Source organism: Chelonia mydas, chromosome 24 (assembly GCF_015237465.2).
Source record: "Chelonia mydas isolate rCheMyd1 chromosome 24, rCheMyd1.pri.v2, whole genome shotgun sequence".
In the NCBI taxonomy this organism is placed as follows: Eukaryota; Metazoa; Chordata; order Testudines; family Cheloniidae; genus Chelonia; species Chelonia mydas.
The window spans coordinates 13,331,394-13,402,298 of NC_051264.2; the positions used below are offsets into that span (position 1 = coordinate 13,331,394).

The 70,905-nt window shown below is 53.5% G+C and overlaps 1 protein-coding gene across 1 annotated transcript; it reads left to right on the forward strand.

Annotated features, from left to right (window-relative positions):
* The first annotated feature begins 736 nt into the window (after positions 1-736).
* On the forward strand, positions 737-32,533 carry LOC102932611 (IgGFc-binding protein). The gene is made up of 19 exons (XM_043535578.1): positions 737-788; positions 4,184-5,410; positions 5,808-6,190; positions 7,021-7,594; positions 9,125-9,723; positions 10,464-11,013; positions 11,742-12,331; positions 12,814-13,387; positions 14,358-14,557; positions 18,449-18,590; positions 19,167-19,498; positions 20,732-21,302; positions 22,161-22,756; positions 24,246-24,810; positions 25,169-25,758; positions 27,242-27,812; positions 29,297-29,496; positions 31,340-31,720; positions 32,246-32,533. Exons 1-19 carry the CDS (start codon positions 737-739, stop codon positions 32,531-32,533), a joined length of 8,985 nt encoding a protein of 2,994 aa, XP_043391513.1.
* Positions 32,534-70,905: the final 38,372 nt, after the last annotated feature.

Consider the following 70,905-nt stretch of genomic DNA (forward strand, 5'->3'; position numbering starts at 1 on the left):
TTCCGTGGATGCTGTTTTGGGGTGGGGAGCATATTGCAGGGCCCATATAAAGAATCATCTCCCTCTAGACCCAGGGGAACAGATCAGACCAATGGGCCCATCTACCCTGGTATCCCGTCACCAACAGCGACCAGTTCCAGCTGCATTAGAGTAGGTGCAAGACACCACCTGATGGCCAATGAAGGAATGATGTGCCACAGGGGAAGTTGCTGATTGACCTCATGCCAGGAGGGATGGGTCTCGGGGGGATCTGTCCATATGGGACCACAAGCCTAGGGGTCTCCAGCTCCTCCTCCCACCTCCATTACCACTTTGCTAAGGCAATATAGAGGTGGATGGTCCTATTTTAACCCTTTGTGGTTGGGACAATATTGGGGTGTGGGAGAGATTGAGGGAGGGCGAAATTCATCTGCATTAACCTGTAACAGACAGGAGGCCCTCCGAGAGCTGGGAATAGAACCCAGAAGTACTGGCTCCCAGCCCCACTCTCTAACCCACTAAACCCCTCTCCCCTTCCAGAGCTGGGGGTAGAATCCAGGAGTCCTGGCTCCCTGTTGCCTTGGGAATCCCAATTGCCCATCAGTGCTGCCTTCCCCCATCCCCATACTCAGTGGGTCCCTGGTCTGCCCACCTCTGCTCCCCCCAGGCTCCCCAAATCCTGGGACAAAGGTAATCCCAAGCCCCCCACTCCATCTCCCCTGACTAACCCCCTGATTAATCCCCTTGTGTTTCAGCCATGGCGACAAGGAGGATGCTGCTGCTCTGGGCTGGGCTGGCGCTGCTGGCAGGTGAGTGGGGATCCAACCCAGGGCTCGGGGAGCTCAGGGGGGAGGGTCCTGGGGGCAAAGCAGGGCATGGGCTTACTAGAGCTGGGAGTGGGGCAGTAAAGAGCATTCAGGGGCTGCGACCAGCTCTGGGCAGGGAGGGATGGAAAATTCTCCAATCACCCTGGGTAAATCAGAAGTGGCTCCACTGGGATCGCTGATCCCTCTTTCACACACACTGGTGTAAATCAGGAGTGACTTCACTGGGGTAAATGAGGCTGATTCACCTCTTGCTCACCTCAGTGTAAATCTGGAGTAACCCCCCTGGAGTCGATGGATCAGATTTTTCTCTCTGTGTAAACTCAAGCTCACTGCTGGGCCAACCCCCTGAGCTAACCTCCGCGGTGCCCAGCATAGTCAGGGTCCAAGGTTGCTGCTCCAGATGGTCACAGTTCACGCAGCCTTGGGGCTCCTGTAATATTTGCAAATTGCTCCTGGTTCAGGGGGTGGGTCGGTGGGACCACGCCCCCTTGCCTTAGCCACGCCCCTGCGTTGAATAAGGGGTGTAGCATAACTTCAGCTACTGCCACACTCTACTGGGGCATCAGCCCTCTGCCCACCCCAGCTGGGGCCATGCCCCAGGTGTGCAAAGCTCAAGTGGCTTCAGTTTGCACACTCAGAGGGCACATCACACTCACTTTTCACAAGCAACAGGGGGAGGGGGAGCTGCACAGAGCTCATCAGTGTGTGTGTGCTCGTGCATGTGTGAGCATGTATGCTATCGTGGATATGTGTGTCAGCGTGTGTAGATCTCCATGTTTGTTTGCGTCAGCATGTGACTGTGTGTGTTTGTGTATGTCAGCGTGTCTCTGTGTGTGTCAGTGTGTGTGTACATCTGTGTGTTTGTGTGTGTATGTTAGTGTGTGTGGCTGTGTGAGTCAGTGTGTGAGTCAGCATGTGTCTCTGTGTGTCAGTGTGTCCCTGGATGTTTTATGTATGTCAGTATGTGTCTGCATGTCAGCGTCTCCATGTGTATGTCGGCATAAGTTTCTCTGTATGCAACAGTGTGTGTGTATGTGTACGTCAGTGTGTGTACATCAGCATGTGTGTATGTGTGTCAGCATATGTCTGTGTGTCTCTATGTTTGTGTATGTCAGGGTGCGGGGCCGGGTTAGGTCTTCCCTCTGCCCTGCCCCTCCTGCAGCCCAGTTCCCTCCCAGCTGGGGAAAGGGGCTGCAAATACAGATGAGGATGGGCGCAGAGCAAGAGTCTGCTGGCCACGCCCCACTTCAATTTGACCACACCCCCTTTCCCCTTTGGCCACCCCTTTCCTCTCTGAACTCACCCCTTTGCCTGCTGGTCACTCTTGCATTTCCTCTGACCACACCCCTTCTGCTGATCATGCCGCTTGTCCATCTGACCACACCCCCTTTGTCCCCCCTTTTCCTCTCTGACCTCACCCCTTCTCCTGCTGACCACGCCACTGTCCATCTGATCTGACCACACCCATTTTCCCTTTCCTTCTCTGGCCATGCCTTTCCCTCCTGGACACACCCGCTGTTCGACCATGCCTGTTCCCCTCTGGCCATGCCTTTTCCCCGACGCTCAGCCTCACTTGCCCACAGCAGTGCTAGTGCCAGGGAGGGGCATGGTGGTCCCCGCAAGAACCGGTTCCCCCAGGTTTAGGGGTGTTTCCTGCCAGGGTTGAGCTGGCCTTTGAGGCTTGCAAGAGTGGCAGGGGGCCTGGGAGCCAGGACTCCTTGGTTCTGTCCCTGACTCTGGGAGTGGGGTCTCGTAGTTAGAGCAAGGGGTTGGGAGCCAGGTCTCCTGGGTTCCATTCCCAGCTCAGGGAGATGTTTTGAGGTTAGAGACAGGAGTATCTGTGTAAGCGGGGGAATGGTCCCGCTATTGTGGGGAACTTTCCTCGCTTATACACGACCCTGGTGAAATAGGCTAGTGAAAGGATCTGGATCCTCGCTCCCACTCCCTTTACCCAGAGGCCTGCCTGACCTCGAGGGCTCCCCTTCCATCTCCTGTGTGGCAGAGTCCTCATAACCCCAAGAAGGCTGGGCCCAGGATTCCAGGGGGGCTCAACCCCCAACCTTGTCGTGGTCACTTAGGGCAGGGGCCAGGGTGTCCTCACTCCGGGTGCTCTCTCTGCACTGGACACTTCCCTGACCCACTGATTGTTACAATCAGTTCAAAGCAAATACAATTTATTAAACAGCAACCAATTAAAAAAATAAGGAAAAAACGGGAAAGGTGAAAGGAAAACCCGTCGCCCCGCTCTGTGGCCCGGGGACGTCACAGCCAGCGTCTCTGGGATGTCAGGGCAGTTCAGTCTGTTCCTCACACGTCCCAGGCCCCTGCCCAGGCCCTGGCTGTGCTGCAGGGATGCTGCGGGTCGGACACTTGCACTGGTGGTGGCCACATGCCCCCAGGCTCTAGGTGGCAGGACCCTTCTTCCCAGCGTCGCCCCCGCCCCGTCGGGGTTACGATCCCCCCCCAAGTCTGGGCTGCCAGGCGTCTTGGCTGGGGGTGTCTCCCTGCGCTGGGCCCACTGCCCAGGGTCCCCCTCGCTCTCCCCAGCTGCTCCCTGCACCCGGCTCCAGACAGCTCCAGCCCCAGCCCCAGCTCCACCACTCTGCCTCATCACTGATGCTTCTGCTCTGCCTCCAGCCCCCTGGGCTGCTTCTCTGGCCCCTCTGGCCGGCGCGGCCCTGCTCCCCCGCTCTGCTCGGGCCCCTGCTCTCTCCTGAGCTCAGCCCCTCTCTGTCTGACCCAGGCAATTCTAGCTCACCAGGCGGATGGGACTCTCCCCCGCCCCCGGCCTCCTGACTCCCTCATTAGCCTGCCCGCCCTGTCAATCAGGCTGACCTGGAGCGTTGGCCTCTCCCCATTGCCCCTGGGGACTGTTTGTCTCGGGGTCCTGATTTCCCATCGACCCTTCCCCTTCCTTTTGGTCCTGGGAGCTAGCCAACCAAAACCCCACTAAGTTTTAGTAAGGGGCCAACAGTCCCCTTACATTTGGAATCTGAAATCTGGTCTCCTGGCTCATTGCGGGTAGATCCACTGGCTTTAGAGATGAGCTGGCTCCAGACACTAACAGCAGCACCGGCACTCCGCTCTCACACACCCGACTGTAACGTCCTTGGGGTTACTCCTCATCACACTACACCGAGTGAGAGGTGAATTGGCCCCACTGAGTGGCAAGCAGAGCTGTGTGAGGGGCTGCCCACGGCTGGGATGGCAGGGGTCTACAGGTCAGGACTGAGGGGCACTGGCAGAGCAGTGTATGGGTTATTGAGAGCTTTAGCCATTGCTATTAGCTCTTTTCCATCACTAAGACACATAACAGCAGCGCCAAGACCCCCTAGAGCTGCCGGCTTGGTCACCCCTCTCTGTCCCTCTCCCCACAGGCCCCGGCACGGCCACCCCCATGGGCCGGGAGTTCATCACGGCCTTCATGCAGAATTACCAGATTGGCTACTCCCAGGCTGATTTCCAGCTCTTCATCTCCGGCTACTCACCCTCCACCACTGTCACCGTCGAGATGCGTAAGTCTCAGTTCCGCCACACCTTCCAGCTTGGCCAGGGCCAGACGGTATCCGTGAAGATCCCGGCCAATGCTGAGATGTCTGGCACCACCAAGTTCTGTGGCACTGTCCTGGTGCAGGCAGACAAGGATGTCTCAGTGATGTCGCTCAATGCCAAGAAGCTGACGGCCGACACCGGCATGGTGTACCCGGTCCAGAGCCTGGGTGTAGAGTACTATGTCCTCACGCCAGCTGGAGATGTCTCCGGGACCTACAAAGAGTTCTCCATCATGGCATGGCGGGAGCCCACCACTGTGGAAATTCACCTGAAGGGCAGTGTGAGGTTCCAAGAGCGGGTCTACCCAGCCGGCAGCAAGATCACTGTCTCCCTTGTGCCCTACGAGGCTGTCCAATTCCAGAGCAACCAGGACCTCTCTGGCACCCGGGTGGTGTCCCTGAAGCCAGTGGCAGTGCAGAGTGGGCACAGCTGTGCCCAGAAGAACACCAAGTGCAACCACGTGGCCGAGCAGCTGTTGCCCGTCTCCGGGTGGGGCACGGCTTTCTTTGTGCCACCGATGCCCTTCCAGGCCAGCTACGACCTGGTGTACATCGTCGCCTCCCAAGTCACACGGCTCACCTACCTGTCTGGCGGGGCCCAGAGGAGCCAGGGTCTGGTGTCTGGGCAGGTCCTGCAGTTGGAGGTGAGTCTGGCCAAACCACTGTACATCTCCGCCAGTGCTGGCATTCAAGTCTTCTTCTTCTGTACCGGCGGGACCCAGGGCACAATGCGTTACGACCCCTTCTTGGTTAGCATCCCGGACGTCTCCAGCTACTGCACCTCCTACTCCATTACTGGCCAGCAGGGGTTCAAAAACTATGCCATCATCGTGGCCAAGACCGCATCGGCCGCCGGCATCACCATGGATCGGCGACTCCCGAGCAGGGTGCTCTGGAAACCGATTCCCGGCACGGAGTATTCCTGGGGAGTGTTCAACCTGGGCATCAGGGCCAGTGCCCACTCAGTGGAGAACCCCAGTGCTGCCTTTGGGTTGCTGAGTGTTGGCATCGCTCAGCAGAACGGCTACGGCATGGCCATCCTTTGCCAGAGTGGTGAGTGGGGGGTATCTGAGGGAAAGGGGGGCTAGGGGTGTATCTGGGTGCTTGTCCTGTTGTAATCGTGAAATCTTAGGGTGTTGAGCAGTGTGAATAGCCCCTACGGGGGAACCCATGCATGGATGGTGGTGGGGGTGTCTCTAGGGCAGGGGTGTTGCACAGGGAGCCTGGCATGATCCTGCTGTGGTCACCCCAATAGGATTCACAGCAAAATCCATCCATCCATCCATCCATCCATCCATCCATCCATCTCCAATCAATCCCACCAACCATTCTTCCCTTCCATCCATCCCTCCATACTTCACCATGTTATAATGCTCTAAGCCACCAGGTCAAACCACTGGACCCTATGGGTCGACCTGGTGGCCAGTTTGTTTCCTGTTATAATGTCCTGTCTATCTCTCTGCTTGCCCTTTCCTTCCCATCCTGTCCTCAGCATCCCCAGTGCCTTCCTGCAGTTCCGTGCAGTGCCAGAAGAAGGAGACCTGCCAGATGACCAATGGCAGACCCGTGTGCGTGGCCACCTCTGTGACAACTTGCTGGGCCCTGGGTGATCCCCACTACCGCACCTTCGATGGGCGCAACTACGACTTCATGGGCACCTGCACCTACACCCTGGCCAAGACCTTCAGCTCAGATTCAGCTCTCCCAGCTTTCCACATCACGGCTAAGAACGAGAACCGGGGCAACCAGAGAGTTGCCTACGTGGGCTTTGTGACCGTGCAGGTCTACGGCTACACCGTCTCCGTGGTCAGAAATGAATACGGGCTTGTGAGGGTAAGAGTGTACCCATCCCCTTTCTTATCTATCCATCAAACTTTTCTTTGATTTTCCTTCTTCATTTCTTTATTTTTCTTCCTTCATTTCTCTTTCTCCCTTCTTTTCTTTCTTCATTTTTCTCTTTTCTTTTTCTTCCTTCATTAGTCCTTCTTTTCTTTGCTTTTCTCCCTTCATTTTTTCTTTTTTCTTCCTTCATATTTCATTCTCTTTTTCTTTTCTTTTCTTTTCTTTTCTTTTCTAAAATAAAAAAATCATTTCTGGTCAAAACAAAAATAAATTAGAAATTTTTGGCAAATTGAAAAGATGACTTTTCTGTTTTGGGTTAAACAAAAGTTTCATTTTGATTTCAACATATTAAATTTTAAAAAATTAAAGGAATTTTCGAACTGAGAAGTTTTCTCGAATTGAAAGATTGAAACTTTTTAATTTTTTCCAGAATTTTTTTTTGAGGATTTTTCTTTTTCACTGAATTGTTTTGGTGTCATCAAATCTGCTTTTTTTTGTCTGAAAAACTATTTGAGTTGAAAATTTCCTCCGGCTCTATTGCCAAGCAGGGCTGGGGGTCCACCTATCCGGGTCCCATCTCTAGCGGCAGCAGATGTTTCAGGGGAAGGTGAAGGGAACCCGTGGGAGGTGGTGGCAGAGTTACCTGGCCTGGGAAATCTCTCTTGTAAACACCAGGTGGCTCAAGGTGAAGTGGGTTCTCTTGACTTAGCCTGGGTGGGCTTTGGACTTGCCTGGTTTTTAAGGGAGAGGTTGTTGGGAATAGGACATGGGCTGAAAGTGTTGCATGAAACGATGACCACTGCTTGTGGCTGCCCTCCCAGGTGAATGCCCAGCACTCCCGCCTCCCCATCTCCCTGTTGGAGGGGAAACTGAAGCTTTATCAGAGTGGGGGCTCTGTTGTCATCGAGACTGACTTCTCCCTGAGGGTCTCCTATGACTGGGGCAGCTCTCTGGTAGTGAAGATCTCCAGCAGCTTCTGGGAGAGTGTGCAAGGCCTGTGCGGCAACTACAACGGGGATGCTAGGGATGACTTTGCCACCCCCACGGGGGTGCTGGCTGCCAGCCCCGTGGAGTTCGGGAAGAGCTGGAAGGTGGAGGATGGGGACAGGTTCTGCTGGGACGACTGCCACGGGGAGTGCAAGAACTGCTCCCCAGAGCTGGTTGGCAGGTACAAAGCTGAGCCCTTCTGTGGCTGGATCACCAAAGAGGCGGGGGGCCCCTTCAGCCGCTGCCACTCCATGATCGACCCCAAAATCTACCTGGACAACTGTGTCTACGACCTGTGTATGAATGATGGCCTCAAGGAGATGCTGTGCCGGGCGCTGACGAGCTACGCCGACGCTTGCCGGAGAGAGGGGGTGGCCATCTCCGAGTGGCGAAGTCTCGCAGGCTGCAGTGAGTGGGGTTAACCCCTGGTTTGATCATGGCAGCTGGTGCCAAAGAAATTCAGAGCACTGGCTGGCTCAGGGGATGGGGCATGGAGTCTTTCCCCTCTAGGGGGCACTGGCTCCCATCCAGCCCCAGGGTGGGGGACTGGCTGGCCCCGGGGGGGCTTGGAATGGGGCATGGGGTCTTTTCCCTCCAGGGGGTGTCATTGCGGGACGTGCTGTTTTAGGGAGGTGGGAACATGCTGGCCCATTTCTGGTGAGGAATTTTGGAAGATCCTTGTTACACATTGACTGTAACGAGGGGCTGGAGAGAACGGATCCATTTACTAGCGCACCTGATCTGGGGAGGAGACCTGGAACCCACGTCTGTTGCCTCTCAGAGCTGAAACAGTGGTTCTCAACCTATTTACCATTGTGGGCCTCATACCAATGTGTTATGTGGGCTGCATCCAATACGACCTGTATGGCCATGAGGATGTCACATGGGCCGCAGCTGTGTGCTGATTGGCTGCAGATTGAGAACCACTGCGCGTGATAGTATCAGGAAGTTGCCCTTAATAAATAAGGCAACCACTCCCCCCACCTCTTCCCCATTGTTCCAGTGGGGCTGAAACCAGGCTGTACTTATGGGGCTCTGCTTCCAGGCAGTGGGGGGTGGGGGGATAGGCTTGGAAGATGGTTAATTTGGGGGGCAGAGGAGGCAGCAGGGAGGAGACTAGGGAGCAGGCGAATATGGGAGGCAGGAGGGACAGGGAAAGGCTCTGGGGGACAGAGGAATGTTGGGGGAGCAGTATGGGGGGCAAGGAGAGTTTGGGGGGGCAGAGGGGAGAATTGTGAGAGAGCAGATGAGTGATAAGCTGGATGTTTGGGGTCCAGAAGGGGCTGAGGTATGGGGACAGGGAGGAAAAGATGGGGTAGAAAGGGGGGCAGCAGGGACACACACAGAGAGCAGTGCCCATCCCCTCCAGCAGGGGGCAGCATAAACACACACACACACGCACAGAAGGACCCATCCTCTCCAACAGAGGACAGTGTTCACTCACACACACACACACACACACACACTCTCTCTCTCACTCTCTCTCTCTCTCTCTTAACCTGAGACTATCTTGCAATGCACCCTCCCCCAGTTCCCTCAGGACAGGGCTGTTTTCTGTGGACTCTGGCCTCTGCCGTGTTGCAGATGACTCCTAACAACAGTTGTTGGTGTTGGTGGGGAGCTGCAGGTTACAGAAGCTGGAAACGACCAACACCCACCTGGCACAGGATATTTATTTAATTTAACCTACAAAAGTTTCATGAGTTTTGACCAATCTTCCCATTTTTCAGTGGGCTGGCTGTGGGATTATTTTAAGTGTCGTGCTTGGCAAGAGCGCAGGCCTCTGGTGCTTGAACTTAAGGAGAGCTCCCTCAGTGGGCAGCAGTAGTAGAGCTCTTATCCCGTCTCTGAGGCTGATGCAAAAGCTGGTGGTTCAAGCTGCAGCATGTGCTGAATGCAGCGATATTCCCAGTGACCCATGTCCCATCCCTTTGACAGCTCTGCCCTGCCCAGAGAACAGCCAGTACCAGCTCTGCAGCTCCGCGTGTCCTGCCACCTGCAATGACCGAGCGGCCCCTAAGAACTGCTCCTTGCCCTGTGTGGAGACCTGCCAGTGCAATGAGGGCTTCGTGCTGGATGCTGGGAAATGCATCTCCAAGGCCGGCTGTGGGTGCGAATTTGAGGGACGCCTCTATGCCCCTGGAGAGCAATTCTGGGGGAACGGCGCCTGCACGAGACGCTGCGTCTGCAACCCGCAAACCAGGCAGGTGAGCTGCCAGGTCGCAGGGTGCAGGGCTGGGGAGCAGTGCCGGGTGGAGAAAGGCATCCAGAACTGCTACCCCACCAGCTACGCCAGCTGCATGACCAGCGGGGGCTCCCACTACCGCAGCTTTGACGGGCAGAGGTTCGACTTCCAGGGCACCTGCCAGTATCAGCTCTCCGGGCTGAGCAAGAAGAGCCAGGAGCTGGTGGATTTCCGGGTCCTGGTGCAGAACGCCCGCCGGGGCGGTCAATCGGTGTCCTTCAGGAAAGTAGTGCAGGTCCACGTATATGGAGTGGAGACCACCGTCAGCTGGGCCTATCGGGGCAAGATCATGGTGAGTGAGCCTAGACTGGGGAGACGCCAACCAGTCAAGGGCAAGGACCGTCTCCCTAGCTGGTCTGATTCTACGTCAGCCTGAGTTTCCGCACTTCCTGTCCTAAACTCTCCATCCAGCAGTAGCCTCCCCGCAGGACCTATCAGAGAAGTCCAAAGCACAGACATTGATACAACCCCTTCCTGAGGCTGGGAAGTGCCCATTTCACAGCTGGGGAAACTGAGGCATTGACAGATTAAGGAACTGTCACACAATCACCCAGCAAGTCTGGACTAGAACCTATCATTACCCCGCAGGTGTAACCAGTGGACCCCACTCACCTCAGAGATGGGAAGAGAACCCAGGAGTCCTGGCTCCCAGCCCCCCCACCCCCCGCTCTAACCCACTAGACTCCATTCCCCTCCCAGAGTCAGGGAGAGAACCCAGGAGTCTTGGCTCCCACCTTCCCCTGCTCTAACCCACTCGACCCCACTCCTCTCCCAGAGCTGGGGAGAGAACCCAGAGCTCCCAATACTGTGCCTTAACCTTGAGACCATCTGTTCTCCTCAGTAACTTGTGGTCTGTGAATCAGCTTCCCAACCCCAGATGTAGCTGCATCTCAGAGCTGGGCAAGCCATCCCTATGTGGCATTATGTGTGCCTGTTCCCCAGCTGCCCCACCGTAGACACAGCTGCATTTCTGCACTGGGGCTCAGTGATCGCTGCACAGTCTTGTATCAAGGTGTCTGTCTCTATCCCTAGGTGAATGGTATTTTGACCAACCTGCCATACCAAGTGGGTACAGGGAAGATCTCCATGTACCAGAGAGGCTGGGATGCCGTGATCCAGGCAGATTTTGGCCTCACTGTCACCTTCGACTGGCACAGCCGGGTCACCGTCACCATGCCCAGCACCTATGCCAGCACCCTGGGTGGTCTGTGTGGCAACTTCAATGGGGACAGGAGTGACGAGCCAGCTGGGAAGGCCGGCACAGGTGCCGGGCGCAGCTGGAGGGTGGCTGAGCCCCTGGGCTGCGGCGAAGTCGATGTGGGGGCCTGCCCCGACCTGGAAGCCCTCGCCCATCGCCAGCGGGGCATCAACACCGAGTGCGGGATCATCCTGGAGAACACCGGCCCCTTCAGGGAGTGCCACAGCAGAATTGATCCCGAGGGCTTCTTCCTCGACTGCGTGTCCGACTACTGTGTGTCCAAGGGGCAGTTGGCCGTGCTAGGGCAGGTGGTTGCTGGCTATGCCTCAGCCTGCCAGGCCGCTGGGGTGATTGTACATCCCTGGAGATACCACGTCTTCTGGAGTGAGTGTGCGCCCGTCACACGGCACTGTCCGCTGGGCAGGGTTCCTGGGCTGGGCTACCACACAGGGCAGGCTGGGCGGCGTGAGGCGCCCTCCTGGTCTCCGATCCATGACGCTATGGATTGCTTTATCCCTAATGAGGGAGAATATTTACAAACCTGGATAATCCAGCCAGGTCCCAGCTGGGGTCTATCGGCTGTAGCTCCACTGAAGTTAATGTGGCTAGATCCCAACTCGGGTCAATCAGCCGTAGCCCCATTGGAGTCAATGCGGCCACATTCCCCAGCTGGTGAGAATCTGCACGATTGCATTCAAACCAATTGTGTTACACTGACAAACAGCAACTGAGGGTTTGCTCTGCTTTTATCCCCTGAGCTGGCTGAGAGAATGGGCTTTTCCCCTCTAGGGGGCACTGGCTCCAATCCTGCCCCAGGGTGGGGGGCTGGTTGGCTCAGGGGCGCGGGGAATGGGGCACTGGGCCTTTCTCCTCCAGGAGGTGCTGGCTCCCATCCAGCCCCAGGGCGGGGACTGGCTGGCTCGGGCGAGGGCGGGGTGGGGGTGAGGAATGGGGCCTTTCCCCTCCAGTGGGCGCCATCTCCGATCCTGCCCCAGGTTGTGGGGCTGGCTGGCTCGGGGAGCAGGGAATGGGGCAAGGGCCTTTCCCCTCCAGAGGGCGCCAGCTGTGGTCAGAAACTGCTGCTCTGACACCTCATTCTGTTCCCGTCGCAGAGCCAGCCTGTCCCCGGAACAGCCACTATGAGGTTTGCGCCCGGGGCTGCCAGCCGACCTGCAGCAGTCTCTATGCCCCAGTTCAGTGCTCGGCCCAGTGCTGGGAGGGCTGCGTCTGTGATGAGGGCTTTGTGCTGAGCGGTGACCGCTGCGTGCCCATGTCCCAGTGTGGCTGCATCCACCAGGGCTTTTACTACCAGGCCGGGGAGACCTTCCATCCGACATGCCAGGAGCAGTGCGTCTGCCAGGCCGGCGGGGACGTGGCCTGCAAGGGCTTGTCCTGTGGCCCCAAGGAGGAGTGTAAGGTGGCGGGCAGCGTCCGGAGATGCCACCCTGTGGGATCTGCCACCTGCACAGTTTCTGGAAGCTCCCACTACATCACCTTCGACGGTGCTGCCGCCAACTTCCAGGGCACCTGCACCTATGCCCTGGCCACGACCTGCACTGACGCCCAGAAGCTGATGCCCTTCACCGTCCACCTGGAGAACAAGCCATGGGGCACTAAGCAGGTCTCTGTGGCCAAGCTGGTGTCCATCCGCCTCTATGGGACCACCCTTTCCCTGCTGCAGGGCATGAGGGGGCTGATCAGGGTAAGTCCTGCTCATGGGACGGGCCAAAGAGGAGCGGACTCCGTAGTGGGGTGGACAGAACAGTAGGGCCAGTCCTGACCTCTCAGAGACAGCAGAGTGCCTGTTGGCTAAGAGGGGTGCCCCCAGCGGAGCTCTGTCCCCCCATCTGCCTCTGGGACCGGCTCTTCCAGGGCCGTAGCATTAGACGCCCCCTACACAGGGTCAGAGACCTGCGGGGGAGGGGAAGAGTGATTCTGGAGTCATTCGTCTGAAATCTGTAAGCTGGCTCTGGATTTATCCTGGAGGAGCTGCAATCAGAATCCAGCCCTGACCCTACTGCAGTCAGGGTTTACTCTGGATTTACACTGAATCTGGCCCTGGCTCTGTTGGGATTTACGTGCGTAGATCAGAGTGGAATTCAGCTTGCGTGCTTTCCTGTTGCATCTCTCCCCGGCCCCCGTGTCCGCTCCCCCTGCTCACACGGGATGCTCTGTCTCTCCCAGGTGGACGGGGTGTCCCACAACCTGCCTGTGGTTGTGGCCGATGGGCGGCTTTGGGCGTATCAGCACGGTGGGAACGTGCTGGTGCAAACCGACTTCGGCCTCACCGTGAGCTACAACCTCCTGTACAACGTGAGAGTCACCGTCCCGGGGAACTACCAGGGCCAGACGTGCGGCCTGTGCGGGAACTACAACGGGCGTCAGGACGACGAGTTCCTGCTCCCCGATGGCAGGGCGGCCCCTGATGTGGCAGCGTTCGCCTCCGCCTGGAAAATCCCAGTCCCAGGGGTGGCCTGTGCAGATGGATGCGCTGGGAACAGCTGCCTGGTTTGTGAAGAGACCAAAAAGGACGTCTTCAAACAGCGCCACTACTGTGGGCTGCTCACAGCCCCCGACGGCCCCTTCGCCGCCTGCCACGGCGCAGTCAGCCCCAGCGTGTATTTCAACAACTGCCTGTATGATGTGTGCTTGGGCAACGGGGACTCCCAGGTCCTGTGCCAGAGCATCCACAGCTACGTGACGGCCTGCCAAGAGGCCGGGGCCCCCATCCAGCCCTGGAGGAGCCCCTCCTTCTGCCGTAAGTGCCGCGATGCTGATGGGGTGCGGGGGGCTGTCCCGCTCACCCTCCTTGATCTGGGGGGGCATCAGGTCTGGGCATCTCATTCCAGACCCTTAGCTTATCTGTTTCTTCTCATCCAGTCTTTCCTCATCCTCCCAGTCTGGCTCCCTTTCCATCCATGCTGGTGCACAGAATAATCTGAGCCACATGTTCCTTAGTCCTAAAATCCTGCACAGAGGGACACAGACCGTGGGTCAGATTCGCAGGCTGGGCGGGAGGGGCTGTACCCTGGAAAGCAGCGACTCTGGAAAGGACCCAGGTGTCCTGATGGAGCCAGCTGCCCATGAGCTCTCCGGGAGATGCTGTGGCCAAGAGAGTGAGCGTGACCCTGGGATGGAGAAGCAGGAGATAGTGAGGAGAAGCCAGAAGGTGGGGTCCTCTTGAGATACGGCATTGGGGAGACCACGACTGGAGACTGTGCCCAGCTCTGGGGGGCTGCATGTCAGACAGGACATCGGAAAAGGGGGCGGGGTCAGAGCTACGGGAATGATCTGAGGGCTGAAAAACCTGCCCGAGAGCCAGGGACTGAAGGAGCTTGATCTAGTGTGTTTAACCCAGAGAAGGCTCAGAGGCTAGTCCTTGTCTATCAGCACCTCCCTGGAGAGGAGATTTCAGGGAGCAGAGGGCTTGTTAACCCCATAAACAGAGGCAGAGCGAGAGCTGATAGTTGGTGGGCTGGGGGATGGAGCCAGAGAAATCGAGACTGGGAATAAAGGGCAGATTTTCCCCAGGGTGGGGAACTAACCCTGGGAACAACTGCCACAGCTACAGGGCAGTTTCCTGCCCTCTGAGTCTTTCTAGGGAGATCTCTCTCTCAAAGCTGCGCTCTAGCTCGACCATCAGATCTGGGCTGGGGCAGACTGGTTGCTCACGATGGTTCCTGCAAACCTATGACTCTGTGAATCAATAATTTCTCTCTTTATTTTAGCTCTGAGCTGCCCAGCCAACAGCCACTATGAGGTGTGTGCTGACCTCTGCACCGCGACCTGTGCCTGGATCACCGACTCCACCCCGTGCCCGGAGACCTGTGCCGAAGGCTGCCAGTGTGACGATGGCTTCTTCTTTGATGGCCAGGGCTGCGTGACTGTGGAGAGTTGTGGCTGCTTCGAACAGGGGAGATACCTCAAGGTACTGCCCCCTGCTGGTAGATGAGGGTCTGATCCTATTACCCCTAACTGGGAACCTAGCTCCTCAGTTGGAGCGAAGCAGATCTACAGCCTAGGGGCGCGTATTCTGGATCAAAACATTGGTCCCCTGGGCTTGGCATCCAACCCATTGGCCATGCTTAATTCCCGATCTCCAGAGACAGGCAAAGAACCCTAATGTGCTGCTTGTCACTACATTCTGTAGTCAACTCCTTGACCACACTTTAATGTGTTGTGAAAGATACCCAAGAGATCAAATAACCAACATCAGTTAGCTTAGAATCATAGAATCATAGAATATCAGGGTTGGAAGGGACCTCAGGAGGTCATCTAGTCCAACCCCCTGCTCAAAGCAGGACCAATCCCCAATTAAATCATCCCAGCCAGGGCTTTGTCAAGCCTGACCTTAAAAACTTCTAAGGAAGGAGATTCTACCACCTCCCTAGGTAACGCATTCCAGTGTTTCACCACCCTCCGAGTGAAAAAGTTTTTCCTAATATCCAACCTAAACCTCCCCCACTGCAACTTGAGACCATTACTCCTTGTCCTGTCATCTTCTACTACTGAGAATAGTCTAGAACCATCCTCTTTGGAACCCCCTTTCAGGTAGTTGAAAGCAGCTATCAAATCCCTCCTCATTCTTCTCTTCTGCAGACTAAACAATCCCAGTTCCCTCAGCCTCTCCTCATAAGTCATGTGTTCCAGACCCCTAATCATTTTTGTTGCCCTTTGCTGGACTCTCTCCAATTTATCCACATCCTTCTTGTAGTGTGGGGCCCCAAACTGGACACATTACTCCAGATGAGGCCTCACCAATGTCGAATAGAGGGGAACGATCACATCCCTCGATCTGCTGACTATGCCCCTACTTATACATCCCAAAATGCCATTGGCCTTCTTGGCAACAAGGGCACACTGTTGACTCATATCCAGCTTCTCGTCCACTGTCACCCCTAGGTCCTTTTCCGCAGAACTGCTGCCTAGCTATTCAGTCTGTTTCTTCGTAACAGTTAATAGAGTAGAGCCTGTGTCTGTCCCAGGATATTAGAGAGGGAATGAGTCTGTAGAGTTTCTCTCGGAGTTGCTTGGGGAAGGATTTGATAATGTCCTTCAATTCCTGGGTAAATTGTGGTGTGAGGTCTTCTTGGAATCCTTTATAGGAGTGTAGTCACCCCCTTGTCTCTCTACAGCTCAGCTTGGCAGAATTCAGTTTTTATGGTTTTATCATTTCAACCGATAATACTGATGTTTAAGCATTTTTTGTTTTTATCGATTTAAATTTTCACAATGTGCAGAATTGTGGGTTTTAAGCATTTATTTTATTTTGGCTTATTTACATTTTCACAGTTGCGCAAACCTGTGGGTTTGAACCATTTTAATTTTTAAAATTTATTTAAAGTTTCACAGTTGCACAACATTTGGGGATTTGAAGCATTTTTAATTTTTTTAATGGATTTGAGTTTTCACAGTTGCACAAAATTATGGGGGCGGGGTCAGACTCTAATCAGTTAATGACAGTAGCGGCTAAGATTCAAAAAGTTACAACTTTATAACCATTAAAACACAAATTGTCAGCCTCACATCAAAACCCGCAACGTGAACAGCCTGAAATCAAACTCTGATCAGTATTGCAGCATTCTTCTTACCTTGCCTACCTGTGAATTTCGACGATTATGGATGAAAATATTTTTGTCCTTGGTTTGTGTGTACAGTGAAATCAGTGTTTGCCGGTACAAATCTAATCCTGCCAAGCCTAAAAAATAGTACAGGAAAAAAGAGTTCAATACAATAGGAACTTCTGGGAAGCTGTCACATGCTGCATTGTTGAATTCCCCCTAGAAAGAAGGTGTGTCTCCAAAGTTACCGCTCCTTTTTTACACCCATCCTCTTTACAGATAAAAGCTACTGTAGCCATCATCCAGAGGCTAGATTTAACCAGTCATCTTTGTATCTTGTTTTTCGGGTACTGTGGTGTACCTCTTATCCCTGTGTTTTGACACATGGGTGTGAAGACATCTCCTTGGCTTGTACCAGGGTAACACCCCTATCTTAATCCTGACAGTTTTTCCATCAGTTTCAGCCAAAGTTAATGTAGGGCATTATGGGATACTTAGCACAAGTAAACCGGTTTATAGGAAGATGTAGGCCAGTTCAGGCCCTGTAACTTCTATAATGTTATAGTGCTTTGTCTGCTTAATGCATAGTCATAGATTAATCGATTTGTATATTCCAAGGCCAGAAGGGACCACTGTGGCCATCTACTCAGACCTCCTGCATAACAAAGGCCAGAGAGCTGTCCCCAGACCATTCCTAGAGCAGATCTGTTAGGAAAAAACATCCAATCGTGATTTAAAGATTGTCAGTGATGGACCTCACCCCGTGGGAAATAGTTCCAGTGGTTAATTGCTCTCATCATTAAAAATGTACGCCTTCGTTCCCGACGGAATTTGTCTAGCTTCAAGTTCCAGCCATTGGATCATGTTAGCTCTTTCTCTGCTAGAGCAAAAAGCCCAATATTAACTAGTTGTTCCCTGGGTGGATAATTATAAACTGGGATCAAGTTACTCCTTAAGCTTCTCTTTGTTAAAGTAAAGAAACTGAGCTCCTTGAGTCTATCACTAGAAGCCATGTTTTCTAATGTTTTCATCATTCTCCTGGCTCCTCTCTGTCCCCATTCCAATTTATCAACATCCTTCTCGACCTGCAGTCACCAAAACTGGACACAGGATTCCAGTTTCGGTCGCACCAGGGCCAGATACAGAGGACAAAACAATCTCTCTGCTCCTACTTGAGTTGCCTCTGTTTATGCCTCCCAGGATCACATTAGCTCAAACATTTTGGCCATGGCTCATGTTTAGCTGATTATCCATCCTGACCCCTACAGATTAATGTGCGTGGTGGGAATAATACATATCACTAATGTGATTTTTTTATATGCATTAGCCCCGCATATATGGGTCAACACTATGCCACAGGGCTGGAGTCATCTCCCTGATCAGTCTGTTCCCTGAAAGAGATTGGACCCTCCTGTCACTTGCTCTTTCTTTTCGTCGCCAGACAAATTCAAATTGGAAATAAGGCACAGTTGTTTAGCAGCATGAGTGATTAACCAGTGGGACAAACTCCCAAGTGAAGTCCTGGATTCTCCATCCCTTGGTGTCTTCCAACCCCATCTGGCTGCCTTTGTGGAAGATGCTTTAGCCAAACACGAGTGATTGGGCTCAACCTGGGAATAACTGGGGGAAGTTCCCTGGCCTATGTTCTACAGGAGATCAGATGAGATGATCCAGTAGAAATCTAAGCAAGCTCCTGCTGCAGCATCCTCTCTCTAACTTCCTGCAGCAGTGGGTTCCACAGGTTGATGAAGCAGAATGTCCTAAATTCTCCGGCCATCAATTTTAGGGGAGTGACCCTTGTATTCTTCGGGTCTAAAGGAAGCAATGGATGGTTCCTTCTTAATCACCCAGGCCTCACTTCATGCCCCCCCATCTCTGCTTCTTTCCAGGCTGAATACACCATGAATTGTTCCTTACAATTGGGAAAGAAAAGGGGTAACTTTGGGGAAGGGAGTCGAGTGGGTTAGAGGAGGGAGGGCTGGGAGTCAGGACTCCTGGGTTCAATCCCTTGCTCAGGGATGGGAGGGGAGTGGTGTCTCATGGTTAGAGCTGGGGGTGGGGTGGGCTTGGGAGCCAGGACTCCTGGGTTCTATCCCCAGCTCTGGGAGGAGAGCAGGGTCTAGTGGCTAGAGCAGGGGGGCTGACAGCCAGGATTCTATCCTTAGCTTTGGTTTACCTCCAACAGAATTCTCACCAGTGAAAGGAAAATTTGATGTTTCTGCTTTGTGACATGGGATTATTTCCCCTTTTCCAACCAGCCCAATGAGACGGTGCTGGTGAACGAGTGTCAGCAAAGATGCAGCTGCAGCCCAGCCCGAGGGGTGAGCTGCGAGTCCCACAGCTGTGCCAGCAACGAAACCTGTGAGGTCAAAGATGGTGTCATGGGCTGCATCAACAAAGGTAAAGGACAGCGGCTGATGTAAACATGCCGTGAGGGGTTATCAGAGCCAGAGTATATAGATAACAAGGAGTCCGGTGGCACCTTAAAAACTAACAGATTTATTTGGGCACAAGCTTTCATGGGCTAGAACCCGAGTATATAGATGATTGTCCATGCTACCAGCTAAGAGTGGGGTCTAATGGTTAGAGCTGGGGGCAGGGCTGGGAGTCAGGACTCCTGGGTTCTATCCCAGCTCCAAGTGAGGAGTTGGGTCTAGTGGTTGGGGTGGGGGTCTGGGAGTCAGGACTCCTGGGTTGTATCCCAGCTCTGGGCAGGGAATTGGGCCTAGTGGCTTAGAGCAGGAATGGAGGCTAGGGGCCAGGACTCCTGGGTTCTTTCCCCAGTTCTGCTACTACCTTGCAGTTATTTAAAGTCTAGCCCTGACCTCTGCTTTGTTCTACTGAGCTAAGTTGTGCTGAACATTTTGGCTGGACACCTCCTTACGCTGATGGGGGAGGCTCTGAGCGTACCCCATGGCAGGTCCCCAAGCAGCTCTCATCCCTCCATCCTGCCCCGGCTGGGCTCTCTCCCTTCAGACCCGTGCAAATCCCTGAGATGCCGGACCAAGGAGACATGTAAGGTCGAGAACGGCCGTGCAATGTGTGTCCCTGACTACAAGAAGACCTGCTGGGGCTGGGGGGACCCGCACTATCACACCTTCGACGGGCTGGACTTCGACTTCCAGGGCACCTGCACCTACACCCTGGCCAAGTACTGCGGGACTGACCCCACCCTGGAGCCCTTCGCCATTGATGAGAAGAACGACAACCGGGGGGGTAACCAGGTTGTCTCCTACGTGCGCCTGACCAACATCTACGTCTATGGGTACAACATCTCCATCCACAAGAAAGAGGTCGGCAAAGTCCGGGTGAGTCTCCCGGGTCGGGTCGGGCTTCCAGCCAGCTCAAGGCCAACACACCATGCTTCACACCAACACAACACAGCATAGCACAACTGCAACACACAAAACCTCATGGCAACACAACACAGCTTTGCACAGCGCAGCTGTGGCATGAGACAGCACACATAGCGTCATGCCACCACAACACGCTTCACAGCAACACACCATATTCTTATACACCTGTACCCCCAACACAACACACAGTGCTGCCACTGTATTGTGTATAGTATCTTCCATAGCACCTGCAACACAATATACTGTAACACAGAACACTGACACAATATTCTATATAGCGTTTTCTGTAGCACTGGTACCCCCAACACACCACAACACCCAATGCTGCCATAGGATTGTATATAGTATCTTCCAATACACCGGTACCCCCAACACAACATAACACAGTACCACAACATTGCCGCCGTATTGTGTATAGCATCTTCCATAGCACCTGTACCTGCAACACAATACACCACCACTGTATTGTGTAGCATCTTCTGTAGCATCTGTACTCCCAACACAACACAGAATGCTGCCACTGTGTGGTATATAGCATCTTCCAATACACCTGTACTTCCAGAACAACACGATTACTCTATTGCTTATAGTATCCTCCATAGCACCCGTACCCCCAGCACACAAGGCTGCTACTGTATTTTGTATGGCATAGAATCATAGAAGATCAGGGTTGGAAGAGACCTCAGGAGGTCATCTAGTCCAACCCCCTGCTCAAAGCAGGACCAATCCCCAACTAAATCATCCCAGCCAGGGCTTTGTCAAGCAGGGCCTTAAAAACCTCTAAGGATGGAGATTCCACCACCTCCCTAGGTAACCCATTCCAGAGCTTCACCACCCCCCTAGTGAAATAGTGTTTCCGAATATCCAACCTAGACCTCCCCCATCTTCCAATACACTGTCACCCGCAACACACAACGCTACCGCTCTACTGTGTATTGCATCCTCCGTAGCACTTGTACCCCCAGCACACAAGGCTGCCAATGTATTGTGTATGGCATCTTCCAATACACCCATACTCCTCACAAAACACACACCACACAACGCTGACCTATATTGTATAGCGCATCTTCCAGAGTACCCGTACCCTAACACGCCCCGCCCTGCCGCTGCGTTGTCATGCACGCCCTTTCCTGTCCCCGGTGTGGACGGCTGTGACCCTAATGCTCCTGCCCTTCCCCTTTGCAGCTGAATGATGTCATCACCAGCCTGCCGCTGACCCTGGCCGATGGCAAGCTGCGGCTTCTCCAGAGCGGCCTGAGCGCCGTGCTGCAGACGGCCTTTGGCCTGGAGGTCTCCTTTGACTGGAACTGGCTGGTGGAGGTGACCCTGCCCAGCAGCTACTATGGCGCCACCTGCGGCCTGTGTGGGAATTACAACCAGGACCCAGCGGATGACATGGCGACGCCGGCCGGCGCTCAGGCCAGCTCGGTGGTGGAGTGGGCCACCAGCTGGAAGGTGAGGGACCGCGACCCATTCTGCTGGCACATCTGCCAGGGGAAATGCCCCACCTGTGAGGAGGAGCAGCGGCAGCGCTACCAGCGGGATGAGGCCTGCGGGCTGATGGCCAAGGTGGACGGCCCCTTCCGCGAATGCCACCGCAAGCTCAGCCCGGAGAACTTCTTCGACAGCTGCGTCTACGACGTCTGCCTCAACGGGGGCGCCAAGACCATGCTGTGCCAGGCGCTGGGTGCCTACGCCGCCAGCTGCCGCACGGAGGGGGTCGTGGTCCGTGACTGGAGGACGCAATCCGGCTGCAGTGAGTGTGGGGCCAGTGGGGAGAGGGTTAGAGCAGGAGGGCTGGGCGCCAGGACTCCTGTGTTCTATCCCTGGCTCTGGCAGGGGAGTGGGGTCTGGTGGTTAGATCAGGGGGCTGGGAGCCAGGTCTCCTGGGTTCTAAGTCCCAGCTCTGGGAAGAGAGTGGGGTCTAGTGGGTTAGAGCAGGGGGGCTGAGAGCCAGGACTCATAGGTACTATCCTTGGCTCTGGGAGGGAAGTGGGGTTTGGTGATTAGAGCAGAGGGGGACTCAGAGCTGGGACTCCTGGGTTCTATCCCCTCTGTGGGACGGGAGTGGGGTCTAGTGGGTCAGAGCAGGGTGGGCTGGGAGTCGGGATTCCTGGGTTCTATCCTCAGCTCTACATCTCCCATGATGCACCAGTGCTATTGACTCCCATGATGCACCGCTTCCCCTTTCCAAAAGGGTAGAGCATGGTGCATCATGGGTGATGTAGTCCAAACACAGAGCTTGGTTTATACATGAGAATGAGGCACCTGAACTGTGGCCCCCAGGAGGCACTAGGACAACATTTCTGAATAGAACTTTTTAGATTTCTTTTTGTTTGTTGTCAGCTGAAATTTTCACCCAAAATAGACATTTTCCATGGGGGAAAATCCCTCATTTTTCGATCAACACTCATGTTTCAGGGTATGACTGACTGCAGGGTCAGGAAGGGATTTTTCTCCAGTCTGCAGCTAGCTGCTGCGGGTGTAACACTTGAGTGTGTAGCATCCTCAGAGAGAAGTGGGATACAGGATTGGCTGGACCATGGTCTTATGCACTGGGACAGGTGTTTGGTCAGTTTTGTTGTTGTTAATTCTCCCCCAACTCTGATCCCAGCCCTGCCCTGCCCTGCGAACAGCCACTACAAGGCCTGTGGGAATGCCTGCCCGGCCAGCTGCTCTGACCAAACTTCCCCCTCCTCCTGCCGGGAGCCCTGCGTGGAGACCTGCCAGTGTGACAACGGTTACGTCCTCAGCGCCGGCCAGTGCGTCCCCGTGGGGAGCTGCGGATGCGACTATAATGGCCGATACTACAAACCCAGCGAGGAGTTCTGGGCCGATGAGAACTGCCGCTTTCGGTGCAGGTGTGACCCCAGCCTGGGCATGGTGGTTTGCCAGGAGACCAGCTGCAAGGCCAGCGAGAGATGCGCCGTGGTCAATGGGATCCGTGGCTGCCATGCAATCAGCTACTCCACCTGCATGGCCTCCGGGGACCATCACTACACCACCTTCACTGGGCGAAGATATGACTTCCAGGGCACATGCATCTACCAGCTGTCTGGGCTCTGCTCCAAGGACCCCACACTAACCCCCTTCAACGTCACGATCCAGAACAACCGTAGCAGCAGGGCCTTGTCCTTTGCTGAGGTGGTGACCGTGGAGGTATACGGCAGAACCATTGCAGTCAGCCAGCAGCACCCTCTCAGGATCCAGGTAGGGACGCAGCCATGGCCCTCTGAAGAGTGGGGCTCTTGGGGCCAGATCCCCAGTGGGTGGGAATGGGCCATCACTGAAGTGGAGTCAATGGGGCCAGATCCCAGCTGGTGGAAATCCACAGAGGATGTGGGCTCTGGTGTCTGTGTAAACCAAGGAGCCCATAGTTAAGCAGATAGCTGGTATGTTGGAAAATTTCAGTGCCATGTTGTGTGTACGATCCACAGCTACATAATGGGGGTGGGGGCTCAGTAGGGGGCGCTCTCCCTCAATGTCAGTGCTCAGCCCAGCTGCTCAGCGCAGAGCTGCGGTGCAGGAAACGGGGAGGAGATTATTGTTACAAAGGTCAAAGATTCTACTCAGCTGTTCCTTGGTGATTTTCAGGCACAGGTCTCCAGGCTCTGTAGAAAGAATATGTACCGCTCCTGTTTAATTAACAGGGAAACTGAGGCACACAGCAGGACAGAGACTTGCCCAAAATTACATAGACAGTCAGTGGAAGAGCTGGGAATAGAACCCAGGAGTTCTGGCTCCCAGCCCTAACCACTAGACACCACTCCCACCCGGAGCCATGGATATGTCATGGATTCACAGGACTCGTGCTTTCTCTCGGCTCCGTACGATACCTGCTGGGAACCCCCTTCAGTGCGACAGCCCTTCTCGGGGGTCAAGCCGTAGGCCCCTCCTCCTCCTGAAACCATACCCCTCTGAGCCCTCAGCACATCTCTCACTCTGGGCCCCCTCAGGGAGTCCACTTGCTCTGGACCCCTGGGGCCTCGACTCCAGAGGGAGTAATGCCCCCTGTTCTCCAGACTGGAGTGACTCTCAGCCAGCGTAACACAGGAGGGTTTATTGAGCATCTGAACCCAGCAGAGGAAACTCTCTGGGCCTCAGGCCTGGCTTCCCTCAGCACAGCTCATCTAAGTCTCCCCTGCACCCAGGTGAGCTCTGGCTGCTCTCTCTCTCTCCAGTCCAGCAGCCCCCTCCTTCCAGCTGAACATCCTATATCCCCTTCCCCAACAACTCCTCCCCTTTCCTTTGTCCATCCCAGATAAACAGGGTGGGGCCCCTTTCTTCTGTCCTTTATTCCCCTCCGGCTGGAACTGGTTGGTCAGGTCACCGGGGTCCTTGCTTCTCAGCCCATTGTCCTCCCACAGGCCAGAACTGGCTGACTGTCAAGCTGGGGTGGGCCTGTTACTCACCAGGTCACCAGTTGTTAGGGTTCCCCATCGCCAGGCCATTGTCCGGGGGTCCCGGCTGCTAGGCGAGGTCACACCTGGTCCTCTGCAACAACAAACCCTCTCTCACCATCTTGTTAAACAGGCAACACAGGGAAACTGAGGCGCACACACACTATTCATGTAAAACACTACAAAAATCCTTAACTTCATCACAAGATAGAACTCTGGAGTCCTAGGTCCCTGTCCCCTGCCCCCTCCTTGTGGTGTTCATTCAAAATTAAGCCCTGGCCATGCCATGTCTGTTCCAGGTTGATGGAGTCTTTGTGGATCTGCCTTACTACCACGAGGAGACGCTCCAGGCCTACATCAGCGGAGCCCAAGTCCTCATCAAGACCGCCTTCGACCTGAGGGTGACCTTTGATGGGAGCAGCCTGGTCCAGGTTACCATGCCCAACACCTACGCCAATGCCCTCTGCGGTCTATGTGGCAATGGCAACCAGAGCCCCGGCCAAGATCTGATCATGAGGGATGGGAGCCGGGCCGCCGACGCCGTCCAGTTCGCAGAGAGCTGGAAGGTGGGGGAGGTCCCAGGGTGCTCGGACAGCTGCACCGGGGACTGCCCAGTCTGCAGTGAGGCTCAGAGACAACCCTATAAGGGAGACCAGTACTGCGGGGTCCTCACCAGAGGGGACGGGCCATTCAGACAGTGCCACGGGGCCATCGACCCAGCCCCCTTCTTCAATGATTGTCTCTCCGACACTTGCCAGTACGAGGGTCATCACTCGGCTCTGTGCGGTGCGATCGGCGCCTACGTGACGGCCTGCCAGGCTGGGGGCATCCAGATAGGGCCTTGGAGAACAGCCTCATTCTGCAGTGAGTGTCGCCTGTGGGACGCTACTTTAGGGACTGGCGTGTGCGCACCAGCCCCTGCTGCTGGGGACACGGGGAGTGGATGTCAGAATTTCTCACCCACATGCCACGCACATTTGTGGCTTACTGCTATCTAATGGAGAGTGGCCTGAGGCTCACGCAGCTTGGGGAGGGATAGAACCCAGGAATCCTGGCTCCAGCCCCCCACCAACCCCTAGACACCACTCCCCTCCCAGAGCTGGGGATAGAACCCAGGAGGCCTGACTCCCAGTTTCACACCCACCCCAGTTCTGTCCACTGTACCTTAATGGGCCTTTTATCTCACCCCCATCTGCACGTTCCCTCTGATCTTCTCCTGCAGGCCCCACCTGCCCCCGTAACTCCCACTACGAGCTCTGTGGGAGCGGCTGCCCTGCCACCTGCCACGGGCTCTCAGCGCCGGACGGCTGTGACGCTCCCTGTGCCGAAGGGTGTTTCTGTGACGCCGGGTTCCTCCTGAGCGGAGACCGGTGCGTCCCCGTCGCGCAGTGCGGCTGTGTGCACCAGGGCAGGTACTACAGGAAGGGAGAGGAGTTCTACGCCAGCACCTCCTGCCGGCAGCGATGCCGGTGCCAAGACAATGGGGTTGTCGAGTGCCAGGAGGCCTCCTGTGGAGCCAACGAGCAGTGCAGGGTGGAGAACGGAGTCCTGGGCTGCCATGCCATGGGCTGCGGCAAATGCACCGTGGCCGGCGATTCCCACTACCTGACCTTGGACGGACGGGCCTTCGACTTCCAGGGCTTCTGTGCTTACACCTTAGCCGAGCTCTGCAGCAGCAGTGGCCGGCTGGCGAACTTCTCTGTGGTGGTGGAGAAGGAGAGCTCTGGCGATGGTCGCGTGGCTCGGACGAGGATGCTGGTAGTCTCTGTCCATGGCTATGCCATCACCGTGGAGAGGGGGAGGAAATGGAGTGTTGTGGTAAGGTCCCTGTGTGCTTTGAGCCCCGTTGCTGGCCAACTCCATATTTGCTGGTTATTCCCTAGCCTGACCCGGGTGCCCTGACGTCCAGATGTAGCATGGCTGGAGTGGAGGGGAGGGATGGCCCCCATGGTGAGGGTGCTTGGGAGATTTGGGTGCCAGTCCCTGCTCCATCAGAGGCTGACTGTGTGACCTTGAGCAAGTCCCTGTACATGTAACCTGGGTGTTAGCCCGAACCCTTCCACTGTCCACATGGAAAAACCTCTGACCTGGGGCTTTAAACCCTGGCTAGCTGACCCAGCTCCTGGTGGGTTAGAACTTCAATGTGGGCTGGCAGCTGACGCAGGCTCAGTCATTCGAGTGTGGATGGTCCTCCAGTGCCTTCCCACAATTGCTGCCTAAGGACAGGTAAGTTCTCTCACAGTTGACTGGGAAAGGATCCCAGAGTGTCTCATCACTCAGGCTATGCCCCCAGGCAGAACGGGCGAGCCTGGAGACGGCGAGGGCACGGGAATGCAGGGAGGGCTCTGCAGTGGGGAGGCACACACCCAGGCTCGGCTAAGCTCAGATTCGAGTACCAATCACTCGGGTTAGCTGTGCAGTGAAGACAGATTCTTCGTCCATCTGTGCCTCAGTTTCCCCAGTTGTACAATGGGGATAATGGCACTGCCCTGCCTCCCAGGCAGATTGTCACAATAAATATGCTAAAGGGCTGCTCAGATACCAAATTAATGCAGACCAGATAAGGACCTAGAATAGAGCCAGGGCACCTGGGCTCTATTCCCAGCTGCTCTGCTGGTTGACCGTGGGCAGGTCCCTTCCCCTTTATGTGCCTTATTTCCCCCGACTGTATAACAAACTCCCCTGTGGCACCACGGTGCCATTTCAGAAATATTTTGGTGATTTGCTGAAAAAAGTTGAAATTTTCCTTGGGGCTGGGGTGGGAAAATGCCAATGAAGTGAGCTGTAGCTCACGAAAGCTTATGCTCAAAAAAATTTATTAGTCTCTAAGGTGCCACAAGTCCTCCTTTTCCATTTTCAGAGTAGTTCTACTAAGTCAGAAATGCCGGTGGTCTCATACGCCGAGTCTAGAAGTAGTCTAGCCTCAAGAGTGGGGCAAAAAATGGTGGTAGTATGGGTTATATCTCCACAAATGTCGGGGCAGCCTCTCTCCAAAATCCACCCAACCTCTCCCAACTACATTTAAATCAAGATCCTGCATTAAGCTAAAACGAGATAAATAAAGAAATAGACAGCAAGAGAGAGGCCTTGGCAATTTGTCTCGTCCAGGTATGTGTCCTGGAGGACTAGCTAGAGGAGAGACAGAACTTGGCCTTGCCTAGGAAGAAGAGCCAATATGGGCCCGAGTCCCAGGAAGCCCGAGTAGATCAGCCTATGGAAGTTACATGACAAAACTCAAGTCAGTCTTTCCGGAATCTAATGCAGTGATGGGCAAACGTCCCTTTCCTTGGCACAGGTGAACGGGGAGCTCTACGCTCTGCCTCTGGCCCTAGACAGCGGGAGAATCCGCGTGAACCAGGAGGGGAAGAATGTTGTCGTCCAGACCGATTTTGGCCTCAAATTCCTTTACGATGCTTCCTACTACGCCTTGGTGTCCATCCCCAGCTCCTACAAGGGACACGTGTGTGGCTTGTGCGGCAACTTCAACGGCGACAAGAACGACGACTTCCTGCTGCCCGGTGGGAAGAGTGCCCAGAACGCGGATGAGTTTGGGGCCTCCTGGAAGGTGCCCGTTGAGGGTGCCATGTGCGCCGACGGCTGTGGTGAGAGGTGCCCGGTCTGCGATGCAGCCAAGACAGCGCCGTACCAGGTCGAGAGCTCCTGTGGGCTGATCAGAGCCACCTCGGGTCCCTTCAGAGACTGTCACTCGCTGGTCAGCCCCGCCGAGTACCTCACCAATTGTCTCTATGACATGTGTGCTGCCAATGGGGCGGGAGAGACCCTCTGCCAGAGCCTCCAGGCCTACGCGGCCGCGTGCCAGGCAGCTGGGGCCAAAATCAGAGCCTGGAGAACGGCCTCCTTCTGCCGTAAGTTTATAGAGCAACCTACAGCCCTGGGCTGAGGTAACTTCCCAGACCTCATCCCTCCTCTGTCTGCTCCCCCTCCTGCATCATCCCCACTCCCTGGGACCCCAGATCTCTTGATCCCAGCCCTCTCCTCACCCTACCACTGCCCCACCCCCCAAAAAACCTGATCAGCAACAGCAGCTTGGTCTTTAACAAACCAAACAAACTAGAAAACATCCAGAAAAATAACTTGACTTGCTCAGGCCAAGGAGTCCCTGGTGGAGCTGGGAATTGAACCCAGAACACTGGTGTCTTAAAGGTGTGTCTCCATGGCAACACAACCAACCAACCAACCCAGCCAAAAAACCAGAGCTTGGTCTGTGAATAGGATTGGGGGGTGGGTCTCAGAGCCCTGATGGGAACATCTGCACTGTTATTGACCCACGTAGCTATGTTGCTATAGGCATATGGGCATACGCTAAATAAGCTGCAGGTGTGGCTGAAGGCAGTAGCGGAAAAGCCTGCAGGCCCCTTAACAGTAGCATAGCCAAACTAGCTAAGGTTCAAGGCCTAAAGACTTGATACAAGCAACTAACCAATAGGTGCCATCTTGTGATAGACGGTCACAAGACAAGAGTGCTGTTATAAGCCAAAGTGCCGACAGGTAATCACAAGACACCTGTTTGTACCAGCTTTAGCCGCGTAGGCGACCTAGCTATGTCAGTGTACACACTACAGCCGTGTCCCTCTGATGTAAGTGCCCTAATACACCGACATCGTAACTCCACCCCCGCGAGAGGCGTAGGGCTTTTGTCAGGGTAGTTAGGGCAAGGCAGTGTCCGTTTAGACACTGCGCTCCTTACAACAGCTGTTGGCTGCTTTTTCAGTTTAAAGCTGGGCAGTTGAGCCTGACTGCCCCTGGCTCCCTGCTCTGAGCCAGGCTGTGCCTGCCCGGCTCCCCGCGCAGGGAGGCGTGAAGCCCAAGTGGCTGCCGCCCGCTCCTGGCTGGGAATGGGGAGGCGTGAAGCCCGAGTGGCTGCCCCCTGCTCCTGGCTGGGACTGGGGAGGCGAGAAACCCACGTGGCTGCCCCCTGCTCCTGGCTGGGATTGGGGAGGCGAGAAGCCCAGGTGACTGTCTCCACAATCGCAGCAGGGAGCGAAGAAGCCCAGGCGGCTGGCCCCTGCTCCCAGTTGGGAGCTGGGAGCCTGGGGAGCTGGCTCCCAGCAGGGAGCTGAAAGCCTTGGCTCTCAGCCCCTCTCACTGGCCCTCTGCAGTCGGTGTAAGTGCTCCTGGTGAGGACATGCATCACTGACGGAAGGAGGGTAGTGTGGACATCGGCCACTGCAGTAATTACATAGGTCGGCTTAAGTCTGTAGTGTAGACATGCCCTTATTCACCTGGTGTACATGTGATGGATCTAAAACACATGGGTTTGCTGTAGTGTTGCTTGGGCATTTACTCTCTGTTTTATTCCTCTCTCTCTCTCATTTGTTTCTCTCTCCAGCTCTGGCCTGCCCGGCCAACAGCCACTACGAGCTGTGCACTAGATCCTGCGATTTCACCTGCGCTGGCTTGTCCACCCCTGCCCAGTGCACCGGGAAGTGTTTTGAAGGCTGCCAGTGCGACGTGGGCTACGCGGCCGATGGGGAGGGGTGCGTGTCCGTGGATGGGTGCGGCTGTGTGCACAACGGACGCTACATCAGGGTGGGTGCTGCGGTATCGGGGTGTGAAGTTTCTCAGGCCGGCTGCTGCCCTTGCTACCTGCTGACCTGACTGAAACAGGAGGAGGAGGGAGAGGAGCTGAGTTGAGGGCACAAGGGGTCCCACTGAAAAAACAAAGAGGGTGTGGTACTTCCCTAAGCTCCACCCACAGAATAAGCTCCACCCACGAGTCACTACTTGGGTTGTACAGACCTTCAAAGTATGAGCTGGTTCCTTGCAGCAGCTGGGGGCAGGAACTGGGAAATGCACACAGACCTCTGAAATTCCTACTATGGAACTAATTGCATCTGGCTATTTCTAGCTCTGACCTAATGAATTGACAGCTTCTTTCAACATCAGAGGGTTGCAATCCACCAACAGCATGGCTGAATTTTGTCCTTTACATCTGGAAATTTGTGGAGCACTAGTGGTCTTGCAACTAGAGCTGGGTGAATTTTTGCCCCAGACCTTTTGCCCCCTCCTTCCCCCCCACCAGAGAAAAATGCAGATTCAGTAACACCAAATTGTTTTGCAAATTTGTGTTGGTTTAGTTGAAATATTTCAGCCAAAAAACAACCTGACAAAAAATTCAGAAAAAATCCAAGTGTTTCGTTTTAGCATTTTTTAAATGGAACATTTTGATTTTTCGGTTTGGTTTTCTCTTTTAAAATAAAATTAAAGGAAATTTTGAAACCAAGTTCATTTGAACCAAAAAAAAAATGGGAAAGTTTTGTTTCAGTGTTGAGCATTCTCAAACACTTGTGGTTGTTTTTGTTAATAAAATTAAAGGAAATCTTGAAACCAGTGGCTTGCGACGCCTTTTGTAGTGAGGAATGCAGGAACTTTTTAATTGAATAAATTCGGCACTAAACTTTCCATCCTGATGAAGAATTCCTGACACTGGCTCTGTCCTATCGTGGGTAATTCAGTTCTATGCTTCCATGCTGTTGGTCGTCCAACCTTTCTAGTGATGTCCCCCAAAAGTGCCTCCTCCATGTGGAGTCACCTCGCACGGGTGGTGCGTGTGAGGCCACACTGTGCAGAGATTAGACGCTGCTTTGCTGTAGAATGTGTGGTTGTGGGCTGGACGGAACAGTCCCCTGTAGGCTGGATCCATCCCATGGGCTGCCTGTTGGACCAGGTTTTTTGTGAATTCTGGGGATGCTACTGTTTGAACCAACCGCAAATGTGTTAAAAGGGTCAGCTGTGAAAGAAAACAATTTGGGGTTTTTTTTGGTTCAAATCAGCTTTTCTGTTTCAAAATTTCCTTCAGTTGTATGAATAGAGCCAGTCTCGAGGGTGTAAAAATGATGGACATTGAAACAAAACATTTTGATTTTGTTGAAACAAAATAGTGGGTTTGACCCAAAACTATCTTTTTTGGACTTTGAAATGCGCTGAAAGTTTTGACAAACTTCATTTTCAGTTTGACCTGAAACAATTTCTTTTGGAGTTGCCAGCAAGGCAAAAAAATTGCTGTTCACACAGTTTACTCGTGTCTTTGCTGCTGTTTTCTAGTTGCTCGCTGGTCACTCTGGGGTGTTTGGATACCACTGGTTCCAGGGATGTTGAGACTTGACTCCCTTAAGCTGAAAGATGAAGGGAGAGACAAGAAGCCGCTTGAGAGGCTGGAAGCGGGCACCTGAAATCAGGCCTCTCCCGGCCGATCTGGGCAGTCTGTCTTGGCATTATCAGTGCTTCTGCATCTGTTCTTAGCAGGGTTCCCTCAGCTGCCCGCGTCAGGGGTGTTGGGGAGGGAGATATGGCTGCTTCCCGCCACTGATATGGAGACTTGATTCTCTCTCCAGTGAAAATTTAACAGAGTTGTTTGGGAATTTCCCTGCAGGCTGGGGAGAGCGTCGTCTCCAGTGGCTGCTCTGAGACGTGCACCTGCCGTGCCACAGCTGGGCTCGTCTGCGAGCCACACAGCTGCCCTGCTGGAGAGGCCTGTGCGCTCCAGGATGGGGTGCGTGGCTGCGTGAAGCGGGAAGGCCAGTGCACGCTGCTCCCCGGAGCCCGGCTCACCTCCTTCGATGGCACCTCAGGGAAGGTCCTCAACAGTGGGGCCTATGAGGTGGCTTCGCTCTGCAACGGCAGCGCCCCCTCCTGGTTCAGGGTGGTGGTAGAGGTCCAGCAGTGCAGCAACGGGGGAGTGGTGGCTGGTGCAGCCATCTACGTCTTCTTCCAGGAGGCTTTTGTCATTGTCAAGAGGAACAAGGAGACGTGGGTAAGAGGGGACTGGGTCAGAACTGGGGCTGAGACACAGGGGAGAGATTCCTTCTATTAGAGCCACGCTCTAACTAAATAATAAAATCCAGGAGTCCTGGCTTCCAGTCCCTCCCCACCTGCTGCTCTAACCCACTAGACCCCACTCTGCACAGACCCAAGATGTCCATTGCCCCTCCTGTTGTGCATGGACATAACGGTTTTTTACAGTTATTGTAGACAGAGCTGCTGGGAATTAAAATCGTGGGAATATTGAACATCCACTTGAAGCCATTTTTGTGCTGCCCATTTTGGAAATGGGCCAGGTTTTTATTGACATTTTTCACCAATTTATCAAATTGTTTCTATGCCAAAATGGGTCATTTTCTGAATGGGAAGGGAGAGGAATTCCACACTCCGATGGAGCCAGTTGATCCCGTTACCCTGCGACGTGGCCCACGGACTCCAGGCCCCGCTGCCCTGCGGCGTTGTCACTCAGTCTCACTCACCCCCATGTCTTCCTGTCCTCCCCGTCTGTGTGTTCCAGGTGAACGGGCACCCGGTGCTGCTCCCGGTGAAGATCTCCAGTGTGTCTGTGAGCGAGTCTCAGGGTGGCGTGGCCGTGGTCCAGGCCTCGGGACTGCAGGTTCTGTTCAGTCCCAGTGGAGAGGTGTTGCTGAAAGTCGGCGAGAGTCTGGCTAACAAGCTGTGCGCATCCTGCGGGAACTTCAACGGCGACGTCTCTGATGACCTGCGGCTGCCCAGCGGGGCAGTTACAGGGAACCTCGCGGAGGTCGTTGCTGCCTGGAAGGCCAGAGACTTCTCCGGGTGGTGAGTGGCTCTGCAGACAGCCTATTCTGGCATCCTCAACACCCCATTCTGCGTGTCCAGAGGATGCCCAGATCCCATTGATTTTCAGACCCACACCCCACTTGGTCCCAACCTCTCTCTCAAGCCATCTAGCCAGCATGGCTTCCCACTACATCTCAGCTCTAGTTATCGGTACTCTGGTAGTGGTGGCCCACTGCAGAGCTCACTTCCGGGATCCCTAGCAGTGTTGTCCCCCATTCCGCTGGGTGGGGTTTGCGTTTCATTTTGGCTTTCTCTTTGTCACCGGGTCAGGCACCTCCTGCGATGGTAGGAGTTGCAGGTGCCTCCCGCTGCCAGCAACACAGACCTCCTGCCACATAGCAAGAGAGGCTCCCTGCCCCAGTGTCTCTAACTAGACAAAGGGAAGGAGGATCATGCCTGTTTCACAGGTGGGGAAATAGAGGCCCAGAAATCGTGATTTACAACATAGCCCAGAACAGGAGCGGAGACACTGCTGTAGCATTTCAGAACCTAGGAAGCCTGTTTCCCAGCTGGGAACTGAAACAAGATCTCCCATATCAGAATGCTTTAATTACAAGACCACTGTGTGTGGATGGGATGAGCCTTGTGTAAAAATTAGGATAGGTTGAAAAATTTCCACCAAAACTTATTTGAAAAATTGGGGTTGTGTTGAAACTATTTCATCACACACACACACACACACACACACACACACACACACACACGCATGCATTCTCTATCTCTTTCTCTCTCTCAAAGTGTCCGTTTGCCAACATGTCACCCTACTAGCCCCCATCTCCTACCATAGCGGAGGACGGTGATGCTACTATGGGGCAGCTCATCTCTGTGGGGAAAGGAGGCCCCTTTGAGATGGAGGTTCTCTCTGGGTGGTGGTGGTGTAGACAGGGCTGCAGGTTGCCTGGAACTCCTGGACAGCTTGGCTCTACGTCTTACTGGTGGAGCAATCAATATTCTACATGGGGTAGTATGCTAGCCCTAGCCCAAGCCCTCCAGGGATAGATAGAGCAGCTGTAGCAGGAGCCACAGATGTCCAAGTATTTTGATGTGCTCAGCAAAGGGTCCCCCGCATAGGGGCAGAGTCTATTCTAGTCTTGTGAAGGCCAAAAGTATAATTGGGTTCAAAAAGAACTAGAGAAGGTCATGGTGGATAGCCATTGATGGACCTATTAGCCAAGATGGCCAGGAACACAAGCCTTAAGCCTCCAAATGCCAGAACCTGGGACTGGACAACAGGGGATGGATCACTCAAAAATGCCCCATTCTTTTCATTCCCTCTGGTGCATTAGCCCATCAGAGGCAGGCTGCTGGGCTTGCTGGACCATTGGTCTGATGTGGTGTGGCCGCTTTTATCTTCTACAGCTAGGTGAAGCTTTTTGCTTGAAATTTTGGCACCAAAAAAATGCAGATTGAGCACCACTGAAAGTTTTGACTTTGCTGAATTGTTTGTGTATGTAAAAATCTTTTACAATTCTGCTGAATCAAAACATTGTTTTGACAGTTTTTGAAACAAAAAGGTTTTATTTTACTTCTAAAGGGACTTTTTCAGGTCTCCTTTACTTGCATTACATTTAAAATGTGGCCACAGACTGTTCTGATTTGGTCAAAACACGTTGCGTTCCAGCTGACACCAATTTTGAGTTTTCAGTTTGCTGAGAGCTTGAACATTTTTGCTCAGACCCAAAATGAATTTTTGGCCTGCGAACCCCCCCACAATCCAGCAGCGGCCCAGCTCTAGTTCACATGTGTTTTTGATCAGTGTGGATGCTAATTACTATTGTCTCTTTTAGCAAAGAATAGCACCACCTGAAACAGTCCAAGATCAGCGCTGCACCTACACTGGACTCTGCGCATTGTCTAAACAATTGCTAACCACCCCAAGGTACTTGTGATACCTCAGGGCCAGTTGTAAGACACTGTGATATCAGTCTGTCTCTAGAGCAATAAACCCTTGCAATCCTTTCAATACCGTCTTCCAGCTTCATTGTCTCACCCTGTGTTCGTGTTACCTTGCTTTTAGCAAGGCAGAGCATTTCAGAGCCACAGGAGGGTTAGCGAATTGTGATTTCATAGACAAGGCCAGATGATTGTAGTCATCTGCACACACTGGCCTCCTGCATAAAACAGGACTTCACTGAATTTAATTCCTGCATGAATTAATTGAACGAGAGCAGATCTCTTTGAAAGAGCATCCAATCTTGATTTAAAAGTGATTGGAGAATTCCCCTTGACCCCTGGTAAGATGTTCCCCTGGTTAGTTACCCTCCCATTAAACATTTTGCGCCTTACTTCTGAACTTGTCAGCTTCTATCCATTGGATCTTGTTAGGCCTTGATTTGTGAGATTGAAGAACCTTTACCAAGCTTCTACTCCAGCACACAATAGAGTCCTAGATAGATCAGAACCCCGCTATGTCTGAACAGGGCCAGCCACACTGGTACCTACCCTAGTGAGCCCATGGTATAAATAACAGGTTTCAGAGTAACAGCCGTGTTAGTCTGTATTCGCAAAAAGAAAAGGAGTACTTGTGGCACCTTAGAGACTAATAAATTGGTTAGTCTCTAAGGTGCCACAAGTACTCCTTTTCTTTTTGGTATAAATAAGTGATCATTTCACCTATGGGAAACCAAGACAGAGTTCCTGATTCTCAGATAAGCAGCAGCAGCATGAAGTCACCTTGACTGAAGGAAGCCTCAGGGTAGATCTGGGATTCAAACCAGCATATCCCACTGCCTTTCAGTCCAAGGCCATCTCAAGGCACTGTTAGGACAACTGTCACTAGCTGTCCCGGCTACAGCGCTTGCAGGAAGAAACTGATGGATGTTTTCAGAAGGTAATCGATGGGTTTTTGTACCAGGCCCTGTTTTTCCATTGACCAAGCATAGTAAGGCCTTAAACAACTTTTAGACACCACAGTAGATCAAGTCTTAGCATCAGGAAGGGTTCTGGTGGCCCTAGCCATTTTGGTTCAAAATTGCCGGGTGTGGGGGGGCGGGGAAGGAGAGGACAAGAGAAAAGGACACAGCTGGTGATCAAACAGCTGCAACCAGGTCTATTACTTGCCACTAAACAGGCTCATAGAAGATCAGGGTTGGAAGAGACCTCAGGAGGTCATTTAGTCCAACCCCCTGCTCAAAGCAGGACCAACACCAACTAAATCATCCCAGCCAGGGCTTTGTCAAGCAGGGCCTTAAAAACCTCTAAGGCTGGAGGTTCCACCACCTCCCTCGGTAACCCATTCCAGTGCTTCACCACCCTCCTAGTAAAATAGTGTTTCCGAATATCCAACCTAGACCTCCCCCACTGGAACTTGAGACCATTGCTCGTTGTTCTCTCAGCACCCTTCCATCTCAGCCCAACCTCCCACTGGATTTTAACAGGCTGAAAACCTGAATAACCTCACAGAAAGGAGGGGAAAATGGGTGTCTACAGAGACCCTGGCATGGGGAAGAATGGAGATAAGTATGGGGGGCACACACCTGCTGCTGTGGTGGAGAAGGAAGACAGAGGGGGATGGGAGAAGGAGCAGCGTGCTGAGCTTAGCCTACATCTTCTGGAAGTTGAGATTCTCATTTTGTGAGTGTTTGACAATGGAGGGTCCTCCCCTTGCCCCCATTGGAAAGATCCCTGACTCATGCCCTAGAGCAGTGGTTTTCAATGTTTTTTTCATTTGCAGCCCCCTTTGGAAATCTGAGACAGTTTGCAGCCCACAAAGGGTCTGCAGAGCCCATGTTGAAAACCACTGCCCTAGAGAGAAAAGTCTTACAAGTGGGGAGGAAATAGCCACTGAACACAAAAACACCAAGCCCTGAAGCGTAGCTTGTTCCTTAGTTTCTTCCCACCTCCCTGGGAAAGGGTAAGGGGGAGGGGGAAGAGAAGAGGCTGAATCAGTTAAAAAGGGCAGGGGGAAATCACCAGCTCTAGTCTGCCCTCCTGTAGGTATGGCAGGAGCCACCAGCACCACCCACACTCAAAATCAGACCAATCTCTTACAATGCGCCTTCCTCCCCAGCCCAGCCAGCCCAGGGGATGGAAGAAGAGAAGCCAAGCATGGCCCATGACTGCAAAGCTTTAGTTTTGAAAAATAGCCACAAGAAGAGTTCCCCCCTCCCCCTGCTTTTCTTTTGAGAAGTTGCCAAAACCCCCTAGATGTGTTTGACAAAGGCTCGTTGCTAGTTTGAAAGGCTGGAAAACCTCCACCAGCTGTATGGACAGTAGAGGAGGGCATTGAAGTTTAGAAACTCACCTTTCCATGAGGGTCTCATCTCTGGGCCACACAGCAGAGATCACCCTTTGCATGGTACATGGACACCCCAGTTCTCTGGTGTAAATCCAGAGTGACTCCCATTAGAGTCAGGGGACTCATCCAGCTTTACACTAAGATCTAGTTCACAGTATGTGCAAGGCTTGGCGAGTACTAGATAAGGACCTGAACTTGCCTCAAAGTCAGGGCTGCCCCCAGTGTGATGGATACTGTGCTGGGTGGCATCTGTTATTGAATGATTCACGGCAGGGGAACATGGATAATTTCCTTGTGTTAAGTCCTTATTGACAACACTGCCCTGGCACTTGAAGGTGACACCAGAGGAATACACAAGGGACCAGACTGTTCCAAGAGATTTCAGCTTTATTTTGTTACATTTGAACACTGAAGACTTAGTTTGCAGCTCCGAGCCTCTGATCTGGACTGGACCCCCCATTTAGGATTCCTCCACTGCTGGGGGAAAAAAAGCAGAGGGGAAATATAGATCAGTGGGGAGTGGTAGGTCTGACATGGCTGGAACAAGTGACCTCTTAGGAGATGCCATAGCAGGTCAGTGGAGTCCCCCTGTAAGTGGAAGCTCTTCTTATGCCCCAATTTGGAGTATGGCTTTAGTCCCAGTGCAATTTAGCTGCAGTCAGGATTATATCCTGTGTAGCCAGATTTCAAGAGAGCTCCACACCTAGCAGCTCCCCCACCCCATGAGCATTAAATAGAACCCAGGAATTCTGATGCCCAGTGCCCCCCACCCATCCCCCTGGCTCCAACCCATTCCCCTCCTAGAACAGGGGATAGAACCCTGGAGTCCTGGCTCCCAGATCCTTCCCTCCCCCTGTGCCCTACCCACTAGACTCTTCTCCCAAGAGAAGGGTTAGGAACTAGTGGTAATGCTCTTTCAAGGTTGGTGTGGAGGGCATTACAAATCAAGTTAAGCAAGCACCAGTTGGTATTGGGTTAGGGTTGCATGTCTTTCTCAACTCCAGCTGTAGACACATAGAGCCTGGGTCAGGGAGGAAGCCAGCTGCTTTGCATTTATATAGCAGAGGGCAACACCCTTGTTTCATGGCTGGTCCACAGAGCCAGCTGGAGAAGTCACTTCATAGATTTAAGGCCAGGAGGGACTGTGATGGCCCATCCAGTCTGAGCACCTGCATGGCACAGGACAGATATCAGGCAGGGATCCTGTGCACAGCCCATAGCTTCTTGGGAAGGAGAAAGCCCAATGCACAGCTACAAACTGGGTTAGTTACTGCGAGGTGGGTGCAGTGCTGACAAGAAGCTGGGTGTACTACATCACAAATTGAATCTGGCCCAGTGTGATGCAGTTGCAAACAAGGCTAATATCATTTTGGGGTGTATTCAACAGGAGGGTTGTATGTAAGACACAGAAGGTCACTGTCCGGCTCTGCTCAGCCCTGGTGAGGCCTCAGCTGGAGTACTGTGTCCAGTTCTGGGCCACATGCTTCAGGAAAGAGGGAGCCAAACTGGACAGAGGCCAGAGGAGAACAACAAAGAGGATCAAAGGATTAGAAAACCTGACCTATGAGGAAAGGTTAAAAACTGCACATGTTTAGTCTTGAGACAAGACTGAGTGGGGACCTGAGAACATAGTTGAAGGCTAAGGGCTGTTAGAGGACAGTGATCAATTGATCTCCATGTCCACGGAAAGTAGGACAAGCAATAATGGGACTTTGTTTCCTTAAGGCAAGTTGGAAGCCTATTCCAGAGCCTAAGGGAGGTTGTGGGATCCCTGTCATTGGAGGTTTAAGAACAGGTTAGACCAGGGGAGGGCAAACTGTGCCCCTTGGGCCAGATCGAGCCCGTCAGGGCTTTCAATCCAGCCCATGGGATAGCCAGTCCTGGGGCACCGCAGGGCTAAGGCAGGGTCCCTCCCCTCCGCAATTTCCATTAGCTGGGAACGGGGAACCGTGGCCAATGGGAGCTTCGGGGGTGGTACCCACAGGCGAGGGCAGTGTGCAGCAGAGCTTCCTGCCCCACCCTACCCCCAGGAGCCACTGCTGGACGTGCTGGCCACTTCCGGGAGCAGCGGAGGGCCAGCTGCTGCCACCCCAGAGCTGCTTGAGATAAGTGGCACTGGGCTGGAGCCTGCAACCCAAACCCCTGCCCTGGGCCCTCCCACCCTGTGCCACACCCCAACCTCTTGCCATGAGCCCCTTCCTGCACACTGCACTCCCTGCCCCAGCCCTACATTCAGTTTTCCCCACCCAGATGTGGCTCTTCTGCCAAAAAAAAAAAATTGCCCACCCCTGGGTTAGACAAACCTGCCAGGGATGGTCTAGGGTTACTTGGTCCTACCTCAGTGCAGGGGCTGCACAGGATGACAGGATCTCTTCCTGCCCTATATTTCTATAATGTTGGTATTACCCCATCTTCACAGGGGTGGGAGGATAGCGGTGCCCCATCTGTACCATGGGGCACCAACAGAGAAGCTAAGGGACTTGCCCAAAGTTACATAGAGCTTGTGGCAGAGCTGGGGAATTGAACCTGGGTCTGAGTCCCTAAAAAACAGACATCCTGCCTCTATAAGTAGCTTGTATAGCAGCCCTTTGCCATCCCCTCCCCAGAGGGCAGGTGTCCCCCTTCTAGCTAGGAGTTACCATGAAGAGGAGAAGTCCTCAGCTACCCAGGAAGCCAGGACCTCCTGGGTGTTGGAGGCTGGTCTCCCTCCACATGCCATCAAGTCATCCATGCTATCACCATTGAAGTTCCCGCAAGCGCCACAAAGCTGAGCAGCGTAGGACCCATTTGCAGTCACCTCCAGCACCCCAGTGGCATTGAGATGGGCCTCCACTTTCTCCATCCACTGGACCACCATGCCCTGCTGCGACCTGGTTAGAGACAGCTCAGCGTTGATGCTGGTGGGTAGCAAGACCTCCTGGCCATTGACCTAATGGGGTGAGGAGAAGGAACAGATTAGAAGGCAGTTGCTCAGCTCTGGTCTCTAGAGCTTGGTATGATGCCTTAGAACAAGAGGTTGGATTTGGGGCCATTTGGGGTCCCCTCCAGTGCTTCACTTCCGATTCTCTAGAAATTGGCTGCTGTTGGGTTGCTTGCACCTTTGGAGACCAGATACCACTCTAAATGGGCCCCTGGCCAGGCCTACCTCCCCACCCCAGTGCCCTTGGTTCTCATGTATGAGACATCTGCCCTCACCATTCAGGCGAGCAGCCCACGCAGTAGTTTTTGTGTGGCTAGAGATGTCCTGCTAGTGTATTATTGCCATCTACTGGCTGGAAAAAGCTGTCTAGTCATGTTTCATAATCCCTATACTGCAGGGAGCCAGGTGATTTTCCTGATAAACCTGTGTATTTGTGATAAAGGCAATCCTAAATTACATCCCAATGGATCAAAGAGATCATCTAACCTGCCCTGCTGGGGCAGTTCTTACCCAGGCTGTGCCCTCTGTGTCAGTGGCAATGAAGACTGCACTGAGGATCATGTACACCATGGCCACGTGTCTGGCATCTGGCTGCCATTGCCAGCTCTCTAGCACAAACCTGAACCAGCTGGTGGTGTTCTGCTCGCAGACCCTGCTCACATCATGGGCCCCACTGATCGGGGCCGCTCCGGAGAAGCCATCGAAGGTGGAGAGGAGCTGCCCGGGGGCCACCAGGCAGGGGTGCCGCTTGGCATAGCACCCTCGCATACTGTTCCTCAGCCCGCAGGGCCTTCTGCTTGGGCATCGGTGAGGGGTGCAGGTCAGACTCCCTGAGGGGAGGCAGACAGGAGCGATTCCCCCAGCTGGAGAGAAGGAGAGAGTGGTAGAGAAGGGAACTGAAGCCAGGCTAGTGCCATCTACCTGCTGAGAGACCTAGTGCCAACCCAGGCAGAGCTAGCATAGCCTGTTTGGGTTAAAGGTGACCCTTTAGCCCCATCCAGCAGGGCTGGCTTTTGCCTAGAGCTAGTCTGGGATCCTGAGGCCAGAAGGCAGCATCAGTTTCACCCAGATGCCCTGGTCTTGGGCCCAACAACTGCAGTTAGAGCAAAGCGAGTCAGTCTTCAGGAGGAGTGTGTGCCCACGCGCCACATGCAGAAGGCACCTCAGGGTCTCCTGGTGCCAGTGCCCAGGAGATCCCGGTGATCTGCACTCCTGGGGGCAGAGCAGGCTGCTAGAGGTGCACTGAGCTGTTGAAGAGGTACCATTGGAAGCCTCTGGCATCTACAATGGAGTCTGGACCCAAGTCCCATTCTTCACACAGGCCTGCTCAAAACCTACCTGAGAGGCTGACTACTGGGTTGGGTTGGGTTGAGGGGGGTGGAGGGGAAGAGAAGAGAGTGTTGCTGGGAGCAAGGACTCCTGGGTTCTATCCCCAGGTCTTGCACTTACAAAAAATTCTTCACAGCTTTCTTGGACAAGATGCTTCCCTTCCATGCCCCATCTCTAAAGTGGGGAAGCTTGACTACTTAATGGGGCTGTTGAGGCTAGTGTCTCACTAGATAAAATCCTCTAGCCTGTCAGCTTAGCCCGGGCTCTCAAGAGCCTTTTCCTTCATGAAAGGCTGGGTAGGATTCCTGTTGTGGAACTAGACTAATGTAAGGGGCAGTTTATACAGATGTTAAATTGAGGCACAGGGGAAGCCACTGAGCAAGTTGGCAGTGGGGGAGGGAAGAGAAGCTGGCTTCTGGTTGCCCCTGCTCTAACCATTAGATCCCCATCCCAGAGCTAGGGACAGAACCCAGGAGTTCTGGCTACCAGCTCTAACTACTGTTGGGAGGGGTCCCCCTCAGATGGCATTCTCACCTGCAGATATTGCCCTTCATATGTGGTGCAGCCACAGGCATCCAGGGACACACATGCTTCTCCGTCTGAGGCCAAGCCCCGCTCACACTGGCAGCCCTCAAAACATCTGGCCAGGCCAGCGATGGTGATGCACTTCATGTCACATGTGTGCATGCAGAGCTTGTAGTGGCTGCGTGCAGGGCAGGAGAGGGCTAAGGAGGGAAAAGAGCCCAGAGCTGAGACCTGGCTGAGCACAGCAGTGCTAGAGGACAACCTCTAGATTGCCCCCCATTGAGACCAGCTCTTCACTCTGCCAGACCTGCTCCAGGCAGGGCCTGGGCTGAGCCATGGCAGATGCCAACAAGGAGGGTGGGTGCTAGTCAGTCAAACTCAGATGGGCAGACCCCATCCCCACTAGTATCTTTGCCCCTGCTCCCAGCCAGGCCAACATCTGGTCCCACCTGCCGCTGTTACCAGCGGCTCCCAAGGAAGGGTGCCAGGAGTACAGAATAGCCCCCAGCCGGGGAAGTTTGCCAGCCCCCTCCCCCTTGCAATATGTTGAGGTTGTCATCTGGCCAGCAACAAGTGGTCTCTTTGCAGGTCACCACCTCATGTGGCCAGGGACCTTTATTACAACCCTAGGGGGGCTGCCTACATTGCCCACTAAGCTGGGGCAGTGACTCAGGTTTGAGCCCAAGCCCCTGCCTTCTGTCCAAACACAAAACTAGTCTGATTCAGGTCAGGCATTGAGGACCAAGGTCCTGGACCCTGCCAGAGGATGGGTCAGAGCCAGAGAGTCCTGCTGTGAGTTGGTCCAAGCCCTGTCATTTTGTTGTGTGGACAACTCAAGGGGCAAGCCAGAGTCAGGTCTGTGCAGTGCAGTATGGAGGTGTTAGCATGGCTGGGAGACCCCCCATCCACGCATTGAAAACTGAGGTTCACAATGCACTGGGGATGCTCACATGGGGGCTTAGAAACACTGAGTCCAGAAGCCGGACGGCCACTGACCCAGTTTTCCAGTGCACTGCAGACATACTGCGCTGGGGGGCCTCGTGCAGGTTAGTGGCCCATTGTGCCTAGGTCCTGCACATAGTGGAGAGAAGGCAGCGGGTGGGAGAGAAGAGACTCATCTGGGAATCGCACGGCCAGCCAGTGCTAGAGCTGTGACTAGAACCCAGGAGTCCCATTTCTCAGCCCCACGTCCTGATACACTGATTACGTCATTGAGTGGCTAAGGCCTCCAGAAAGTCTAAGGGTGCAGCACCATCTGGGACAGAGGGTTTGGGGTGAGTCCCACCCCTTTCCTCATCGGCAGCCAACAAGATGGTGGGATGGAGTCATGTGCAAGGACTGTGGGATGTGTGACTCTGTAGCCCACACATTCCAGGCCATTCTGCATGCAGTCTCTGCCCTAGGCCATGCTACACCACAGAACCCCTTGCCATGCAGAGGGGCTCATGGGAGGCAGACACCCCCACCCCTTGAGCATGCACATTGTCACACCCCTGCTGATAGCCACCCGCTGGTGGTTCCAGGCAGGGCCTCTTATGGCAGAAGGAGTTGTTCCTCCAGGGCTCCAACTGGGCACCGGCTTCTTGGCATGCTGCAGCATAGGTCTCAAGGCTCTGGCACAGTAAAGCTGGGTCCCATCCTGCCATGCAAAGCTGGGAGATGCAGGCGTTGATGTGCATTACGCCGCTGACCAAGGCATGGCATCTCTTGAAGGGTCCATCAGCAGCAGAGAGCTTGCCGCATGAATCTTCTCTGGCATAGTTGTCCTCCTGGGTGCATGGGGGAGGAGCTATTGTCTCCTGCACCTGGGGGGCGCATGGGGCCATGGCACCCCACACCAAGGCCAGGGCCCTCTTGGATTCCCAGGAGTCATTGCAGTGGCCACATACCTGGTAGGCTCCCAGGAGCCCTTCCTGAGCACTCCTGGCTCTCTATTAGAAAAAGCACATTGCCACGGTTTCTCTCTAGCCCAGACCAATGTCCAGCCCCCAGGGAATGCCCAAGCTGGCCCAATCTACTGCAGAAGGGCTCAGATCTCCAGAGCTCTGCAGTCACCCCAGCAGCCTGGCAGGCTGCGGCATAGCTGGCAAGGATCTGGCACATGACAGCCTGCTGCCCCCTGAAGGAGCAATAGTCGTACGTGCCGTGTTGGAAGTAGCCCTCGACGGGGCTTTGCAGTGGTGCTCTCAGAGCAGCCCTAGGATCACTTGTTAGGATCATCCCGGGCTCCCCACGGATTCATCTCTCTTTCCTCTAGATGGATACTAAGTTGGAACACTCACCGTTGTCAGCTTCGGTGCAGTCAAACATTTCCGCCACCTGCCAGCTCTGCCCGAAGGCCGTTGCATTCGGGGCCGCTCTGCCGTCCTTCATGATCAACTCGTCTCCCTTGTCACCATTGAAGTTCCCACAGAGACTGCACATGGCGCTGGTGTAGGTGCTCGGGGCAGTGAGGGTGACCTGGCCCTGCCAGTCGAAGGTGATGATGAGGTGGAAGTTGGTCTGGATCACTGCATCCTACCCTGTCTGGTACATGGAGATTTTGCCATCATCAGTGCTATATGGCAGGTTGATCAGTGAGCCGTTCAGCTGTGAGCAATTGCAAAGTGATTTGTGGAAATAAAATGCATATACAAGGATTTATTAACAGGAAGTGTTGGTGGGCATTGAGGAAACCACTGCAGCCAGGGCCCACCTGAAAGGAAGGGGGCTGAATGTTGAGCCCATTGGGTCCAAAGAGTCTTTTGGTTTGTGTTTATGTTGGACCCAGGAGGGGTTGGACTCTTTCAGTGTCTAGGCCAGAGCACTGAGCTACATCCATATCAGAAATGTGATGGAGACTCCATTGAGGAAACTGAGGTAGGGCTGCTGCAGTGCTGTGACATGCCACTAAGTGATGCGTAGGCAGGGCATCACCCCCACGGGGATGATGACAAAACATAACAATGAAGAAAGGCTTGAAGATGATCATGCTGAGAAATCCAACACTGAAAAAATGCTTTAAAATGTCGATGACAAAACCCAACAATGGAGAAAGGATCAAAGATGATGACAGTGAAACCCAACAAGGAAGTAAGACTTGATTAGAAGGACAACGATGAAACAGAAAGAGGAAGAAAGGCTCAATAATGATGACTACTAAATACAAAAGTGAAGAATGGTTGTTGTCAGCCTAATTGGGTATGTCTCCCTTTCTGTATTTGGTCATCAGGCCTGACTTAGGAATGAGGCAAGCTCAGTGACAAGCGATGATGACCAAACATGCAATGTAGAATGGCTGGCTGATGCCAATAACTAACCCCAAATGGGAAGAAAGAGGCTGGGTCACAATGACAGGAAAGAAACCCAAAGATGAAAAAGATTCAGTGATGTTGACAAAAAATTCACTGATGATGATGATGATGATGAAACACAGAAGGGAAGAAAGACACAATGATGACAACAAACAAATGCAAAACTGACAAAAAGATGGATGGGCTGACAGCAAACAGACCAAACTGAAGAGAGGTTTGGTGACAGCGACAATGATGACGACCAAACCTACAAATGAAGAATGGCTGTCATCATTGTCAAGATTGTATTCAGATTTATTTTTCATCATGGTCATAATCATGATCATCAAGCCAAACACTGAAATGAAGGACAGATCAACACCAAAATGTAGAAAGACTCGATGATGATGATGACAAAGATGCTGATGGTAAAACCTGAAAATGAAGAAAACTGGATGAACACTGAACACTGAAATGAAGGAAGCCACCTTGACGATGACCAAACACAAAAATGGAGAGGCTCAACTACAATGGCCATCACAAAACATAGAAGGCTGTAGGAAGATGACAACCAAATGCAAATCAAAGATGATGCTGATGAAACATGAAAAGGAAGCAAGGAAACTTGATAACAATGACCACAGCGATGAGCAAACACAAAAACAAAGAATTGTTGTTGTCAACATCATTGCGTCAAGCCCAACAACAAAATAAAGAAAGCCTTGATAACAGTGACTGAACCTGAAAATGGAGAGAGGCTCAACAATGACAACAACCACATAAAAAACTGAAGAAAGATGGGCTGAGGTTACAGAAGAGGCTTGGTGATGGCCATGACAATGAAACTCATCATACGAAGGAAGGTTCCACATTGATGACACACCACAAAGATGAAGAAGCTTGATGGCAAAATGGAAGAAGACATGAAAATGTCAGAACACAAAAGGTAGGGGAAAGTCCCCCTCCCTCAAGAAGCAACAAATACAAGAGAAGGGGAGAAAATACAATTGATGAACAAACACATGCACACACAGGTGCTGACCGTGTGTGAATGTGAAAAAGAAGAGATGACAACCAAAACTTAAGGAGACAGGTAAGACAATGGTTGCACACTCAAAGAACAAGAAAGACCAGAAGAAAAAAAGAAGAAAATCCTGGTGATGTGATGAAAGGGGGAATTTTCTGTAATATTTTTATGAAAGATATCCATGGCAGTAACGTATTTGACTAGGGTTTGCTAGCCAGTGAGTGCAGAAGAATTAAACAGCCACTGTTGAGGCAGAACAGGAGATTTGAGGTGTTTGGGTCACATAACTGTCTGCTGTGATATGACTGGGTCGTGAAGGACTGGCTGAAACCAATCCATATCAACAGAGATTCCAGTCAGGCGATGCGAACCGCAAGGACTGAACAACTGACATCTAACAGTGGGAGGGCCAGGCAAGCGGAGCATGCGGACCCAGCCTGGTCTGCAGGAGGAGGAGAATGGCACGAGCGATGTCAGGGGTCTGAGGTACGAGCGGAGCTCATGGAGACACTTGTGGAAATCACCAGGGTCTAAGAGACAAAGGGATGGACACTGAGAAGAGAAGCAAAGATGGTTCCTTCAGCAGCGTGCCTCCAGAGGGCCTCGGTGTTCGTCAGTCTGAACTCGGCCATAACCTTTGCGTCTCTGTGCTGACCTAGGGACAGGCCCGGCACAACCCACTAGGCAAACTAGGCAGCTGCCTAGGGCGCCAAGATTTGGGGGCGCCGGCCCGCCGCCAAAAAACAGTGCCCCAAAATAGGACCAGATAGCAATCAAGACGCTGGCTGCAGATCCCAGACTGCAGGGAGGGAGGAGTAAGAACTACACTCCCAATGAATTGCTCTCCTGCCATTTAGAAAGCCAGCAATTAGTGAAGTCCTTTGATTAGATCACAGACTGTAGGGGGGACGTGATAAGAACCACCCGCTCCCAATGAATTGATCTCCGACAACTCCTGCCAACGCCATTTAGAAAGCCAGTGACAGTGAAGTCCTTTGATTAGATTGCAGACTGTAGGGAGGACGTGTGTGATAAGAACCATGCACGCTTCCAGTGAATTGCACTCCTGCCATTTAGAAAGCCAGCGAAGTCCTCTGATTGTGAATCGATAATTCTACAGATTGCTGAGTTGGTAGGTACATTATCCTAATCCTGCCTGCCCCGTGCTCCCCCCTGCCAGAGCGAGAGCCCAGCATTTAACTCCCCGGCCCGGGCGCAGGACGGACTCATGAAGGCAAAGCAGGCAACACGCTCCCATTGCCCTGTTGCTTGCAAGTGATTTGGCCGCAGCTGCAAGCCAGCCAGGGGGACAGGAGAGGAGACCGCCCGTTTCACCTTATGGCTCTTTGAATCCTACGCCGCCCCCCGGGGCCCGGGCAAAGTTTCAAACCCAGATTGCGCCCTCTCCTCCTTCCACACCCAAACCCGGTCTGCTTCCCTTCCCCTCCCAGGGCCCAGCCAAACCAGTGACTGAACCCGGTCTGCTTCCAGTCCCCTTGCACTCCCTGGACCCCAGCCAAAACCCGAACCCCCACTGACCGAACCCAGTCTGCGACTGCTTCCCTTCCGCTCCCCGACCCCAGCCAAACCGAACCCCCACTGACCGAACCCAGTCTGCGACTGCTTCCCTTCTGCTCCCCGACCCCAGCCAAACCGAACCCCCACTGATCAAACCCAGTCTGCGACTGTTTCCCTTCCACTCCCTGACCCCAGCCAAAACCCGAACCCCCACTGATCAAACCCAGTCTGCGACTGCTTCCCTTCCGCTCCCTGACCCCAGCCAAAACCCGAACCCCCACTGATCAAACCCAGTCTGCGACTGCTTCCCTTCCGCTCCCCGACCCCAGCCAAAACCCGAACCCCCACTGATCAAACCCAGTCTGCGACTGCTTCCCTTCCGCTCCCCGACCCCAGCCAAAACCCGAACCCCCACTGATCAAACCCAGTCTGCGACTGCTTCCCTTCCGCTCCCCGACCCCAGCCAAAACCCAAACCCCCACTGATCAAACCCAGTCTGCGACTGCTTCCCTTCCGCTCCCCAACCCCAGCCAAAACCCAAACCCCCACTGATCAAACCCAGTCTGCGACTGCTTCCCTTCCACTCCCCGACCCCAGCCAAACCCGAACCCCCACTGATCAAACCCAGTCTGCGACTGCTTCCCTTCCGCTCCCCGACCCCAGCCAAAACCTGAACCCCCACTGATCAAACCCAGTCTGCGACTGCTTCCCTTCCGCTCCCTGACCCCAGCCAAACCGAACCCCCACTGATCAAACCCAGTCTGCGACTGCTTCCCTTCCGCTCCCCGACCCCAGCCAAAACCCAAACCCCCACTGATCAAACCCAGTCTGCGACTGCTTCCCTTCCACTCCCCGACCCCAGCCAAACCCGAACCCCCACTGACCGAACCCAGTCTGCGACTGCTTCCCTTCCACTCCCCGACCCCAGCCAAAACCCGAACCCCCACTGATCAAACCCAGTCTGCGACTGCTTCCCTTCCACTCCCCGACCCCAGCCAAACCCGAACCCCCACTGATCAAACCCAGTCTGCGACTGCTTCCCTTCCACTCCCTGACCCCAGCCAAACCGAACCCCCACTGATCAAACCCAGTCTGCGACTGCTTCCCTTCCACTTCCCGACCCCAGCCAAAACCCGAACCCCCACTGATCAAACCCAGTCTGCGACTGCTTCCCTTCCGCTCCCCGACCCCAGCCAAACCCGAACCCCCACTGATTGAACCCAGTCTGCGACTGCTTCCCTTCCACTCCCCGACCCCAGCCAAAACCCGAACCCCCACTGACCGAACCCAGTCTGCGACTGCTTCCCTTCCACTCCCCGACCCCAGCCAAAACCCAAACCTCCACTGATCAAACCCAGTCTGCGACTGCTTCCCTTCCACTCCCCGACCCCAGCCAAACCGAACCCCCACTGATCAAACCCAGTCTGCGACTGCTTCCCTTCCGCTCCCCGACCCCAGCCAAACCCGAACCCCCACTGATCAAACCCAGTCTGCGACTGCTTCCCTTCCACTCCCCGACCCCAGCCAAACCGAACCCCCACTGATCAAACCCAGTCTGCGACTGCTTCCCTTCCACTCCCCGACCCCAGCCAAAACCCGAACCCCCACTGATCAAACCCAGTCTGCGACTGCTTCCCTTCCGCTCCCCGACCCCAGCCAAACCCGAACCCCCACTGATCAAACCCAGTCTGCGACTGCTTCCCTTCCGCTCCCCGACCCCAGCCAAAACCCAAACCCCCACTGATTGAACCCAGTCTGCGACTGCTTCCCTTCCGCTCCCCGACCCCAGCCAAACCCAAACCCCCACTGATCAAACCCAGTCTGCGACTGCTTCCCTTCCGCTCCCCGACCCCAGCCAAAACCCAAACCCCCACTGATTGAACCCAGTCTGCGACTGCTTCCCTTCCACTCCCTGACCCCAGCCAAACCCGAACCCCCACTGATCAAACCCAGTCTGCGACTGCTTCCCTTCCGCTCCCCGACCCCAGCCAAACCTGAAACCCCACTGACCGAACCCAGTCTGCGACTGCTTCCCTTCCACTCCCCGACCCCAGCCAAAACCCAAACCCCCACTGATCAAACCCAGTCTGCGACTGCTTCCCTTCCGCTCCCCGACCCCAGCCAAACCCGAACCCCCACTGACCGAACCCAGTCTGCGACTGCTTCCCTTCCGCTCCCTGACCCCAGCCAAAACCTGAACCCCCACTGACCGAACCCAGTCTGCGACTCCTTCCCTTCTGCTCCCCGACCCCAGCCAAACCCGAACCCCCACTGACCGAACCCAGTCTGCGACTGCTTCCCTTCTGCTCCCCGACCCCAGCCAAAACCCGAACCCCCACTGATCAAACCCAGTCTGCGACTGCTTCCCTTCTGCTCCCCGACCCCAGCCAAACCCAAACCCCTACTGACCGAACCCAGTCTGCGACTGCTTCCCTTCCGCTCCCCGACCCCAGCCAAACCGAACCCCCACTGATCAAACCCAGTCTGCGACTGCTTCCCTTCCACTCCCTGACCCCAGCCAAAACCCGAACCCCCACTGATCAAACCCAGTCTGCGACTGCTTCCCTTCCGCTCCCCGACCCCAGCCAAACCCGAACCCCCACTGATCAAACCCAGTCTGCGACTGCTTCCCTTCCACTCCCCGACCCCAGCCAAACCCGAACCCCCACTGACCGAACCCAGTCTGCGACTGCTTCCCTTCCGCTCCCCGACCCCAGCCAAAACCCGAACCCCCACTGATCAAACCCAGTCTGTGACTGCTTCCCTTCCGCTCCCCGACCCCAGCCAAAACCCGAACCCCCACTGATCAAACCCAGTCTGCGACTGCTTCCCTTCCGCTCCCCGACCCCAGCCAAACCCGAACCCCCACTGATCAAACCCAGTCTGCGACTGCTTCCCTTCCGCTCCCCGACCCCAGCCAAAACCCGAACCCCCACTGATCAAACCCAGTCTGCGACTGCTTCCCTTCCGCTCCCCGACCCCAGCCAAAACCCAAACCTCCACTGATCAAACGCAGTCTGCAATTGCTTCCCTTCTGCTCCCCGACCCCAGCCAAAACCCGAACCCCCACTGATTGAACCCAGTCTGCGACTGCTTCCCTTCCGCTCCCTGACCCCAGCCAAAACCCGAACCCCCACTGATCAAACCCAGTCTGCGACTGCTTCCCTTCCGCTCCCCGACCCCAGCCAAACCCAAACCCCCACTGATTGAACCCAGTCTGCGACTGCCTCCCTTCCGCTCCCCGACCCCAGCCAAAACCCGAACCCCCACTGATCAAACCCAGTCTGCGACTGCTTCCCTTCCGCTCCCCGACCGCAGCCAAAACCCGAACCCCCACTGATTGAACCCAGTCTGCGACTGCTTCCCTTCCGCTCCCTGACCCCAGCCAAAACCCGAACCCCCACTGACCGAACCCAGTCTGCGACTGCTTCCCTTCCACTCCCCGACCCCAGCCAAACCCGAACCTCCACTGATCAAACCCAGTCTGCGACTGCTTCCCTTCCGCTCCCCGACCCCAGCCAAACCCGAACCCCCACTGATCAAACCCAGTCTGCGACTGCTTCCCTTCCACTCCCCGACCCCAGCCAAACCCGAACCCCCACTGATCAAACCCAGTCTGCGACTGCTTCCCTTCCGCTCCCCGACCCCAGCCAAAACCTGAACCCCCACTGATCAAACCCAGTCTGCGACTGCTTCCCTTCCGCTCCCCGACCCCAGCCACAACCCAAACCTCCACTGATCAAACGCAGTCTGCGACTTCTTCCCTTCCGCTCCCCGACCCCAGCCAAAACCCAAACCCCCACTGATCAAACCCAGTCTGCGACTGCCTCCCTTCTGCTCCAACCCCAGCCAAACCTGAACCCCCACTGATCAAACCCAGTCTGCGACTGCTTCCCTTCCGCTCCCCGACCCCAGCCAAACCCGAACCCCCACTGATCAAACCCAGTCTGCGACTGCTTCCCTTCCGCTCCCCGACCCCAGCCAAAACCCGAACCCCCACTGATCAAACCCAGTCTGCGACTGCTTCCCTTCCACTCCCCGACCCCAGCCAAAACCCGAACCCCCACTGATCAAACCCAGTCTGCGACTGCTTCCCTTCCACTCCCCCACCCCAGCCAAACCTGAAACCCCACTGACCGAACCCAGTCTGCGACTGCTTCCCTTCCACTCCCCGACCCCAGCCAAAACCCAAACCCCCACTGACCGAACCCAGTCTGCTTCTCTGCTCCCCAGTCAAACCCAATCCCCCGGCCCCAGCCACTGACCCGAACCCAGTCTGCTTCTTCCCTTCTCCTCCCGGCCAAACTCGAACTATGAACCGTCACTGACCAAATCCGGTCTGCTTCCCTTCCCCTCCTCAGCCAAACCCGATCCTCCCAGTGACCGAACCCAGTCTGCGACTTCTTCCCTTCCGCTCCCCGACCCCAGCCAAACCCAAACCCCCACTGATTGAACCCAGTCTGCGACTGCTTCCCTTCGCTCCCCGACCCCAGCCAAACCCGAACCCCCACTGATCAAACCCAGTCTGCGACTGTTTCCCTTCCACTCCCTGACCCCAGCCAAACCGAACCCCCACTGACCGAACCCAGTCTGCGACTGCTTCCCTTCCGCTCCCCGACCCCAGCCAAAACCCGAACCCCCACTGACCGAACCCAGTCTGCGACTGCTTCCCTTCCGCTCCCCAACCCCAGCCAAACCCAAACCCCCACTGATTGAACCCAGTCTGCGACTGCTTCCCTTCCACTCCCCGACCCCAGCCAAACCCGAACCTCCACTGATCAAACCCAGTCTGCGACTGCTTCCCTTCCGCTCCCTGACCCCAGCCAAAACCCGAACCCCCACTGATCAAACCCAGTCTGCGACTGCTTCCCTTCCACTCCCCGACCCCAGCCAAAACCCGAACCCCCACTGACCGAACCCAGTCTGCGACTGCTTCCCTTCCGCTCCCCAACCCCAGCCAAACCCGAACCCCCACTGATCAAACCCAGTCTGCGACTGCTTCCCTTCCACTCCCCGACCCCAGCCAAAACCCGAACCCCCACTGATCAAACCCAGTCTGCGACTGCTTCCCTTCCGCTCCCCGGCCCCAGCCAAACCGAACCCCCACTGATCAAACCCAGTCTGCGACTGCTTCCCTTCCACTCCCCGACCCCAGCCAAACCCGAACCCCCACTGACCGAACCCAGTCTGCGACTGCTTCCCTTCCGCTCCCCGACCCCAGCCAAAACCCGAACCCCCACTGATCAAACCCAGTCTGCGACTGCTTCCCTTCCGCTCCCCGACCCCAGCCAAACCCAAACCCCCACTGATTGAACCCAGTCTGCGACTGCTTCCCTTCCGCTCCCCGACCCCAGCCAAACCCGAACCTCCACTGATCAAACCCAGTCTGCGACTGCTTCCCTTCCACTCCCTGACCCCAGCCAAACCCGAACCCCCACTGACTGAACCCAGTCTGCGACTGCTTCCCTTCCACTCCCCGACCCCAGCCAAAACCCGAACCCCCACTGATCAAACCCAGTCTGCGACTGCTTCCCTTCCACTCCCTGACCCCAGCCAAACCGAACCCCCACTGATCAAACCCAGTCTGCGACTGCTTCCCTTCCGCTCCCCGACCCCAGCCAAACCCGAACGCCCACTGATCAAACGCAGTCTGCGACTGCTTCCCTTCCGCTCCCCGGCCCCAGCCAAACCGAACCCCCACTGACCGAACCCAGTCTGCGACTGCTTCCCTTCCACTCCCCGACCCCAGCCAAAACCCGAACCCCCACTGATCAAACCCAGTCTGCGACTGCTTCCCTTCCGCTCCCCGACCCCAGCCAAAACCCGAACCCCCACTGACCGAACCCAGTCTGCTTCTTCCCTTCTCCTCCCGGCCAAGCTCGAACCATGAACCGTCACTGACCAAATCCGGTCTGCTTCCCTTCCCCTCCCCAGCCAAACCCGAATCTCCCAGTGACCAAACCCAGTCTGCGACTGCTTCCCTTCTGCTCCCCAACCCCAGCCAAACCCGAACCCCCCTCCCACTGACCGAACCTAGTCTGCGACTGCTTCCCTTCTGCTCCGACCCCAGCCAAACCCGAACCCCCACTGACTGAACACAGTCTGCTTCTCCGCTCCTCAGCCAAACCCAAGCCCCCGGCCCCAGCCACTGACCCGAACCCGGTCTGCTTCTTCCCTTCTCCTCCTGGCCAAACTCGAACCATGAACAATCACTGACCAAATCCAGTCTGCTTCCCTTCCCCTCCACAGCCAAACCCGATCCTCCCAGTGACTGAATCCGGGCTGCTTCCCTTCCCCACCTAACTCATTGATGAAATTCAAAGAGTGACTTTGGTAAGTGACATTTTCTCTATCCTTTACTTTTAATAGTGAACAAGAGAAAGACCTGATCGGAATAAAATTTCATTTTTTTCGTTTTCAGGTGATGCAGCCCCGTGGCAGATAGAGAAAAATTGTCTGGGGCACAGTTTCGTAAGCGGAAGGCTGCAGTCTTCATTTCGGAAAGTTTTTAATAAGCGATGCTCCAGGGGGATGCGGGGGGCAAGGTGGAAGTTTCACCTAGGATGCAAAATATCCTTGCACCGGCCCTGCCTAGGGACTTTCAAATTCTGTAGCCAGGGGACTAATGAATCATTATCTTCTTTTGAAAAAGGCTGCCGGTGTCACTGCAAATACTCACTGAGAACCTTGCGCCCTGAAGGGGCAGAGACAAGCCACCCGCAGGAGTCTGGCGTGGCTGAATTCACTGCAAGGAGCCACCGGGAGAGACAGGGTTTGCTGCTGCCCGAAGGCCCAGAATCAGAGTGGTGGAGGCCGCATGCCTGCCCCGTGGAACTGTGTGGACCCTTGGGGTTTGGCCCTCTAAAGAGGGCACTCCCGATGGTTATGGGCTGGAGCATAGGCCAGACCCTGTGACTCCATGACTCCAGCACAGGACAGTTAAATGACAAAGAAGCTCCCAGCTCACCACACAAAAAGGGCAGGACAAATGATGACAGAAGACTGAAAGAAGAAGGGAGCGATGTCTGAACTCACCAGGAATCTGCCTGGATAGTCCCTGCTGACCATGATGTTCACTCCGTACACTCGGACCTCCACGGCTCTGGTGAAGGACACGGCTCAGTGGCTCCTGTGGTCGTTCTGCACCAGGACCTGGAAATCCACCAGCTCTTCCTGCTCCTGGCACCTCCCAGCCAATTGATACTGGCAGCTGCCCTGGAAGTTGAACCTGTGCCTGTCGAAGCTGGTGTAGTGAGGGTCCCCAGAAGCAGAACAGGTTCTGTAGCTGCTGGGGTAGCAGTTCTGGATGCCATTCTCCACCCAGCACTGCTCCCCAGTCCTGCAGCCCATGGCCTGGCAGCTCACTTGCCTGCTCTGTGGGTCACACACGCAGCGTCTGGTGCAGGTGCTGTCCCCCCAGAATTGCTCTCCGGGAGCACAGAGATGCCCCTGGAACTCACACCCGCAGCAAGCCTTGTGGATGCATTTCCCAGCGTCCAGCACGAAGCCCTCGTTGCACTGGCAGGTCTCCATGCAGGGCGAGGAGCAGTTGTTAGGGGCCGCCTGGTCATTGCAGGTGGCAGGACACATGGAGCTGCAGAGCTGGTACTGGCTGTTCTCTGGACAGGGCAGAGCTGTCAAAAGGATGGGACACGAGGGTCGCTGGGAATATTGCTGCATTTGGCCAGCTTAGCACAGTGCTGAGGGTCCCAGCTAAATGCTCTTCAGCAGAACAGCCCCTAACAATGCCCCGAACCACCCCATAGACTTGGGGCTGGCAGAGCCCCATCAGGTCCCATCTTCTCCGGCTCCCACAAGCTCTATTCTCCAGTTAAAAGGCTTCATAGATTTATAGATTCATAGATTAGAAGGGGACATTGTGATCATCTAGTCTGACCTCCTGCAGAACACAGGCCGGAGAACTGCCCCTGCATAATTTCTGGTTGAACTAGAGCAGATGTTTAGGAAGAAAATCCCAGTTTGATTGAATTGCCTGTGGTGGAGAATCCACCGTGACCCTTGGCAAATCGTTCTGGTGGTTAATTTCCCTCATTGTTAAAAATTTGTGCCTGATTTCCAGCCTGAATTTGGAGCTTATGAGATCTCTGTCTGCTAGGCCGAAGAGCCCATTATCAGGATTGTGTTCGCCATGTAGGCACTGAGAGACTAGGACCAACTTGTGGGCATCTGGCTGCATTTAACAACTTTATTGCCCCCTTGCCCCCTACTGGAATGTGTTGGTTTTGTTTGTGTGCGGTTCTGCCCTGAAAAGCGACGTAGCAAAGGCTCTTCTGGCCCAACCCGGGGTGGTCAGGGTCACCACTGCTGATCGGAGGGACAAAAACATGTTGTTTCTGCTTTTCGTTCTCAGGAGCCCAGCGATGGGAGAAGGGGCTGGAGGGCTTTTTGTGCACCATCAACAGAATGACTTCTTTGGGGAGAAGATCCCATGGCCCCATAGATCTCCCTATTAGCACGTGCTCCCTGCTGGTTTCCCCTGAGCTCATGCTCTTCCCATTTCCTTTGGGGACACCCTATACATTTCCCTTCCCCAAGGGTGTACTCACGGCACCCCGCCGGCGTCCTCTCCCTGGCAGGCATCAGCGTAGCTCGTCAGTGCCTGGCATAGCATGTCCCTGAGGCCGTCGTTCATGCACAGGTCGTAGACGCAGTTGTCCAGGTAGATTTTGGGGTTGATCACGAAGTGGCAGTGGCTGAAGGGGCTGCCTGCCTCTTTGGTGATCCAACCACAGAAGGGCTCAGCTTTGAACCTGCCGACCAGCTCTGGGGAGCAGTTCTTGCACTCCCAGTGTCAGTCATCCCAGCAGAACCTGTCCCCATCCTCCACCTTCCAGCTCTTCCCAAACTCCACGGGGCTGGCAGCCAGTGCCCCCCTGGGGGTGGCAAAGTCGTCCCTGGCATCCCCGTTGTAGTTGTCGTATAGGCCGCACACATGCTCCCAGAAGCTGCTGGAGAGCTGCACCACCAGGTAGCTGTTCCAGTCATAGGAGACCCTCAGGGAGAAGTCAGTCTCGATGACCACGGAGACCCCCCTCTGATACACCCTCACCTTCCCCTTGAGCAGAGAGATGGGGAGGTGGGAGCGCTGGGCATTCACCCGGGAGGGGAATAGAAGGTGACAATTACACGTGTGGAGCTGAGACATAATGTCTGCCAAAGGACAGGGCACTAGACTGGGTGCCAGGACTCCTGGGTTCTCTCCCCAGCTCTGGGCACGGGGTGGGGTGGAGTGGGTTGGAGCGTGGGGGCTGGGAGTCAGGACTCCTGGGTTCTATTCCTGGCTCTGGGTGTGACATGTGGTACCTCACAGTAGCACCCTGGAGCCCCCATATTCACCACTGTGATATGGTTACAATGTGTTTGGTACGATCCATGCCTTGTGAGGTATTGTCTTGCTCTGTGGAATATTAATAACCAGTTGGATTGTATGCACTAGCGTTGTGTGTGGAGTAATGGGGAATTGCTACCCCTGCTGCTGATATACGTTGTGAGGTTGGGAACACCCACGACCAGCCTTTCAGTTGCAGCAAAGGAGGGCCAGACAGGTTTTAATGGCTCATCTAGAAGAATCACCTATCCCGGAGACTTCTCAGAGAAGGCACCTACACCACGGCGGCTAACAAACCCATGTCACAGCTTCTTTCACAGATCTTTCTAGTAGCTGGAAGGAAGGAAGTAAAAAAGAAGGGCAGAGACACCATCAGTGGGCCTCTCCCCCTTCATCTCAACACCTGCAAGATCGCCTGGAAAACAAAGATTTTGGACCAGGGAGATTGGTCCCAGGCTGGGAGGGGTCCAGTCTGTGTACTGAAGAATCGTGAGCTGCCTGCACCATTTGTTAGGGTGAGAAACTGCTTGATTCAAATCGTGCTTAGTCTGTTTAAATTAGAATTTAGATTGTGAATTTATTTTTATTTCTTAGGTAACCAACTCTGATCTCTATGCCTGCCACTGTTCAACATCTTTATTAATGATCTGGATGACGGGATGGATTGCACCCTCAGCAAGTTCGCAGATGACACTAAGCTTTAGGGAGAGGTAGATATGCTGGAGGGTAAGGATAGGGTCCAGAGTGACCTAGACAAATTGGAGGATTGGGCCAAAAGAAATCTGATGAGGTTCAACAAGGACAAGTGCAGAGTCCTGCACTTAGGACGGAAGAACCCAATGCACCGCTACAGGCTGGGGACCGACTGGCTAAGCGGCAGTTCTGCAGAAAAGGACCTGGGGATCACAGAGGATGAGAAGCTGGATAAGAGTCAGTAGTGTGCCCTTGTTGCCAAGAAGGCTAACGGCATATTGGGCTGCATTAGTAGGAGCATTGCCAGCAGATTGAGAGAAGTGATGATTCCCCTCTATTCAGCATTGGTGAGGCCACATCTGGAGTATTGCGTCCAGTTTTGGGCCCCCCACCACAGAAAGGATGTGGACAAATTGGAGAGAGTCCAGTGGAGGGCAACAGAAATGATCAGGGGGCTGGGGCACATGACTTAAGAGGAGAGGCTGAGGGAACTGGGCTTGTTTAGTCTGCAGAAGAGAAGAGTGAGGAGGGATTTGATAGCAGCCTTCAGCTGCCTGAAGGGGGGTTCCAAAGAGGATGGAGCTCGGCTGTTCTCGGTGGTGGCAGGTGACAGAACAAGGAGCAATGGTCTCAAGTTGCAGTGGGGGAGGTCTAGGCTGGATATTAGGAAATAGTATTTCACTAGGAGGGCGGTGAAGCACTGGAATGGGTTACCCAGGGAGGTGGTGGAATCTCCTTCCTTAGGGGTTTTTAAGGCCCGTCTTGACAAAGCCGTGGCTGGGATGATTTAGTTGGGTTGGTCCTGCTTTGAGCAGGGGGTTGGACTAGATGACCTCCTGAGGTCTCTTCCAACCCTGATCTTCTATGATTCTAGGACACCTGGGTTCTCTCCCAGGCTCTACCAGTGACCCATTCTGTGATCCTGGGCAAATCATTTCCCCCCTCCATGCCTGTTCCCCCTATCTATAAAATGCGGACATGGACACTCACTAACCCTCCTTTTACTAAGCTCTCTAAGATCCACGAATGAAACACTGCTGAGCACCCTCTGAAAATCATTTTAATCTCTTACCCTCACGAACCCGGTCTTACATCTGACCACTGAGACGTTGTAGACACGGACTGTCATGAAACCATCATAGGAAACCCACGGGTTGCCCCTGTTCTCGTTCTTGGCCTCAACGGTAAACGACGGGAGCGTCACGCTGGGCCTGCAGGTCTTGGCGATGGTGTAGGTGCAGGTGCCCATGAAGTCATAATAGCGCCCGTCGAAGGTCTTGTCATGGGGATCTCCCGAGAGCCAGCACGTGGCTGAGGACTGTGCCATGCACACCAGGCTGCCCTTTACCATCTGGCATGTCTCTTTCTCCCTGCACTGGATGGTGTCACAAGAGGGCTTTGGGCTAGCTGTGGGGTCTGCACCAGCTGGAGAGAATAACACCAGAAGAGCCAGTTAGACACACAGGTGAGCAGTGTGGAAAGGGTCATGTGGGAGGCTGCCAGTAAGGAAGCAATTATTTATCAGGGGATGAGGGCACCAGATTCCCCTTTGCATGGTGCAGGGATGGGGGAGACTGCAAGAGGGTGGCGAAGGAGCAGCACCGTCCATGTTGGGAGGATATGGACGTGCTGCAGGGGTTGGGGTGGGAACCAGCTGTCACTGTGCAGAGCCAGCAGTTGGGACCAGCTCAGAAGCACCCCTCACCTTTGGCACAGACAACCGCCGAGCCATACAAATTGAGCCGGGAGACCCCGAAGCTGAGGACCCCCGAAGGTGGAGCTGGGGTGCTCCAGGACATGGATGCTGGACCCTTTGCCCAGGCTGCGTATGCTCCAGAGGTACGGCGTGGCGTCCACTGGGTGCCATTGGCTACGCCCCAATGTCTGCTTATCCAAGGTGAGTGTTGGGACCGCCGAGTTCTTGGCTATGACCGTGATGTAGTTATCGAACTTCTGCAGCCCACCGAGGTGGTAGGACAGGCAGTAGCTAGAGACGTTCGTGATGAAGGGGGCATAGTTGGTGCCGTAGTTCTCCCCGCCGGGCGAGTAGTAGAGAATCTGGATGTGGGCGCTGGCACTAATAGACAGAGCTTTGGTGCCTCCCATCTCCGCCTCCATCACGTCCCCAGCTGCCATGTCCCGGACCCCAGACTCCCCCCCACGCTGGTGCCTGACGTGGGTGGGCTGGGAGGCGATGATGTAAACTCGGTCAAAGTTGAAGTAACCCACCCCGAGAGGAAGCACCGCGAAGGTGGATCCCCAGCTGGAGATGGGCAGCAGCTGCTCCACCACGTGGCTCTGACCATACATGAGGAAGATGCAGCTGTGTCCAGACAAGATGGCCACAGGAGGCTGGGCAGACATCTTGGTGCCAGATAAGCCACCCCGGCTTTGCAGCTGGATGGCCTAGTAGGGCCGGAACATGACAGACAGCAGGCTACTTTGGTTATAGTAACAGATTCCAAAATGCTGCGTTTTCATTCCGAGTTGGAACAAAACAAATGCTGAAATTGTGGATTTCCCCCTGAAATGAAAATTGCCGTTCATAGATTCATAGATGCTAAAGTCAGAAGGGGCTACTGTGATCATCTCGTCCAACCCCCTGTACCACACAGGCCAGAGACCTGCCCTGAATTAATTCCTGTTTGAACTAGAGCAGATCTTTTAGAAAAGCTTCTAGGCTTGATTTACAAATTGCCGGCGATGGAGAAGCGACCACAGCCCTTGTTAAGTCATTCCAGTGCTTAGTCTTGTTGGTAAGCCATTCTGATGGTTAATTCCCCTCCTGCCCCGTTTAAACTGTGCCCCTTATTTCGGGTCTGAATTTGTCTACCCTCAGCTTCCAGCCACTGGAGCCTGTTAGACCTTTGTCTGTTAGATTGAAGAGCTCCCTCGTATCACATTTCTGTTTCCCTTTAGGTACTAACAGACTGTAATCACCCGACCCCGAACCTTCTCTTGGCTAAGTGAGATGGGGCTCCTGGAGGTTTTCTCAGTCTTTAACCATTCTCATTCCAGCCCAGCTCTAGTCACAAGCCTCTTGAGTCACAAGTCTGGAGGAGAGGTTTGGCCTGGGCTGGGGGAATCCTTGGGAAAGGTGCCCGAAGCTAACGAGAACTAGCCAGGGTAGAAGGAAGTTGACTTATTTCCTGCTGCAGCTGAGGCCCTGGAGCGACTTCCCGTGCCACGTATCCTGATGAGGAAGGACTGCTCCCTCGCCTTGGAGCTGGGTTTGTTCCTGCCCAGGGTATTTCCGCAGCTCAGCTGCTAACACCTGCAAGGCGCCCACTGCCTTGTGTCAATATCGGTGCAGGGGAGGCCGGTCCAGCTGCTGGGTTACAGGCAGGCCCTTGGGTGTGGGGATCCCGGGAATGTCAGATCCTGGACATAGGGAAAGGTGTCTGAGGAAGTGGCGAGGGCCTTAGCTCCACATCTATCTATTTGCATACTCAGCCATCATCCTTGTATTTATCTATCCACATACATACCTATCATCTCTCTCTCTCTCTCTCTCTCAGTTGTGTACTGTTATCCATCGTGCTAGTATCTAGCTGCCTTCCACCTGAAGTCAACATCAATAGTGAAGTCTCCAGTAGACTGTAAAACAACATCTGGGATCAAGGCGGCAGATTGGGAGTATCACCAGAACCAGGGGACACTTAAAGGTGGCAAACTCAGAAATGACCCATGAAAAGACTTGTTTCACAGAATGTGTGATTAGCCTGTGGGACTCATTGCTACATGATGTCCCTGGGGCCAAGAACATAGCCAGATTCACAGAGGCACTGACTTTTCGATGGATAACAAAAATAGCCAGAGTTAGAATAGTTAATCATAGAATCATAGAAAAGAAAGGGACCTCAAGAGGTCTTCTAGTTCAGTCCCCTGCATCCATGGCAGGACTAAATATTATCTAGACCATCCTTGACAGGAGTTTGTCTAACCTGTTCTTAAAACTCTCCAGTGATGGTGATTTCACAGGCTCCCTAGGAAATTTATTCCAGTGCTTATCCACCCTGACAGGTAGGAAATTGTTCCTAATGTCCAATCTAAACCTCCCTTGCTGCAATTTAAGCCCATTGCTTCTTGTCCTGTCCTCAGAGGTTAAAAAGAACAATATTTTCCCCTTCTCCTTGTAAAAACCTTTTATGTACTTGAAAACTGTTAGCATGTCCCCTCTCAGTCTTCTCTTCTCCAGACTAAACAAACCGAATTTTTTCAATCTTCCTTCATAGCTCATGTTTTCCAGACCTTTAATCATGTTTTTTGCTCTTTTCTGGACTTTCTCCAATTTATCCACATCTTTGCTGAAATGTGGCACCCAGAACTGGACACAATACTCCAGTTAAGGCCTAATCAGCACGGAGTAGAGCAAAACAATTACTTCTTGTGTCTTGCTTAAAACACTCCTCCTGATACACCCCAGAATAATGTTTGCTTTTTTTTTTTTTTTTTTTTGCAAAAGTGTTACACTTTTGACTCATAATTAGCTTGTCATCCACTATGATCCCCAGATCCCTTTCCGCAGTACTCCTTCCTAGGCAGTCATTTCCCATTTTATGTGCAACTGATTGTTCCTTCCTAAATAGGGTACTTTGCATTTGTCCTAATTGAATGTTATCCTATTTACTTCAGACCATTTCTCCAGTTTGTCCAGATCATTTTGAATTTTAACCTTATCCTCCAAAGCACTTGCAACCCCTCCCAGCTTGGCATTGTCCGCAAACTTCATACGTGTACGAGCCAGTGTCTAATCTCTGATGAAGATATTGAACAGAATCAGCCCCAGAACTGATCCCTGCGGGACTCCACTCGTGATGCCCTTCCAGCTTGACAGTGAACCACTGAGAACTATTTTCTGGGAACAGTTTTCCAACCAGTTATGCACCCACCTTATAGTAGCTCTATCTAGGTTGTATTGCCCTAGTTTGCTTCTGAGAAGGTAGGAGGCATAGCTTAGTGGTTTGAGCATTGGCCTGCTAAACCCAGAGTTGTGAGTACAATCCTTGAGGGGGCCATTTAGGGATCTGGGGCAAAAATTGGGGATTGGTCCTGCTTTGAGCAGGGGGTTGGACTAGATGACCTCCGGAGGTCCCTTCCAACCCTGATATTCTATGATTCTAAGGTCATGGGACACAATATCAAAAGCCGTACTAAAGTCAAGATATACCAAGTCTATTGCTTCCCCCTGTCCATAAGGCTTCTTATCCTGTCAAAGAAAGTTATTAGGTTAGTTTGACAGGATTTGTTCTTGACAAATCCATGCTGACTGTTACTCATCACCTTATTATCTTCTAGGTGTTTTCAGATTGATTGCTTAATTATTTGCTCCACTATCTTTCCAGGTGCTGAAGTTAAGCTGACTGGCTGTGATTCCCCGGTTGTCTTTATTTCCCTTTTTATAGATTGGCAGGATATTTGCCCTTTTCCAGTCTTCTGGTATCTCTTCCATCTTCCATGAGTTTCCAGATAATCATTAATGGCAGAGATATCCCCTTAGTCAGTTCCTTGAGTATTCTAGGATGTATTTAATCAGGCCCTGGTGAGTTGACGACATCTAACTTGTGTAAATAATTTTGTACTTGTTTTTTCCCTATTTTGGCCTCTGATTACCTCATTTCCACTGGAATTAGACGTCCATGTGCCACTAACCTTATTGGTGAAAACTGAAACAATAAAGTCGTTTAACACTTCCGCCATTTCCACATTTTCTGTTACTGTTTCTCCCCCGCCCCCATTGAGTAACGGGCCTACCCTGTTCTTGGTCTTCCTCTTGCGTCTAATGTATTTGTAGAATGTTTTCTTGTTACCCTTTATGTCTCTAGCTAGCTTAATCTCACTTTGTGCCTTGGCCTTTCTAATTTTGTCCCTAAATATTGATGTTGTTTGTCATTAATGCTAAATAAAAACTTTGTAAGGGATAGTAACCCTCATGCTTCAGGGTTTAAGCCAATCTCTGACTGTTAATGGTCAGGATGAGAGCTAATGTGGGGGGCAGATTACCGCACAGCTGCTCCTATGGGGTTCTTCCACCTTTCTCTGGATCACTGGTGCCTGTGTGATGCTGGAGCCAGGATACTGTTCTACCTGGACCTCGGTTCTGATCCAGTCTGGCCATTCCACTGTTTCTTGGACCCTCCGTTTCCCTTTCTCTCTCAGTGACCTCTCACTCCTTGCATCTCGCTTTCCCCCTTCTTGTTATTTTGGGGGCAGTAGCCCAGAAGCAGCAGCTGGGTAAGCTAAAGGAAGCAATTGGCCTGCCTCACCTGAGATCTGGACAGCACACGGGCACTGAGCCAGCAAAAAGAAGGAAAGGTTTCTTTGTCACTCAGTGCCCAATGCCCCGTATTTCCTTTGATCAGTTTGCATTTGCCACCTCTTGGTTTCATTGACCCTCCCTGGTTCTGGAGTGATGGGACAGGGTGAACGTCTGAGCCCATCGGTGTGACGAAGTGAGACTGTTCTTAATGTTTCCTCTGAATACTGTAGGGGTGCCTTAGTTTCCCCAATGCATTTCTTAAGTCTCCAGTGGTGGGATAAGGGGGTGTAATTGGTGCAGAGCAAAGGGCCAGTGTACATAAATGGCCAACACTCTGTCTCCTGGCAAATGATGGCCTGGGCCCTTCCCCCCTGCAAGGTGATAGCTAAAGGGTTGGAGAACAAAGGAATCAGGTGACCTCCTGGCCCGGGAAAGGGACAAAGCCCAGAGGAGGAGGGGCTGGAGGATGAGTCAGTTTGGAGCTGGCTGGGGACATGGAGTGAAGTGCAGAAGTGGTTGTCTGGCTCACTGCCCCCCAAAATGGACCCGGCTGAGGGGTCCTGTTCTCTGTACCTACAAGCTCTGTGTTAGACCATGTTCCTGTTGTCTAATAAACCTTCTGTTTTACTGGCTGGCTGAGAGTCATGTCTGACTGCAAAGTTGGGGGGCAGGACCCTATAGCTTCCCCAGAACCCAGCCTGGGCGGACTCCCTGTGGCAAGCGCACGGAGGGACAGAGGATGCTGAATGAGGTCAGACCCAGGAAGGTGGAAGCTGTGTGAGCTGTTTGCCCTGCAGACAGTCTGCTCCCAGAGAGACCTCACCAGAGTCTTGGCTGGCTTTGTAGGGAGCAGTTCCAGAGCATCGCCCGGGGTCTCCATGACACCTGGCAATATCCGTTAGGACATGGGGTGATCACTTCTGCACAGGCCATCCCAGTGAGCTCCCACCATTGATTAATGTAACACCATTACAACAATCTCTGTATTATTCTCTTCCCATTCCCAGGCAGCCCAACATAGAATCATAGAAATGTGGGGCTGAAAAGTACCTTGAGAAATCATCCAGTCCAACCCCCTGTGTAAGGCAGGACCGTGTAAACCTAGAGCAGCCCTGACAGGTGTTTGTCCAACCTGAACTTAAAATCCTCTAATGGCGGGGCTTCCACAACCTCCCTTGGAAGCCTATCCCAGAGCTTTATTCCCCTTAGAGTCAGAAAGTTTTTCCTAATAACTATCCTAAATCTCCCTTGCTGCAAATTAAGCTCATTCCTGCTTGTCCTGCCTTCAGTGGACATAGAGCACAATTGATCCCCCCTCTCATAGAATCATAGAATATCAGGGTTGGAAGGGACCTCAGGAGGTCATCTAGTCCAACCCCCTTCTCAAAACAGGACCAATCCCCAACTAAATCATCCCAGCCAGGGCTTTGTCAAGCCCTTCCCTTAAAAATATCTAAGGAAGGAGATTCCACCACCTCCTTAGGTAACGCATTCCAGTGTTTCACCACCCTCCTAGTGAAAAAGTTTTTCCTAATATCCAACCTAAACCTCCCCCACTGCAACTTGAGACCATTACTCCTCGTTCTGTCATCTGCTACCACTGAGAACAGTCTAGCTCCATCCTCTTTGGAACCCCCTTTCAGGTAGTTGAAAGCAGCTATCAACTCTTCTTTATAACAGCCTGTAACTTATTTGAAGACAGTTACCAAGTCCCCTCTCTGTCTTCTTTTCTCTAGATCAGTGGTTTTCAACCTTTTTCTATTTGTGGATCCCTAAAAAATTTCAGATGGAGGTCCAGACCCCTTTGGAAATCTTAGACATAGTCTGCAGCCCGCCAGGTGTCCATGGACCACTGGTTGAAAACCACTGCTCTAGCTAGTGTTCTCACCCTTGCCTCAGAGGACAGGTTTTCTAAATCTCTGAGCATCTCTGTCACTCTCCTCTGGACTCGCTCCAGTTTGTCCACATCTTTCCTACAGTGCAGTGCCCAGTGTAGTAGAGAGAGCAAGCCTGGAGCATGGGCCCTGGGCAAGGTCTGGGGCCTGGGGCAAGACCTGAGGCCTGAACCAGAGGCCGTAAGCCAAAGTCAGGCCATGGATTCAAGCAGATATTTACAAATTCTTGATGCGGTACATGCCTTGGCAAAGGGACTATGAGTGTGCTGGCACACAGGCCCTCCTGAGAAGCAGCAGATACTGGGTATGTGTGTGAACACATGCCACACAATTAGCCTGGGACATCCTGACTTAACATGAGATAGGAGGGTTGGACTGAGGTGTTGGGCAGGGATGTGTTTCCCAAGATACCTGGAGCAAGGTACCAGGGGCGGTAACAAGCTGCTGTCATGGAACACGTGAGGTGGTACATACGTTGTTTTTTCTCAGTCTATAAGTGTCAGGGTACCTCCCTTTTCCCCTTGGCCTGGCCAAGGGAGCCACAGAGACTCCCGCTGCTGACTGAGCTGTTCCTTGCCACTGGGCACTCATGTGTTAGTGTAGCTGTGGACACTGATCCGGGAAGCTAGGACTGTGTCCTGAGGCCAATAAACCTGGCCAGCGCCTTTGCCAGTGAGCCGCGCCTGTGGGCTTTCTGAGTAGTACTGTCAGGGCCAGCTACCAGTGCAGGGCTGGCACAGCATGTGGAGAGCACACACATGCACACCAACTGACAACACCCAGAGCTGGAAGCAGTACTCCAACTGAGGCCTCACCAGGGCCGAGCAGAGCGGGACAATGACCGCCCGTGTTTTACATAAGATACGCCTGTTATTACACTCTAGACAGGAATTAGCCTTTTTCGCAGCTGCATCATATTGTTGACTTATATTCAATGTACGATCCACTGTCACCCCCAGATCCTGTTCAACGGTATGACCCCCTAGCCAGTTATTCCCCATTTTGTAGTCGTGCATTTGATTTTTCCTTCCTAAGTGTCAGACTTTGCACTTGTCTTTATCGACGTATTAGCTTTTATGACCCCAGCTGTGCACTGAGCAGAGGTCTCCACTGAGCTGTCTGCAACGATACCCGGCCTCCTTCTCTAAGTCCGGCTTGTCACCCTGCCCTGAACCCACTCTAATTTTGCCCCCTGTCTGTGGCACCTGCTGTCCATTTCTTCTGGGGGAGAGGGTGCCTACCTATATTTAGTCGCTTCAGTCTGGCAGCGGGAGAGTCAGGTTATTCATGAAAAGTCAATTATATGTTTGGGTGGGAACATGAACAATATTTTTTTATGAGTCCCCTCAGTTTCCCTGTGGGCCACATGCTGCTATGCACTGAGTGTATCGGTCAGACCTTGCATTTTAGGTTTTTATTTCGTTTAATATTTCCCAGGAATTTATCTTTGTTTATTACAATTCTTTTAAAAAGGGTGAAAATTGGTAAAAAAAATGAAAATAAAGGGCTGTAGGTAGCCCGTGCTCATGGCGGGGGGGGGGGGGGGGCAGTGGTCACTATCATCAAGGAAGATGGCCTTGATGCCTCCAGCTGAGGAAATATCCCGCTCACTCTGGGCCCGCTCTCAGCTGCCAGGACCCTGCTCCCTGCCCATCTTGTGCCCCATCCCACAAGCAGCCACCCATGGGCAATTCCTCTCCTTTGCACAGGCATCTATGCGGCTTTGCAGCATCTGACTGAGGGGGGATCCTCCAGAGTCTGGACCCAGCTCCCTACTCCCCAAGGAGAGACCGTCTCTCCTGCCATGGGAAGCTGGGACCAGGGAGTTCTGGAACTTCCAAAATTTGGATGGAAATCAACCAAACCCAAACAATGGATTTGTTAAAACCCAGGGGAAAAATCAGCAATAACGGAAAACAAACGCCCTTGTGTCAAAAGGAATCTGGGCTGCCAGGATGGCCCATGGGCAATCTGCCTTGGAAACCGATGGCTTAACCACACTGGCAGGACTCCGCACATATGAATGGCGAATCTAGAAGGCACAATGGAAATCCCAGTGGCCAGGATGTTAACACCTAAGGTATGTCCACACTGCCTACTGAGCATGGGCGTGACTCAGGTTTGAGCCCAAGCCTCCACTTTCCATCCACACACAAATCATACTGACTCGGGTCAACAAGCGCTCAGGCCCCAGGTCCTAGGATCCTGTTGAGGGTGGGTCAGAGCCTGAGTCCCTTCCAAGGGTAGGGTTGCCAGGTGTCTGGTTTGCGACCGGAACGCCTGGTGAAAAAGGGACCCTGCCAGCTCCAGTCAGCACTGCCGACCGGGCCGTTAAAAGTCCAGTTAGTGGTGAAGTGGGGCTAAGGCTGGGCTGGGGGGCCAGGAGGCTCTGCGTGCTGCCCCTGCCCTGAGCACCGGCTCCACACTCCCATTGGCTGGGAACCACAGCAAATGGTAGCTGGGGGTGGTGGTGCCTGCAGGCGAGAGCAGCGCGCGGAGCCTCCTGCCCCATCCCCACCCCCTCCTAGGAGATGGACTTTCTGGCCACTTCCAGGGTGCAGCCTGGTTCCAGGACAGGCAGGGAGCCTGCCTTAGCCCCGCTGCACCGCTAACCGGGAACCGTCCGACGTAAGCCTGCGCCCCAAACCCGTGCCCCAACACCGTGCCCCAGTACTGAGCCCCCCTAAACCTATAGCCCCCTCCTGAACACCAAACTCCCCATCCCCATCCTCACCCCAGAGCCCGCACCCCCAGCCCAGAGACCATACCCCCTTCCACACCCCAACCCCCACCTCAACCCGCAGCCCCCTCTCACATTCTGAATCCCTCATCCCCACCCCCCAAGGCTGGAGCCACCTCCTGCACCCCCAAACCTCTCATCCCTGGCCCCACCCCAGAGCCCGCACCCCCAGCCGGAGCCCTCACCCCTTGCACCCCAACTCCTTGCCCCAGCCCAGTGAAAGTGAGTGTGGGTGGGGGAGAGTGAGCTACTGAAGGAGGGGGAATGTAGTGAGCGGGGTGGGGCCTCAGGGAAGGTGCAGGGCTAGGGTGTTTGGTTTTGTGCAATTAGAAAGCTGGCAACCCCATCCAGGGCTTGTCATTTTGCAGTGTGGGTGCAGCTCAAGAGTGGGGTTAGAAACATCGAGTCCACAAGCCCAGGTCCCACAGGCCGGGATTTGCAATGCACACCCCTCACGGCCAGCAGGTCACGTGGAAGAGATTTCCCTCACCTCTGTGCGGGGGGAGAGAGAAGAAAAGACTGCAGCTGGGAACCAAGTGGGGGGTCAGGTGCAGACATGGCGGGGACATGCTGGGGACAGAGCTCCCCGTGGAGCCAGAGGCAAAGCCAGGTTAGTTCAGCAGCATGGTTTGAAGGACGCCTTCCCACTCCGGCGCTGGCCAGCAGGAACCACGCCCTAACCTTCTCTCCTCTGTGCTAGCCGAAGGGTGCTTAGCTTCTGCCCATCGGGGACGAGCTCACTGCTGCCTTGTTTGGAAAAGGCAGCCTGGCCACAAGCACTCCGGCCATGGCTACACGTACCTGTAGATCGGCATCGCTGTGATCGAGGAAGCAATGTCAATTTAGCCAGTCTGGTAAAGTCCTGCTAAGTCGATGGCAGAGCACTCTCCCGCCAACTCCAGTACTCCACCTTCCTGAGAAGAGTAAGGGAAGTCGGCGGGAAGGCATCTCCCATCGACACAGTGCAGTGTAGACACCGTGGTATGTCAGTCTAAGCTACCTAGTATAGACAAGACCACAGAGATAAAGACGTCCTGAGCATGCCTCCTGCAGGAATCAGGGTGGGCTGGTTGCAGGGAGCCACAGAGGGAGACAGGGATCACTGGTGCCTAAAGCCCAACATGGTAACATATAATGGCCCAGTACTGTAGCATTTAATTTCAGAAAGGGGACCTACACAAAATGAGGATGTTAGTTAAAAAGAAATTAAAAGTTAGAGCACCAAAAGTGAAATCCCTGCAAGCTGCATGGAAACTTGTTAAAGACACCACAATAGATGCTTGACTTAAATGTATACCCCAAATTAAAAAACATAGTAAGAGAAATGGCCACCGTGGCTAAACAAAGTAAAAGAAGCAGTGAGAGGCAAAAAGGTATCCTTTAAAATGTGGAAGTTAAATCCTAGAGAGGAAAATAGAAAGGAGCATAAACTCTGGCAAGTGAAGTGTAAAAATATAATTAGGAAGTTCAAAAAAGAATTTGAAGAACAGCTAGCCAAAGACTCAAAAAGTAACAGCAAAAATTCATTTAAGTACATCAGAAGCAGGAAGCCTGCTAAACAACATGTGGGGCCACTGGATGATTGAGATGCTAAAGGAGCACTCAAGGATGATAAGGCTATAGCGGAGAAACTAAATGAATTCTTTGTATCGGTCTTCATGGCTGAGAATGTGAGGGAGATTCCCAAACCTAAAGCATTCCTTTTAGGTGACAAATCTGAGGAACTGTCCCAGATTGAGGTGTCATTAGGGGAGGTTTTGGAACAAATTGATAAACTAAACAGTAATAAGGCACCAGGACCAGATGGTATTCACCCAAGAGTTCTGAAGGAACTCAAATATGAAATTTCAGAACTACTAACTGGAGTCTGTAATCTTTTACAATCATTTAAATCAGCTTCTGTACCAAATGACTGGAGGATAGCTAACATGACGTCAATTTTTAAAAAGGGCTCCAGAGGTGATCCCAGCAATTACAGGCCAGTAAGCTTGAATTCAGTACCAGGCAAACTGGTTGAAACTATAGTTAAGAACAGAATTGTCGGACACATAGATGAACATAATTTATTGGGGAAGCATCAACATGGTTTTTGTATATCATGTCTCACCAATCTACTAGAATTCTTTGAGGGGGTCTACAAGCATGTGGACCAAGGAGATCCAGTGGATATAGTGTACTTAGATTTTCAGAAAGCCTTTAACAAAGTCCCTCACCAAAGGCTCTTATGCAAAGGAAGCTGTCATGGGATAAAAGGGAAGGTTCTCTCATGCATTGGTAACTGGTTAAAATATAGGAAACAAAGTGTAGGAATAAATGGTCAGTTTTCAGAATATAGAAAGGCAAAGAGTGGTATCCCCCAAGAGTCTGTACTGTGACCAAAACTATTCAACATATTGATAAATGATCTGGAAAAAGTGGTAAACAGTGAGGTGGCAAAATTTGTAGATGATACAAACCTACTCAAGAGAGTTAAGTCCAAAGCAGACTGCGAAGAGTTACAAAGGAATCTCACAAAACTGGGTGACTAGGCAAGAAAATGGTAGATGAAATTCAATGTTGATAAAGGCAAAGCAATGCACATTGGAAAACAT

Coding starts and splice junctions, on each gene's coding strand:
- LOC102932611 (XM_043535578.1), top strand. CDS start 737: ATGGCGACAAGGAGGATGCTGCTGCTCTGGGCTGGGCTGGCGCTGCTG. Junction 6,191..7,020: donor ATGAATACGGGCTTGTGAGG/GTAAGAGTGTAC, acceptor CTGCCCTCCCAG/GTGAATGCCCAGCACTCCCG. Junction 29,497..31,339: donor ACAACGGACGCTACATCAGG/GTGGGTGCTGCG, acceptor ATTTCCCTGCAG/GCTGGGGAGAGCGTCGTCTC.